Source organism: Lynx canadensis, chromosome B4, assembly GCF_007474595.2.
Source record: "Lynx canadensis isolate LIC74 chromosome B4, mLynCan4.pri.v2, whole genome shotgun sequence".
In the NCBI taxonomy this organism is placed as follows: domain Eukaryota; kingdom Metazoa; phylum Chordata; class Mammalia; order Carnivora; family Felidae; genus Lynx; species Lynx canadensis.
In genome coordinates, this window is record NC_044309.1 from 134919669 (window position 1) to 134989037 (window position 69369).

The following is a 69369-nucleotide window of genomic DNA, read 5'->3' on the forward strand; positions in this document are numbered from 1 at the left end:
AATCCGAAGCGGGCTCCGTGTTCTGAGCTGTCAGCACAGAGCCCGACGTAGGGCTTGAATTCACAAACTGTGAGATCATGACCTGAGCCAAAGGTCAGGATGCTTTTAACTGACTGAGCCACCCAGGCGCCCCATCCTTTTTGCTTATTATTTATTTATTACATATTTACATCTGTAGTGTTTTGGTTGTATTATCTTTTTTGAGTGGTTGTTCTAAGAATCTCATCATATATACTGGTTACCACAGTATATTTTTGTTGACATTTTACCATTTTAAGTGTAGAAACCTCTCTATTCCCCTCTCGCCTTCCCCTGTTTATAAAGCAATTGCCTTAAATATTTCCTCCATGTACATTTCCTCTATGTACATCAATATTATAATTTTGGTTTCAACCATTAACCACAATTTAGAAAACTCATGGGAAAGATATTTTTATTTACCCATAGTTTTACTATTTCTGTTGTTCTAACTTCCTTTCTAGAGAGACAAAGTTTCCTTCTTTTACTTTTTAGTTTTTAATTTTATTTTTAATATTTACTTTGAGAGGAGGGCACAGAGAGAGAGAGAGAGAGAGAGAGAGGCAGAGAGGGAGGGAGAGAAAGAGAATCTCAAGCAGGCTCTGCACTGTCAGCGTAGAACCCGGTGCAGGTCTTGAACTCACGAACTGTGAGATTGTGACCTGAGCGGAAATCAAGTTGGACACTCAACTGACTGAGCCACCCAGGTGCTCCTCCTTTTTTAGTTTTTCCTTTAAGTTTAGAGAAATTTAAAGCCATTATTTTAGGGTAGGTCTGCAGGCAACCAATTCCCCTAGTTTCCCTTCATCTGAGAATGTCTAAGTTCCCCCTAATCCCTGAGATTTTTCTTTGCTGGACACAGAATTCTCAGTTGACACTTTTCTTTCACTATGTGAAAGATACACCACATTCTTCTCATCTCACGGTTTTTGGTGACAAACCTGTCACTCACATTGTTCTTCCTTTCTAGGTAAGGTGTCATTTTTCTTTTGCTGCTTTAAAAATTTTTGGTTTTGGCTTTTCAGAAGTTTGGCTATGATGAGTCTTGGTGTTCATTTTTTTAGACTTACTTTGGGATTTTCAGAGCGTCTTGAATCTATAGGTTTAAAATCTTTCGCCATTTCTGGGGAGTATATGGTTATTATTTCAACTACTTTTTCAGCCCCGATTTTTCTTCTCTCCTTCTGGTACTGATGATGACACAGATTTCAGATTTTTTGTTATAAGTACCATAGGTCCATTGTGCCCCCACCATCTTTTTTAAAGTATATTTCCTCTCTGTTCAGAGTTCAGATTTGGTCATTTCTATTGTTTTATCTTCAAGTTCAAGGATTCTTTCTCCTCCATTGCTTCTTTTTTAGTAATTACACTTTTCAGCTCTAAACGATTTCGATTTTCTTTGCTGGCCGATTTTTTTTTCATTTATTTCAAGTGTGTTCACAATTACTTGTTGACACTTTCATAACGGCTGCTTTTGAATCTTCGCCAGAGAATTCTAACATCTCTGTCATCTCAGTGTTGTCCTTTGCCCTTTGAGATTCTCCTGACCTTTTCTAGGAGTGAGTTTTGACTGAAACATGGACACTTGGGGCTGCTACGAAGACTGAATCCCATTTCATCTTGTTAACGGCACACCCCCTCCGATAGGGATGGAAAGGCACCACCTAACTACTGCCAGGTTCAGGTTCCTTGCTCGATGTCTGCTGACGCCCAGGGTGGGAGCGCCTCCCAGTCGCTACTTTGTGGGGTGAGTCCCATCATCCATTACACCTCTGCTTACAACACCCTGGTTGGGAGGGGCTGGGGGGGCCTCATTTCTCAGGTGGCCTCCCGTGACACCGACTGCAAGTTCCAGCTCCCTGCCTGGCCTTCTCTGATACCACCCCAACAGGAATTTTGGGGTGTCCCCAGTACAGCCTAGCTAGGAGAGAAGCCTAGGTTCCCAGTTTGGCATATGTTGGCCAAGTCAGGGTGGTTTCTTCTGTGGTTTGGCTGGAGTTTTTAGTCTTGCTAAGCCATCCCCATTCTGGCCCTTATTTGGGCTTTTGTCTGCTTCTCCAGCACTGGCCGGGAGATGTGAAGCAAAAAGAAATCCATGGAACTCGGTGCAGGTAATCTGCTTTCTCTCCACCTTTCAGGCTTATGCTTGTTTTATATAAAATTTCCAGGGCTGGGGCGCCTGGGTGGCTCAGTCGGTTAAGCGTCCGACTTCGGCTCAGGTCGCAATCTCGCGGTCCGGGAGTTCGAGCCCCGCGTCGGGCTCTGGGCTGATGGCTCAGAGCCTGCAGCCTGCTTCCGATTCTGTGTCTCCCTCTCTCTCTGCCCCTCCTCCGTTCATGCTCTCTGTCTCAAAAATAAACGTTAAAAAAAATAAAATAAAATTTCCAGGGCTGTATTTAGTGGAAAGGATAAAGGTAAGTTTTCCATCCCACCTTTCCAGAAGAGGAGCTGTTCCACTTTTAATACCATAATAAAACCATGTGAAAATGTACAACGGTACAGCCACTGTGGTAACTGAAATAGCAGTTCCTTAAATTACAAATAGAATTACATGATTCAGCAATTCCACTTCTGGGTATGGAGCCCCAAAATTGAAAGTAGGGTCTTAAAGAGAAATTTGTATACCCATGTCCACAGCAACATTCTTCGCGATAGCTACAAAATGGAAGCAATCCAGCTGTCCGTCCACAGATGAGTAAGAAAAATGTGGTATACGCGTACCATGTAGGATTCGTCAATTTAAAAAGAAAATTCTGATGTATGCTACCTGGAAGAAGCTTGAGGACATCTTGCTAAATGAAATAAGCCAGTCATACTGCAGGACTCTACCTATGCGAGTAGTCAGAATCTCGGAAAGTATGCTAATACTTGCCAGGGTTTGGGGGCGGGGGGGGGGTGGGGAACGGGCAGCTGCTGTTTCATGTGAATAGCGTTTCAGTTCTACGAGAGGAAGAGTTATGGGGAGGATGGTGGTGACAGGTGCACAATGTGAATGTATCTACCACCACGGAAGCACACACTCACACATGGTTAAGATGGTAAATCTTATGTGTATTTTACCACACACAACACAAACCATCAACGAATTACTTTCTTTCTAATGCGTAATTGGTCTAAGGTCAATTTCGCTGATGAGCTGAACTTCAAACCAAGGCCAAATTCGGGCTCTCTTGTTCGCCACGAACAGACCCGATTCTATGTCAGGGCTGATGATGCCGGATACCCAGTGAGGCATTTCAGGCCCAGGATGTACTGAGGCACCGTGCCTGGTGCGTCACAGACTCATGCTCACGTCCCAGGCTGAGGAAACTGGGGTTCGGCAAGTCCCGTGAGGAGCTGCGCAAGGTCATAGCTGGTGAGGAGTAAAGCAGAGGCCGATTCCTGTTTTCTAGAGCCAAGTCCCACAAGGCCACTCATAATCTTTTAAGAAAGGACAGCTCAAAGGTAGGAATAACAAATATTTATTCAGAAATGGGTAACATACAGTCTCCTCTATCCCTTATGTCTCTTCCTCTCCTTCTGAACAAGAGATACACGTGAGGAATGTGGAGGGGTGGGAGGTGGAGGGACACAAGGATCGGCCCATCACCTTCTCTTCCATTTCCCATGACGACACCCTACGAAGCAGGGGAGGCCAACAGGCTCCACCCTGCAAAGGACCACACGGCCGTCCGGAGGACAGGGCCCAGATGGCCAAGAGGCTGCAGCTGGGCTCCGTGAACTCTGTGATCACCGGAGCACCTGGCCCGGGACTGGCGGGGATGGGGGGGGGGGGGGGGGGGAAGCCATATGCCGGCAGGCGATTTACCATCCCTACTTGAAGCAGAGTCCAAGGACTGATCCGACTGTCCCCAGTACCTGAAAAACCAGGTCCTACTGCCTTGTGGGTGCTCTCATGGATCAAGAAGGGGAAAGTGTAGGAGGAATGTCTTCCAGCTGCTGAGGAGAACTAAGTTTGCACCCGTGCAAAGTGGGGAGAAGGGAAGAAAGGAACAAAAGCAGCATCCTTTAGAGAACTGGAAGCTGGGGCACCGTCAGGTACATTCCTTGGACTCCTAAGGCCCAAGGAACCTCAGAGCTGGAGGGCTGCACAGTGTTCACAGCCTGAGTCCTTCCCGCTTACCGACAGAACTCTGAAAACATGAGTTTCCAGATTCTTCTTCACTGGGCTGGCCCCAAGCAGGCCATGAAAGACTCTTTAGTGTCTCAGGTCCCCTTTACTTCCTAGACTTGTGCCTTTCACAGCACTCGCTACGGATTCTGTAGCGCTCCAGAGCCCTGCTGCCCAGCTCGCTCCAGCTCTGCCAGCCTGGATTCCCTCAAAGTCCCAACAAAGCAGCAGTGGAGACGGAGAATGCCCCTGGAGCCATGCTGTCCTGGTATTCAGGGGCTGCCCCTGGGGGCTACGGTTTTGCCCCAACTGCCTGGAACCACGCTGAGGGAACAACCTACCAGCTTGCCTGGAAAGGCTGCTCTGCTCTCTCAACACCCCCCCCCCCCACCCCCCCGCCACCAAGGCCACCCACCACTCCTGTGCCCTTCACTGCCAAGGCAGGAAAAGACCCCTCTGGTCACGAATGGATGGGTCACTCCCAACAATGGGAACAGTGCCCCTTGGTGGTGGCTGGATCTGTGCCTCTCTCAGCATCCCCACTGTCCTGTAGGCATCTGAGGCCAGAAAAAGCCAGGAGCAAGACATTACTCCCATTCAAATAATCCCCCAGACCCTCAGTGTCACAGAACAATAATAGCCAGACCTTTATATAAAAAAACAAGACAAACCCAACTAGTGGAGAGCTGGTGTTTGCACCCAAGCCTTGCACCCAAGGTATGAAGAGTGCCGTGCCAGGTGAGCACTGGGAAGGTGGCCAGCCCCTGCCCGCAACGATACTGAGAAGGCTGAGAGCTGGGGCGGGGCACTAGGCATAACCCAAAGAATGGGAACCGTGAACTGGAGAAGTTACCAAGTCACCTGAGACGGCACAGGCCCTCGAAGCCAAGGGCCGGGAAGGCTCTTCCTAGTGGCGCAGCAGCACCCCCCGCCGCCCTTGCCGCGTGGCCCCTCCCGACCACACGGGTCTAGAGCCAGTCGCGGTGAGAGCACCCAGGCCGCCTGCAGTGACCAGGCAGGTGAGCGGCCCAGCTCCGGAGCGGACCTGGCTTCCGCTAGGATGGCAGGGGCGCCCTTCCTCACTCCGCTTGAAAGTTTAAAAACAAGAAAGGGGAGGCAACTCCTCGCCTCCTGGAGAAAAAAAGTGTCCTTCAAAGAGGCCCTTCCCTGCACTCCATGGGGCCACACGAAAGCCACCCAGAGAATTTAGGGTATCATTTTCAGACAAGGAATCAGTTCAAATTAGGGGCTCAAATTAGGGGTAGAGACGCTCTGAGCCACACAAGCCTACCCTGGTGATGAGGTGGAGGGAGAAGAGACAGACTACAGGAAACATTAACGCACAGAGGAGCACAGGGTAGAACACAACACAGAAAGGTGGGTTCCGTCCAGCGAGGAAGCTCTCTACCCCTGGCGACCCTTCCCACGCTCAGGGGCCTCCAGTCCGACGGCCCATTGGTCACAAGCTTCGCTTTAGGAAACAGAGCCACCCTCCTCTGCCCCTGCTTCTGGCTGCCTCACTCCCCTGCTCAGAGTTTGATTTTGAATTCTGTGGGCTGTGTAGTCACAGAGGCCCCTGAGGACTTGAAGAGCGCTTTCAGGATGGTGTCAGGGTCCACTTCGGCAGGAGGGTTGGAGGAGGCAGTAGAATTCACCCTGCGAGGCAACTCACTCTCCTTTTTCACTGAGGGGCTGTCACTCAGCCGTCTGTGGAGAGCAGAGAAGAGTCAAAATCCTTGTCAGTTCTCCCTCGGATGGGGAGGGAACCCACCATTTACCAAGCAGGTTACGAAAGCTGGGCGCTGAACGTAACGCTCTCCACACCCCTTGATCTCATTACATTCTGTAGCCTGTTGTGATCAGGGGTTTTAGGTTTAGGAAACACTCCGTATGTCCTTGAGGGGTGGTCACACACGTCAGCTTAGTATGGATTTGGAGAAGTCTTGAAGTACAGAAACTGAATTCACTCCGTTTAGCGTAATGGTTCCCAAACTTATTAGGTCATTAAAACCCTCATTTTTCAGAATACAACTTATTCCTGGAATACAGCTTTAAAAACCTGTCCAAATCACACAATTCAACATCTAAGGTTCAAATCCTGGTCCTTCTAAATTTCAACGTCCGTCTGCCTGCCCCACCGACCTTGGCAAGTCTAATATCCTCCTGAGGTTTTTGTCTCATCTATAAAAGATGTCCTGCCAGGCTACATTTTATGCATCTCAGGCTCTGAAAAATCTTCAGTCCTGGGCCAGACATGTATGTGCAGGTGTAAAAAAAAAAAACAGGGCTGGCACCGGGTACTGTCTCCATCAGGGTCAATGACAAGGAGGTGGGAGTTTTCCAATCACCTGGGTGGTGCACACAGCTGTACAAAGGACACAAGTGGCCTGCTCTCCACTTCCTTCTGAGGTATTTCTAAATTATAAAGCTGAGGACAAGGTCTTAACGCTAGCTCGTGGGGTCAACCCCTGCGGAAATGACAAGATGTCTCACTTTGTACAAAATTCAGCACTCCGACTGACCACCTGCCAGCAGAGCGGAGGAAACGGAACAGAGGGAAGCGGTTCTGCAGGCAAGTTACCCCGAGGAGAAGAGACAATCACAGAGTAAACAAGCAGATAAGCTCCACTCTGTCCCCAGCACCACTGCCTTTGGAACTTACAGCAGAATGGGCTGGTCTGAGGTGATAACGTTCCCATTCATGTGAAGGTTGCACTTCATTGGTTGTCCTGAAAAAGAGCAAAAAAGAGAAAGCTCTGCCATGAGATTTCGGCCTAGGACAAAAGGCCAAGGGCTGTGACCTCTGCACCCACCACTGGCAGCTCTGGCTCCGTGACCGTGACGGGGGATGGGGCGGCCAGGCTTTGGGGATCCCCGGCTGAGGGCTATGAAACCTCAGCAATGACAGCACCAAAATGCAAAGTGGCCAACATCCCTTGCTTCTGGCAGAAGATGAGAACCGAAAGGAAGGGAGACACTGAACTCTGTGACGCAGTCTAAACTTCTTTGTGAAGCAGTAAAGGAAAATGGTTACGTGACGAAACTAAGGGAAAAAAGAATTCAAAAGTGAATATACACACTTCTACTTCGTCTATGAAGGATTAACTGTGACAAGTACTGCGCTGCTACTTTGCACGCTATGTGACTAGCACTGCAGTAACAGCACAAGAAAGGGGGGAAGAAGGAATACAGCCAAGTAGGAGTAACATTTTTATATCTCACTAGAATTCGGTATTTATCTGAAATAGACTCTGATAAGTTACAACAAACACTATAAACCCTTGAGCAGTAAGATAGTGACTCAAAAAATATGGTGAAAAAAATTTTAAAGGAACTAAAATACCACACTAGAAAATATTCATATAATGTAAAAAAAAAAAAAAAAAAAAAAAAAAGCCACATTAAATGTGAATGGATTAATTAAGCCAATCAAAAGGCAGGGATGGTCAGACCAGATTTAAAAAAAAAAAAAAAAAATTCAACAATATGCTATCTATAGGAGACAGACCTTAGATTCAAAGATACAAAAAGGTTGAAAGTAAAAGGATGGAAATAAACATATTACCCAAATAGCAACCCTAGGAAGCTGAAGTGGCTATTCTAATATAAGACAAAACAGACTTTAGAACAAAAAATGTTATCTAGAGACAAATAGGAACATTTTGTAATGATAAAAGGTCAATTCACCAGGAAGAAAACCATTATAAACATAAATGCAACTAACAACAGACCTTCAAACACACAAAGCAAAACCAGCAGAATTTAAATAAGTGAACAATATAGCTGAAGATTTCAATACTTCACTTTCATTAATAGATACAACAACCAGGCAGAAGACCAAAAAGGAAACAGAAGATTATAAGTCACCTAGACCTAAGAGACATCTACCAGCAGCAAAGCACATATTCTCCTTGAACACTTATGGAACAGAAGGAAATTTGGCTAATTCACAAATATATGAAAATTAAACAAAACAGTTCTAAATAACCAACAGGTCAAAGAAGAAAACACAAGGGAATTCAGAAAATACTCAAAGGTGAATGAAAATAAAGACACAATATACGAAAATATATGGGATGTAGCTAAGGCACTGCTTAGAGGAAAACATACACCTGTAAATGCATACATTGAATACAAGAGTGAAAGGACAACCTACAGAATGGGAGAAACTATTGGCAAATCACTTATCTGATAAGAGACATATTAAAAATATATAAAGAATTCTTTTAGGGGTGCCTGGGTGGCGCAGTTGGTTAAGCATCTGACTCCTGATTTCAGTTCAGGTTGTGATCTCACGGCTCACGAGATCAAGCTCCACACTGGGCTCCGTGTTGACAGCGCAGAGCCTGCTTGGGATTGTCTCTCTACCCCTCTATCCCCACCCTCTCAAAATAAAGAAACAAACATTAAAAAAAAATTCTTTTAAACTCAAGAAGTATGCAAATAGCCCAAATAATACGTTTCTCTAAGATATACAAATGGTGAATATGCACATGAAAAGACACTCAACATCATTCACCATCAGGGAAACGCAAGTCAAAACCCCACCAGCTGTCTATTAGTCTCTGCATCGATGTACGCAATAAATACACAAATTACCCAATAAACACAGAAAGAACAGAACAGTGGAGAAAAGTGGCATGGCAGACAGAGTTTCTCTCTACAGGCTAACCCGAGATAAACAATGTGACTCTGAACTCAGTAAAATCAGTAGCTTACTCCCTAGAAGCAGAGCTCACCCAGGTGCTAACAGTTAGACAAGGCTTCAGGCCTTTTAGGAACCTGCTTCCTAGCAGTCATCAGACCAACATCTGGAAGGAGGCGGCTAGGACTCTTGGCTTCCCCGGCAAGACCTCTTAAGAGAACTATCCATGGAGAAATGGTATTTCTCTGCTTGCTGGAGTCATGTACTAGAGCTGGATGAAAACCTGTAAAACAAGCAGCCCAGGGTACTGCACGTCCCTATGTTCTTGGTGCAGAGGAAATCCCAGAGGGATGAATGAACCAGGAGCCCCTCCCTGCCCCCCATCTCAGAGGAAGGCCTACTCTGATGGCCTGCTGCTTGATAGCAACGAGCAGCAGGACGGTAAGGTGGCTGCTTTCTCCCGGACTCACCATCCAAACACCTGTTGTTATACTTCTTATATGCCGTAATGGCATCATCCTTCTTCACGAAGACCACCTCTGCTACCCCAGGATGGACCAGCCGAGCCCTTTTGAGGGCTCCACACACACAGAAAAGCTCCTGCAAAGAACAAGAGGGGTTAGCATCATCACAGGAGAATTTGGGGCCATTATACTGCCTGCCTGCCGTTCACACACTCCAGGGGGCTCTGGGTAGACTGGTGGCTACATTCCAGTTGAATATGCCCAATGCCCAGGATTTCAGGGAGGTGCCATTTTAGGTGCCTCTCACTGTGGGACCAGATGAGGGGACAAGCTGAGCTGGCAGCAAGAAATGGGTCTGGGCTTATAAGCCTTGGAGTCCCTCCGCCCCCAGCAGGGCATCCCAAAGTCCTGCTTCGGCATCCACTGTCTCAACAGAATTTCTCTGAGAGCTCTGTCACGAAAAGGAACATGTGGGCTCATCACAGGTAGTGGTTGCTATGTCACCTGGGAATGTGCAAGTTACTTCTCTGACAATGAGTTTTCTCTTCTGGGGGAAAAAGAAAAAAAAAAGGAAGGTCTCACCTACTTCCCAGGGCTGCTGAAAGCCCAAGTGAAGTCATTTTTCAGGGCAGTGCTTTGTACACGTGTCACTGCCAGCACCATGTCCTCTGACGCCTCATTGTGTCTTGCAGAGCAGGAGGTGAGGCCAGAGAGGGAACATGGAAATGGCCCACGGAGGCCGACTCCCACCCATGCCGTTTCTGCACTAGTAACTCCCTTCACAAGGTTGTTATGAGGACAAAAAGGCTTACAAAAAAGTCACAGAATGATTTAGTTTATTTTATTTAAAAAAATTTTTTTTAAATGTTTATTTATTTTTGAGACAGAAGGAGACAGAGCGCGAGTGGGGGAGGGGCACAGAGAGAGGGAGACACAGAATCCGAAGCAGGCTCCAGGCTCTGAGCTGTCAGCACAGAGCCCGATGCAGGGCTCGAACTCATGGACCGTGAGATCGTGACCTGAGCCGAGGTCGGACGCTTAACCGACTGAGCCACCCAGGCGCCCCTGGAATGATTTTTTTTTTAAATTTTTAACGTTTATTTATTTTTGAGACAGAGAGAGACAGAGCGTGAACAGGGGAGGGGCAGAGAGAGAGGGAGACACAGAATCCGAAGCAGGCTCCAGGCTCTGAGCCGTCAGCACAGAGCCCGATGCGGGGCTTGAACCCACGAACCGTGAGATCGTGACCTGAGCCGAAGTCGGACGCTTAACCGACCGAGCCACCCAGGCGCCCCAAGGAATGATTTGTTTTTAATGATAAAGTGGAAAATGTTAAATTCCAAAACCAAAATGTGGAACTGAATACTAAGTGTGATCCCAACTTCATTACTGCTGTTCTCCACACGTTACCTGTGTCGGTCAAGACGGGAGGGTGGCTACTACCAGCAGTTTACTCTGCATGGTGGTGAGCACAGGCAGTCGGTTTCCACGACCCTGCATACAAAGTACCTGCCACCTAGTAAGTGCTCAATAGGGGCGCCTGGGTGGCTCTGTCGGTTAGGCGTCTGGCTCTTGATTTCAGCTCAGGTCACGATCTCATGGTCCTGGGATGGAGCCCCGTGTCAGGCTCTGTGCTGACAACGCGGAGCCTGCTCTGGATTCCCCCCCCCCCCACCGGCCTTCCCCCGCGTGTGTGCGCCTATCTTTCTCTCTCTAATAAATTTAAGAAAAACAAAAACAAGTGTTCGATAAATGGTAGCTGTTACTACTTCTGTAATCAGGAAAAAAAATGTTTTAATCCCTTATTAATTCGTGAAGTATTAGACAAAGTAGGCTACAACCTCCACCGTGCATACCATTCCCTGGTGAGCCTGCTTCCTTCTCAAAGCCATCACACAGCAGTCACGTTTCACAACCGAAACCACTGTCAAGCGAGGCGGCCACTATGGGCTGTGACTGAATTTGGTGCGTTCATTCCGTGATCTGACAGTTCACAGCTAAAAGGGGACCTGGACTTTTAAACTAATGGTGGGGTTTTTTGGCGCCCAAATGAAAACGAGGCAGACAAGCAGTGCCGGCTGGACCCGGCCGCCTGCTTCCCAGGTTTAGGTTCTGTCCATGAACTAAGGGTGGGACAGGACAGACCAGGGCAATCTAGAAAAGCCAACCACCAAGCAACACCAATCCATCCCATTCCTTTTACTTGGGAATCATCGTGAAAACCCCTGGAGGAGGCAGAAGTTCCAAAGGCTCACAGGAAGATAGGAACCACCGGACTTTACGCCACGGAACAAGAGGATCTCATCCGAGACCCATCCAGCACGGTGCCCTAGCCCTGATTTAGAAGTTGTGAAGAAGAGAGTTGACACAGCCGGTCCGACTGCTATCTTCTCAAAGACCGGCTTCCAAGGCTGCGTCCTGGCTGGTGTCTGGGAACTTGGAATTTGGGACTCCCACCACCCTAATCGATAAGAGTGGTTCACTGAGCCTAAACTGTGCAAACGATGTGGTTTATGCTGAACACCTGCTTTCCTCCGGGGCATCTTGGAATGCTGGTACGCACTGGCAGAGGGTGCCTACGTAACTAGTTCCTGATAAAAACCCTGGCACTGAATCTGTAATGAGCTTCCCTGGTTTCACGCGTCACAACTCGTTGCTGGGAAAGAGAGTGCATCCTGACTCCACGAGGAGAAGAATCCAGAAATTTGCACCTGGACCCCCGGCCTTTGCCCCACGAGCCTTTCCCTTTGCTGATTTTGCTTTGGATCCTGTAATAAACCCTGGGCCTGACGTGACTCCACGGGGAGTCCCGTGAGCCCTCCTAAAGAACCAGCAAACCTGGCGGTGGTCTTGGGGGCCCCTGACACAGAGCGGCTTGAGATGTAAGATTCTGGCAGGATGCAGTACTCACCACAATGTCCTCCTCAGTGACTCGAGGGTGCAGATTGTTCACTGTCATCTTGGTGCCTTCCAAGGGGCTGAGGACAGGCTGCCAGACAAGACAGTTACCAGAAGTCACACAACAGCTATGCGCTCAACAGCAGCACGTGCTCTGGGCCAGCGGCCAGGAAGGCCCAGAGGAAACCCCCCTAGAGGCCCCACCACCCCACGCTAAGGGCCGGAAACTCTCATCACCTCCCAGATACGCCAGACACTCTCAGGCCTCTGAGCCTCTCCACGGAATGCCACTCATGTTTCAAGACCCACCCGGCTCAGGTGGACCTTCTCCTTGAAGCCTTCCCCGCTTGCCCAGGGGACCAATGCTCTGTCCTCAGTGCTCCTGGCAGCTCTCCTCTGGACAGACCTCCGTTCTACCGCCAGACAAAACTGCTCTGTCTGCACCTCCGTCCTCCCCACTCGCCTGCAGGCAACCGAAGGGCAGGGGCCACCGGGTCTTGGTTTGCTCGCTTGTGAAATGGAGGTGGCCACGTCTGCCTACCTCACGGAGGTGCCGTGAGGACGCGACACGGTACGCACAACACACTGCCCACCCAGCACGGCCTGACTCTCCACTGGTATGCTCGCTTTCTCTCCTTCACCTTCACCTCACCTCAGCAGGCGGCAGCTCTTTGGGAGGCTCCTCCTTGTTCACTAGCGTCCGAGACATGTTGGTCAAGGCTTTTGTTCGAACAGAGGAGGGGAGGGCAGGAGCTGTGTATGCATCATTCTGAACCACTTTGGTGAGAGGGAGGGCCTTGGACACGGAGAACTTGGAACTGCTCAGCCCGGCCTAAACAAGAGGCAGACAGGAATCTGAGGGGCTAGAGAAGAAGGGGAGAGAAAAGCCCTAAGGGGCTCACGACCGCCACCCCCGAGCCCTCCCGGCTCCGCAACTCCCTTAGAGGTCTGGAGCCAAAAAAGGTTGCCAGGGACTTCCCCCAAGGAACGGGCGGGAGGGGAGAAACAGTTTGTGCTCACAGAAGCCACTCTCTAGTGCAGAAGTCCTTGATGAGAAACTTCCATGCAGGCCTGATCTGAAGCCACAGGCCGACCCATACCATGTAGACTTTATGAAAACCCTATGATTTGGGGCTAAGCAGAAGGCCGAAAGTTTGGGGTCAAGTTCATTCCCAGACCTGCTTCTCACACAATGGGCTGATTATCAGTTCTGCGCTGGCTAGGCACAGGAACCCACTCTTAAGGCCCAGACTCCCAGCTTTTTGGTCCCCGTTTCGACCACACAGAGGCACCATGCAGAGCCCTGGCCCGATCAGCTCCCAGACCGTCAGGGACAGGCTGCCAGAGTTGGTAGGTGCAGACCAGCAGACGCAGTTCCCTCCCTCCCCTGCTGTCCCTGACGGGGGATGTGGTCCCTTGGATATATAAGCCAGTCAACTCCCAGGTGTTAGCGCGTCTGAGGAAAAAGATGTCGGAGGCAGAAGCGGCAGGGCTGATTCACCAGCTTCTCTGAATCAAATGACGTGTCCATTCCTCACGCTCGACTCCACATTTCTGAAGCTGCTGAGTCTTGAGAGCCAGTGCAGTGAGTGTAGGGGTTATACGCAGGGCCTGGGAGCCAGACTGCTTGAGCTGGAATCTCAGATCCACTATTTATAAGCTGGGTGATACTGACTGTATTTAACCTCTCTGTGCCTGATTCCTCATCTGTAAAACAGGAACGACAGTAGTACCCACCTCACCGGGTGGGTGGGAAGGGGAGTCTTAAATTGGTTCACACAAACCCTGCATTTTTTCAATCAGGGTGAGCCACAAACCGAGCCAGCCGACACCCCCCCGGCAGCAGACCTCAGCAATGCAACCAGTGCAAAGGCCCAGTGCCTGTAACAAATCGGCAACCTTCAGCTTCACGTATCACTTTAAGAACTTCAGTGGCAACCAGGTGCAAACTGGTCCACACATTTCAACGCAGTGACAATACGGAGTCTTTGGGTCTCTGCAGGCCAAACAAAGGCCCTTGGCTCTGGTGGCCCCTGGCCGCCCTCCCCGTAACTGGCTATACCCGCTGACGCCGGCCTCCCTGCCATTCCAGATACTGCTCTCTCTGCTTCTCTGCGTGGCATCTGACCAGCACCCAGTCTTGCCCTGCAAGCGGGCTGCACGTGGTGGAGAGCACAGGCAAGGTCGTTTATTCTTGCTCACACCGACTGAGGGAGTCCAGTTTCAAAAATGGAATTGGAGGGAAGGAGAACACACAGAACATTCTGCCACAAAGGAAAGAGAACGGGATTCCCTCCCGTGTGATCTCACATTTCCCCCGAAGTGCCTCCAGCAGCAACTGGAGGGTGTAGCCCCACACTTCACTAGCTGCGGGCCCTTGAACACGATCACCGGCCACTCTGGTCTCAGCACTTATGAAACCAGCCACTGGATCAATTCTAGTTCTGAAAACCTTAGGACCCAAAGGAAGAAAGATTTCGGAACTGAAAGGCCATACACTCGCCCACGTCTCCCACCCACCCGATCTGCTATGCATGGCGAGTGCAGGAAAAACATAAAATGCCTCACCACGTGGTGGAGAAAGCTGCTTGAGGCTGCAAATTTCATCTGTTTACTGGGAATGGGAGCTACAGCGTCATCATCGTCCTCCAGGTCGTACACATTCTGAAAAGAAAGAAAGAACAGCTAACGTGGCCTGCAGGCTCTCGACAGACCTTTGGAACAAGGACAGCAAGACATGGAGCTGAATGATGGATGGAAAAGCGGGTGTGTGTGTGTGTGGGGGGGGGGGGGGGGGTGCCTGGGGAGACTGGCCCAGGAGGCCAGGGTTCAAATCCTGATAGGCTGGCTCCTCACCCACAAGGACCCCACGAAAGTGCTGCAACCTCCAGGTACATTAGAGTTTCCTCTCCACAAGTGGGCAACACCTAGAAACACTTGCGATGTTTGTTTACAATCTTGGCTTAGAAAGTCCATCCCAGGCAGTCTGGCCTACAGAAATAAATCCAACCCCTAGAAAGAGCTCCAGCCACAACCATGTTCACAGAAGGATTTCTAACAGTGAAAATTACAGGAAAATGGCTTAAGTAAACTGGAACATCAGCTCAAAGGACTATGCAGTTATTAAAAACGTTCACAGTAAATGTGAATCAGAGAAGTGCTTGAGTTATAAAGTGCAAACAGAATGACAGAAAATCGAATAAGAATATAACCACAACTACAGCTATGCATTAACTAAACAATAATGACACTTAAAACAAAAGCAACCAGGGCAGAATTTCAACAGCAGCTGGCTTTGGAGAGCAGGACCAAGAGGGACTTTTTTTTTCCTTTTTAATCTTTCTCTATCTTGCAGTGTTCTGTATTAAGCACATACTACTATTTTTAATGTTTATTTTTGAGAGAGATAAAGAGACAGAGTACAAGCTGGGGAGGGGCAGAGAGAGAGAGAGAGAGAGAGACAGACAGACAGACAGACAGACAGACAGACACAGAATCCGAAGCAGGCTCCAGGCTCTGAGCCATCAGCGCACAGCCCAACGCGGGGCCCAAACCCACGAACCGTGAGACCATGACCCGAGCTGAAGTCAGACACTTCACCAACTGAGCCACCCGGATGCCCCCCGCACACACTACTTTTATAATAAAAAAGAGAAGACTTTCAATCTGCCTCTCTGCCCCCTAAATACTCACCCCCCCCCCACCCCCATAAGAAGTTTCTTTTTAAAAGTCATAAACTACAAGAAGCTAAATGTCATTTCTCCAATTCTTCACACTGGGAACCTTGGCCAGGCCTCAGTTCATCCACTCAGAAGAGTCCATCAAAACACACACGTGTGCTCACACTCTCTCTCTCTCACCTGCTTGGCCGGGTGGTTATTGACAACATTGATCCTCATTCCAGCAGGATGGGTGTGAAGGGGTGCCATGGCCTTCTGCTGTGGAACCTAGAAAACCCAGAGACCAGAATTCATCCCCTGGGGTCCACACGTGTCCTCCATGCGTCAGGAATCACTGAACGTGAAGTGTGGTAGCGCTCAGTTTGGGTCTGTGGTAAAAAGCCCTAGAGTGCCTCATGTCCAAAGCAGGAGTGACAGAAAGCCTCGTCATCCTGCTCGACGAGCCTGGCTCGATACATCCGCAGCCGCTACTCCTGTCACCAAGGTTGCTGCGAAGGTTGAAGGATACTGTTTTCGCCCCCCTGGGCAGCTGTGCTAGTGGCCAGGGCACGGGACAAGGAGTCAGGTGTGACCAGGCTCCTACCCGGTCCTCCCATTCACCAGTTGTGCTAGCCCTGGGCACCATAATTCACAATTGAGACCTCGAGTCTTCTCTATAAAACTGGGGTAATGGGGCGCCTGGGTGGTTCAGTCGGTTGAGCGTCTGACTTCAGGCCGGGTCATGATCTCACAGCTTGTGAGTTCAAGCCCCGCGTCGGGCTCTGTGCCGACAGCTCAGAGCCTGGAGCCCACTTTGCATTCTGTGTCTCCCTTTCTCTCTGCCCCTCCCCAGCTCATGCCCTCTCTCTTTCAAAAATAAATTAAAAACAAAACAAAACAAACAACTGGGGTAATGATCCCAGAGTTGCAGGAGAAATAAGTAAGTGCCTGCCACACAGCGCGTGCTCCACGGCGTCCGTCCTCTCCCTGCTCTTCCCTCCATCGCTAGCTCTCTTGAGAACGTCACTTACTTCTGCCGCAGCCCCCTTTCCTCTCCGCGAAACTCGCTGAAAACCCCGCCTCCCTCACAGGGTTACTATCCAAACATCGGGAGAGCTGTCATTTTGCCCAAACACTCCTGGCCCCCACCGCCTGCCCGAATCTACAGTTGTTCCCGCCTTCCCAGGAGAGCCACGCCTACCTGGATGGTTTTGGTGAGCTTCAGGGCAGGGGTCACTGTCCCAATGGGTGGGCTCATGAAGGCGGCTGGGGAGTTCCTCTTCAAGCTGATCTTCTCCCGGGCATCGGCCACCTGGCGGGGCTTCTGGGGCACCGCGCTCTGCTGCTTGCGAGAGTTCAGCATCTCTCTGGCATCCTGCACTTTCCCTTTGATCCGGAACCGAGCATCTTTCTGCAGAAGCTTTTCCCGGGCATCCTTGACTCCCAGCTTGAGCCGGGCATCCGAGAGGCCGATCTTCTGCCGGGCATCAAACCTCTGCTGGAAGGTGGCTGTGCGTGCTGGCTGGCTGAGAAGGCTCTGCTGGGTCCCAACACGAGATCGAACACCTCCAATTCCTGGTCTGGCATTGAGGCTGCAAGTACAAATTGCACATTAAGTGGATCTGGGTGTCGAGAGCGGCCCATGGAAGTAGAGCCATCGTAATACTGGGAAGAGAGGGAGTTTCTGGAGAAACCAGAAGTCTGCTCGCTGAGCAAACAGGCTTATGTTGAAACTTCTTTTCTGGTTCATGACTTTTAACTCTGCATTGCAAATAAAATTCGGAAGAGGGGCCTGGCGGTTTCGATCACCAGGTAACACACTGGTTTCCTCCCTAGACCAGGTGTTCTGAGACGTCATTAGGAACAATAACCTCCAAATGATGCTGGTCCCAAAAAAAGGCATATCCCCCAAATATTGTAACCCCACACAGGGGAAGAACGACTTCAGTTTCCAAAGTTCTTCACAGGCTTGCTCTCAGTCAGCCCTCTCAGCACCCTGTGGGGTGGGTCAAACAGGCTTGGAGAGATTCAATGATAAACAAAAGACACCAGCCTGCCTTCGGTGGTCCAGGTCTCCAGGGCCAGCACAAGATCCCCACTGGGCTGGGAGCAGGAGCCACCCGCTAACAGGTAGAAAAGAAAAACAGCCACTTTGTCTGAATTGTTTCCACTCACAACACTTCTGACACCAAAAGTGTGGGTGTTCTCCTGACATCAACGCTTCTCAAACCTTCTAGACATCACCAGGTGTCCTATGATTCAACTCTGACACAACATACCCAGAGTCTGCGCAGACCCCACAGGTTACGGGCTCAGTCCCCCAAGATGGCCCTCACTTCAGATGCCACTCCCAAGTCCTGGGCTTCCCATCCTTCTGACAGACTAAAACTGAGGGGACCCACGCCCGCTCCTCAAGTTCGGTAAGCTGCTAGAGTGGCTCACAGAATGCAGCAGAAATAGTTTACACGCTACCATTAGTTTGTTATGAAGGATACAACTCAGAAACAGCCAAATGGAAGGGGTGCGGAGTTCCCATGCCCTCTTGGGGTGCACCACCCTCCCAGCACATACACGTGTTCACCAACCCAGAAGCTCCCCAAATTCCACTGTACAGGGGTTTTTATAGAGGTTCCGTTATATAAGCAAGGTTGAATGGCTGGCCATTGAGGACAGCCTCCGTCTCCCTGGAGGGCGGGGGGCGGGGAGGACTGCAAGTTCCAATGAACCATGCCTAGGTCTTCCTGGTGACCAGCCCCCATTCTGAAGCTAGCCAGGGACCCAGCAAAAGCTACCTCATTAGAACAAAAGATGCTCCTACCACCCTTATAACTCAGGGTTTTAGGAACTATGGGCCAGGAACCAGGGATAAAACCAAGTACGTGTTTATCACACTCTGCAACAACAAGAATGTCAAATCCAGAAACTGTTAAAATCGGAAATGAACCAAACTCCATTACACAGGCCTCATTTGCTTGCGGGGTTCCTCTGTTGGCCCTTCAGTGGCTCGTGAGTAAAGAGAAGGCTCTTCCAAGTACAATCCTGGAAGTCCTTCCTGGGGTCCGCAAGCTTCTCCCTCACCCCCCCTGCCCACCACACCACGAGGCCGGTCTACTCCAGCCGCTGCCGCCACCACCACTGCCCCCACCCTCGCGGCGGGTGCCCTGCCTGGGACTCTGGCTCCCAAGGCAACATCTCCTCTGAGGGAAACCCTCCTTCTCTGCTTGTTCCGGAACAGCCCTCCTCTGTGCCTCCAACTCCATCTGCTTGTTTTCTCTTCCCCACTGGACTGGGAGGGGAGACCGGGGCTCATTCTGTTTCAGGGCCCGGTGCTTTACAGGCGGTGCTGAAACCTGGCTGAGCTAAGTTAGAAACTCTGGTGGAGCTGCTTAAAAACACAGCTGTCTAGACTCCGTCCTCACAGCTCCTAAATCCAAAATCTGGGTGAAGGCCTGGGCATCTGCACTTTTGACTCCATAGGTGGTCCTGGATTAGACGGCAGTGTTCAGAATCTCGGACCTGGGGTCAGAAGGCAAAATTCTGCTGAACAAACAAGTTCCCGTATGGCCTCCCACATCTGTGTCCAGGCCTCCCAGGAGGCCTCCTAGTACTCCCGCGGGCCTCCGCAGCCGCCTGGGGACTGTCCCGCAGCTCCCGTGCTCACAGCAGGAGCGTACCCAAAGAACCAGCCAAGGCAAGCCTGGACTTTCACCCGGTTATCCTCAGACTGGAGGAAACACACCTGCTGCCCCCAGCATGCCAGAACACTGCCTGAGACCGTGACGCGCGGACCAATTTCCTTTGGAAAACAGCAAATTATTTTAGGATTTAAATACTTTCCAGTGGGTCTATACAGGAACTGGGTGGAAGAGAGAGGGAAAGGATCATTTACAGAACTGATCCGATTAGGTTTAAGGTGGGGGTGGGGCTGCTGGTCCGTCCCTGTCCCGTTTTCTCCTGTAGAGGCAGGGGCTTAAAAAAAAAAAAAAAAAAAAAGGCAAAGCCAAAGGGCTGGGTGTTTAGGGAGGCCAGCAAGCACGACAAGGGAGAGAGGAACAGACAGCACCCCCCACCCCCCTGGAGTGGCCTGCCCTCAGTTTCATGGTCAGCGAGGTCTCGGCAATAGTGGAGCTGGGCTTTCTGGCGGCACCGAAACCCACAGCTACTGGAGGGGCCCCTGGTGTTTATGGAGGGAACAACACCCGCTTCCTAATAAAGCCCTACCCGCAGGCCCAACTAGCTGGTGAGGTGACCCCACTGTTTTTGTTTGTTTTTTAATGCCTTCAGCTCCCTACACCTCCCTACACCCATCAAAGAAAAGCAACAGGCTGTCTGTGCAGACCAGGAGCTACGACTGAAGGCCTACTCATAAAATGGGGAAAAGGATTTTGATCAACCTTTACTGCCCAGATCCAGGAGAAACCAGTGTCAGTGGAAAGCACTCCAGATAAAACTGTCTGCTTACCACACAGGGGACCTCTCTGAAGCCACAGGCTTTGGGCTGGGGAATCAAGTCACCACACAGAGCATGGTGAGGAGCACTCCCGCTCTAGGAGAGGAAGGCTCACGCCTGTGGGGACACCACGAGCCGCCAGACACACCTGTGGGGCAGCGAGAAGACTTAGACGCGGCCCCAGGTGTTTGGGAAGAGCAGAGGGTGTCAAAGGTCACACAAACAGCCCACCGTAGCCTGCAGCCTCTTTGCCCTCGCAGCTCTGGTGGGTTCCCCGGTTCCTGCCCTCCTGAGCACTCCCTCCTCGCCTCTCCCTTACCGCCTCCTTCCCTCCTTGGGGGAGGTCAAGCCCAAGTTGCCGGCGCTGAATCACAAGGACCTGTTCCCAAGCCCGCACCTCCTGCAGCACTAAGAGCCTCTGTAAACCCTGCCATCTCCTCACCTGGGTCAGCCCTGCACCAGGGGAATAAAAAAAGGCTCAAAGAGCTTTCCAGTTGTCAGCTCCCACCAAGTGGTGTCAGGGACCCTACAGCTGCCCCACCCCCGTATATTCTCCTTTCACGCTCACAACTGTGAGGATTAGGTTATTATCCACATTTCACAGAGGATGTCCTGGTGAAGGCTGGTCTTCACTGCATCTACTTAAAGCACCAATAAATGAAGCATGGGTCAAGGATAAAGACCAGAGACTGAGGAGTTGAAGAAGGGGGAGTGCCGTCCGAGGCTAAGGAAGATCTTAGGCCCCCAGACCCGTCCAGGACCACAGCACACTCCCTAGTGACCAGGGGGTGAGCACACACACACCGAACGTGGCACGGCGTGCTCACTCTGGCCCCATGTGCCACACTGCCTGTCTGGCAGGAAAGGCCACCGAGATGCCTCGGGCCGGTCTTTCGGTCTTTCTATCTCCATGAACAGCACAAAAGGTCCATCGGGGAGGGAGGGCATGTAGTTGTGGATGTGGGAGCGCGAGTGAGCCGCTTCCCCGCAGTCCCCCGCACTCAATCCCCAGTCCTTTCAGCTCCTTTCCCAGCAGCTTTAGGGGCTTCAGTGTGCAGGCTTTTTATAATCGCCGCCCCTCCTCCTGCATGAAAGGACAGCCATTCATCCCAGCGGGCAGCAGCGCTGGGTACAAGGCAGGCATTAGTCATCAGGAATTTTTCAAATAAACACTCCCGCTAGGTCCGGGTCTCCAAAACACAGAGTCCGCGGTGTTACCCTCCGGTTCCAAGAACCGCCCGAGGGCTCCCTAACAAAGCCCAGCCCCTCAGCGGAGCCTCTGGTCTGGCCTGGCTTCCGCCTGCAGCCTCACTGCAGACTCGCCCTGAGGTCCCCGAAACACGTTCTGGCCTCAGCACTTGTTGGGAAGGGGCGGGGGAGGTTTTGAGCAAGTCTCTGGACTCTGAACTGCCCTACCCGGCTCTGCCCTGGCTCCGGAGCCCCACGGGGTCCTGGGGAGAGCGCTGTGGGTGAGAGCCAATGCCCCCACCCTGGAATCTCAGCGCCTGCCCCGGACCTCACTGGAGGCCGGGTGCTCTCCCCCACACCCTGACCCGAGCCGGCTCTGGACAGATGTCTAGTCCAAGGATCCGGGCCCATTAGTGGGGCCCTGGGTTGTTATTATAAAGTGGATTTTAATCCACGGGCATCTCTGGGTCACGGTTCATGTGTGTCGAGGTCATCTTTATGTGGAGGAAACACACTTTAGTTCTGTTACACGAGAGTCAGTTCTGAATTAGGGGCTTCACGGACACAAAGAAACAAGATACCATCCCCTTACCCTCCAAGAGACTCTTGTGCAGATGTTTTGTTTTAAATCACAGTTCTTCCCCTCCAAGTTACATAACGACTAACTTTCCTCCTCTTTGCTTCAGGTCTACAATTCCTTTATCTTATTCCAACAAGGAAACAAACCCCAAGTACCAGGAACAGAGAGCCCTGGCCTGAAAAGCAGACCAACCTCCTTCCCCGTGGCTCCCAGGACTCCCCAGACAGGGCATCTGGCCCAGAGCTGCTCAACTCCGGCATACTCAAGGTCCAACCTTCCCACTAAGGCTGCCTGCCACCTTAGATGAACCTTCCCTAACCAGGAGGCGGCAGTGGACGGACAGCTGTCATCTGCGAACTAAACTCAGAGCGGGCGACTTTGCTAACGTGACCAGCAGTATGCTCAGATCTTAAGGAAAAAAACGACGAGAACGGGCCCGCACTGCAGCTGGTGCCCAGTGCCCTCCTGGGGAGACTCATCCGTGGGCCTTGAGCAACTGAAGTCCCCAGGGAGTTCTGTGCAGGGGGAAGGACAGCGCCCCGCCATGGCTGAGTGAAGTATCATTCTCTCCCTTTCTCTATTTTCACATTAATCATGGAAATCTTTTGATTAATGGGGGGGGGGGGGGCGGCAGGTAGTAACAAGAATGACCCCTTTCTTGGCTCACAAGGTGTGATGAACACAAAACAGAAAGACTGCTCTAAAGAATGAATACATTCCATGACCTGTGGGGAAAGAGGTGATTTACATCTCCACCGGCTCTTTTGCTATTTCCACTAAGAAGAAGAAAGTTTTCGGGGACAGTCACAGGTTCCACATAAACCATCAAGCACAAAGTTCTTCCTGGGACCTCCATGCACCATCATTCCACAGTCCCAGGAAGGGGACAGTTCTTCCAGCAAGCATGTAGGACAGGATACAGTTACCGTAGGAAATGACATTTGTTCACTGAAATAAGCTCAGACCTTTCAGTTCTTGACAGGGACACCCTGGCTGTAGTTTCTGTTGGCTTTGCAAGTAAAATAAAAATGAAGTTTCCACCAGGTTTAATCCAAACACAGCACGCATACTAGTCTCTGTCTGCACGGTCCCCCCTCCAATGTTCACATGATAGCAAAGTAATACTGTCTCACGTATCGTGACACAAAATTGGATGTTGCTTCCTAAAAGCCTTTCATAATGATGACCATAACTAACATGTATCAAACACTTAGAACCATCAAATACTCTGAAAGTACTGTAGACAGATTAATTCACTTAGTCCTGACAGTCACCCAAGAAAAGAATTATTATCCACATTTTATAAATAAGAGAGGTAAGGAATGGTTAAGTAACTTGCACAAGCTCATGTGGACAGTGAGAGAAGGGAACTCAAACTTCACAGTTTGACTCCAGGGTTACCTACCGACCCCCCCCCCCCCGCATCGGGGGGAGGGGTTTGGGCATCTACTCCTTTAAGGAAAGATCCACGATAATTGCCAACATTTGCTGAACACTCACTACCTGGTACAAAGTTTAAAATATACATTTTTGTATTCTATCTAATCTTCTCAGCAATCTGCCAGGAACCAGTCTTACAAACGAGGGAGCTGCCCAGCTCAGAAGTCATCTCGCCAGGGAGGCACAGAACCCAACAATGGGCCCAGAAGGGCACCGGGCCTGCCTCCTCACAGACAGGTGTTCATCCCACGGATCCCCCACCCAATGCCCAACATGAGACTCTGTGCACCTCCACCCCCAAAAAAAAAAAAGTACAGACCCAAAAGACAGTACAGACCGCCCGCAGTCAGGGCCGTGGGGGAGCTGATGGCATATGCGCGTGTCCTGGGAAGCTGGTTCATTCAGCAACCGTCCAGCAAATCTATGAAACCCAGGTGGATTCACAAGTGGCCAGAGGACCCAGCGCCAATTCCACACCAGTTATTGGAGGGGAAGACCTAGGAGAGAACAGCTGCGCAAATGAATACTTCCTGTGCGCCTGTTGCAAAGGAGTAGCCAGGTGGAGTGCTGGCGGCTGAGTTCTGCAGAGGAGGCAGCAGGTGTAGTGGATATGTGGGTGGGGATGGGGGGCTGGGGGGGAAATCTCCCTTTCAGTTAGCAACAGCAAGGATCTATTTTCTAGCCACAGGCACCAGGGGGATATTAATAAACATCTGTTGGGTGAATGACATGGGAGAAAACAATATCTACACAGCCAGTTTTTTACAGCCAATTTAGGAAGACACCTGAATTAGTGCTGGAGAACTGTTGGCCACGTTCCCACTTACTTCTTCATACAGCTGAACTGGAGCCCATAAAGGCTGGAAAGGACTAACAATACTTAAGTTTGGGGCACATCACTGCAAATCGTCTCCTCACTCAGATCCAGAACAGTCTACTCTGACAACTGGGAGTTACAAGCATCGAGAAGCTCTAACCTCCAGCCAGTTCCACCTGTTTTTTTTTTTTGCCCAGGCCTGAGGTCAACTCAGCCAGCTGCTAAAGGACACTCAGCCCCGATTCTCAGCTCTTCGTGGCCTCGGGCAAGTCTCTCTAACCTCTCCCGGCCTCAAGCTCTTCATCTGCAAAATGGGGAAAATATCAGTACCTGGCCGGTACGGTTGCGAAAAGAGCAAATGGGACAAGAGATACTTGAAAGCGCTTGCAGAACTTGAAACGCCGCACCTCGGAGGCGAGTGTTAGAGGCAGCGGGGCCGGGACGCGCACGCAGGATTTGGAATGAAGGTCTGGGTTTGAGTCTCGGTTTCGGCGGTGGCGGTAACAGATCGGAGGAGTCCGAGCAACTCACTTCCCCGCTACACTTCAGTCGTCCTAACTCTAAGGCCGAGTAGATATCCTGGAGCGGCGGGGCCCACGTGCCGGTCTTCCCACGGGAGGGGGCCGTGCGCGGAGACCCCCCCCCCCGACCCTTCCGTCGGGGACGGCCCCTCCCCCCGCGCGACCTGACCCAGCGCGACCCCCACTCCCCACCCCCGGGGCCGCTCCCACGAACCGGGCGCCCCGGCCCCGCCGCGGCCAGAGGCTTCCCTGGCCCGCCAGGGCGACGGCGCCTCCAGCCAGTGGACGGTCGGGCGGCCGGGCCCGCAGCGGCGGCGGGGCCTAGCCAATGAGGAGCGCGGCTGCGGCAGGGGGCGGGCGCAGACGGCGCTCCGCGTCGCTCCCGGGCCGCTCCCTCCCCCGCCCCGAGCCCCGCTAGGCCGCGGGCCCTGAGCACCGAAGGGAGAAAAGGCTGCTCACCGCCCCTTCGTCGCAGCTCCGCGCTTCCGGATGAGCTCGTCCAGGGAGATGTCCGCCATCTTGCACCGCCGAGCGAGCCGCGAGCCGCTTACACTCCAGCCCTCGAGCCCGCCCCTTCGGCCGCTCAGGAGCAACTAGCTGCTTCCGGCGTTCGGCCGACGAACTCTCGCGACAACTCCAACAGGGCAAAAACCGGAAGGGGCGGAGAGCTCCCCGTGAGCCTTTGCGACGCCAGCTGCTTATCTGCATACGGCGGTCGGGGGGCCTACGGTTCCCTGTTCTCCTCAGACGAAGAAATAAAATGGAAAGCGACATAAAAACTTAACTAGTGAATGAGACGAACTGCAAAGGAATCGGGCTCTTAGTTCAATGCTCGACTCTGATACTCACCGTAGGGCAAATGAGAATGGAATTTATTACCCTGGGAGTAACACGCTCTCCTCTTTATGCCTTAAACTTATGAGTAAGGAAAATAACGATTCGGGGTGACGCCCGAATCCTCACTGCTAATGTGAGACGAATTTTTGAGCGGGTAAAGGTTGCCCCTAAGGTGACCCGCCTACTTTGCGGGATGCCTGGGAGTCGCGATCTGCCCGTCCCCCCTTCTGATCACTGAAAAAACAGACCGGTGTCCTCTGGTTAAATGTCAGTTTGAAGAGTACGTAGTTTGCGAAGTAAGAGCTGGGGCTGCAGAAAGGTCTTTCTGTGCCTGTCAGCCCCGCACTTGGCATTTATTATCCCCGGTTTTTTTTTTCTTTGTCTTGCTAAATTGGCCCGGTTTTTCGATTTAGTGATTCATGGACTGCCTTCCGCTTGGCGACCGTAAGCCAGTTTCTTGCCCCAGGAATCCTAGAATAAGGACAGCCGCTTACTTGTGGGTTAGAGCGAAAGATGCCTGCGGCTACCGGCTGCCTACAGTAGGCGCTCGCGTTGCAGCTCACGGGGTGACAGCTGGAGGACCCTGTGGGTCCCCTCGAGCCGCGCTTCTTGGCGGTATGGCTTTCACCAGCAAATTGCTTCTCCTCGTTATGCTGCGGTTTACTTGATCTATAAAATGGGGCAAACAGCAGGTCGTTGCGAGGGGTGCGTGATAGACTGAAAATCTTGGACACGCGGAATTGCCTTTGCTATAGAAGAGGCCGCCCCAGGACCCAGCGCTAAGCCCGGCACGAGGTAAGTGTCCAATATGTTTGTTGCTTGATCAGTAGAAAAAGAAAATAATAATAATACACGCAACGTCTTTAGAACAGCCAAGAGCACGTACTGTGCTGAGTTACTAATTTCTCAGTCCGGTGATGCCAGCGGAGTTACTGTCGACAGAACACGCCACCATTCAGACTGGCATCAGAAGCTCTGCGGGCAAGGGCTGATAAAGCTGGAGGGCTGGGCACCAGACCGAGGAAGGGAATCCAAGTCCCATCAGCGCAGCCGCGGTGGGGTGCTGGCTGGCCTTCCCTTTCTTAGCTCTAGAGCGGGACCTCTAGCCTCTCCCTTCCTTCCTCCTTCCAGGAATTGCGGGGAGGGGGACCAGGTAGAGGAAGGGAGGGTCCCAGGCTCCCCTGCTGGGCAGGTGCAGAGGAACGAGGGAGGGGCCAGGGGACCGCGGGAGTTAAGGCCCCGACACGCCTTAAGGGCGATGTAAAACAGTGACCGAGGGGTTATTTTTTAAGCCAGTTCAGTAAGGTAATGAATTGAGATCAGCTCTCAGCGGGTGGCCCTCCCCGGGAGGCATATTCGGAGCTCCGTAGGGTGGTGTCGGCTGGTCGGCGGGACAGGGATCCGGGAATCCTGTCACGTGGCGGTTGGGGACTAGGGTGTGGCCGTCCTGAGGCGTGGGCCCTCCCCACGCCTGCGGCATTCCAGGAGGGGTGAGGCCTGTTACGGTTCTCCCAGCCCAGGCTTCGCTCCATTTCGCTTAAGAGCACGCCGGACTTTTTGCCCAGTGTGAACAGGCACGGGGTTGCCGGGAATGCAGCCGCGCCGTAGCCAGAGGAACTGGGTCCTGCTTTGTTTGGAAACCCACCAAGAACGTTGCCCCGCCTGGGAAATCCGGGCCCCTGTCAGCGGGGACTGGGGGGAGTCAGGTTGCATTTAGGGGCTGTGACAGTCCAGGGACTCCGCGCCTGGGCACACCCCTGCCCACCCTCCTTCTGGGGGACATGGGCCAGCATTTACACACTGAAATGTGCATCATTTTGTAAGTTCCTTTTCTTTCTTGCTCTTTTATAATACAGCTGGAGATTTGTGTTGATTTTTTAAAATTCTGTGTGTAGGCTGGTGATATTCCCTGCGAATTCACTTCAGGAGGCTAAAAGGGTCTGTTATAAATGTCACTTTAGGGGCGCCTGGGTGGCGCAGTCGGTTAAGCGTCCGACTTCAGCCAGGTCACGATCTCGCGGTCCGTGAGTTCGAGCCCCGCGTCAGGCTCTGGGCTGATGGCTCGGAGTCTGGAGCCTGCTTCGGATTCTGTGTCTCCCTCTCTCTCTGCCCCTCCCCTGTTCATGCTCTGTCTCTCTCTGTCCCAAAAATAAATAAACGTTGAAAAAAAAAATTAAAAAAAAAATGTCACTTTAATTTGTTTTTTAATGTTTCCTTATTTTTGAGAGAGACACAGAGACAGAGCACGAGTGGGGGAAGGGCAGAGAGAGGGAGGCACAGAATCCGAAACAGGCTCCAGGCTCCAAGCTGTCAGCACAGAGCCCAACGCGGGGCTGGAACCCATGAACTGTGAGATCATGACCTGAGCTGAAGTCGGATGCTTAACCGACTGAGCCCTCCAGGCGCCCCTGTAAATGTTACTCTGAAAGGGTGGGAGTCAAGAGAGGGTAGAGACTCATGATCACTCACCCATTTTATGGGTGGGGAAACTGAGACCGGGTGAGAGGGTAGAGACCAGGTCCAACCCATGCCCTTCTCAGCTCCTGGGAACAGCCCTTCGTGAGCTCAGGCAGGTGTACATTCTGACCCTCAGGCCTGTTTTCTCATCCTCCAAAAGGGACCAGAATTGAGGAGACCTAATGCGAGTCCAGTGCTCTGCAGAGTCCCCAGCACATGGTAGGGGTGCAGAAGGGATTCCCAGGCCAAGCCCTTTGCTGCCCCAAGGAGCCCAGCCCTGCTCCAGGATGCGGGCCAGGGCCAGAACAGAGGTAAGAGAAGAGAGGAAAAAGGGGCTCCCGGGCCTGTGGCTTGGCTTCAGGCGTTTCTTCCAGTGCACTTCCCCACCCCACCCCCACCCCCACCCCCCTCCAGCCACACCGACCTTCACAGTGTTCCTGAAGCCATCCGGCAGACCTCTGCCCCAGGGCCTTTGCACTTGCTGGTCACACCCTCTAGAACACTGCTAGTTTGCCTCCTTTCCAGCTTCATTTCCGCTGTCCCCTCAGCCACCTGCTTTCTTCCATCTGTTTCTTGACGTTAATCCCACAAGCTTGCTCCAAACCCAACGCCTCTGCACTCCCCGTTCCTGCCACCTTGAACACCTATCCCTGCAGAGCCAGCTTCGTTGTCTCTTCAGAGAAACCAGCCCTCATTCCCACGTTGCCTTGTGGCCTAATTTGTCTTGGCATTTACCGTTTCACTCATGACACCATCTGGTACTTGGCTTAGGACTTTCTCACCAGTGCCCCAGTAGTCGGGGAGGGTGTGTTGGGGCAGCCGCGGCCGAGTCCCCAGCACTTGAATGGGACACAAAGGCACGAGGGGGCTAGTGGACCCCCTTGGAGCCCTCCACGGGGGGAGCAATACCTGCCTTACTCAGGACTCCCCTCCAACCCGAAGGCCATTCGTCGCCGAGCCTCAAATGAACCCTGCTTCTCAGGGCTGACCAGAGGGGAAAGCAAAAAGGAAAACAGTGCAGGGGCGCCTGGGTGGCGCAGTCGGTTAAGCGTCCGACTTCAGCCAGGTCACGATCTCGCGGTCCGTGAGTTCGAGCCCCGCGTCAGGCTCTGGGCTGATGGCTCAGAGCCTGGAGCCTGGAGCCTGTTTCCGATTCTGTGTCTCCCTCTCTCTCTGCCCCTCCCCCGTTCATGCTCTGTCTCTCTCTGTCCCAAAAATAAATAAACGTTGAAAAAAAAAAATTTAAAAAAAAAAAAAAAAGGAAAACAGTGCAGACACACGGAGTTGTTCGACACAGGGCTGGAGAGGGCTTCTCGCATGGCTGAGATGACATGACTAAGGCTGGGCAAAAGCGGGGCCATTGAAAGGCTGGACCCCAGTGTCCCCGCGCCCTGGCCCAGCTTTCTGTCTCCAGGAATCTATCCTCAAAAAACAAAACAAGTCATCTGACAGGAGGGTGAAGAGAGCCGCTGTCATTTTCAAAATCCACAGGTGGGAAACAATCCAGCTGTCCAACCCCAGGGGATCTGCTACATAATGAATCATGATCCATGTGGGCTTATGGAGACCGTGTGACACGGGGCAACAGCAGCGGCCTCGGGTGGGCCACGTGGCTTCACCAGGGCGGTCGGCGTTTGCCTCTGGACGTCCGGTGTCTTTTCTCCCGTGTATATTTTTCCGTACTGTCCAAACTTCACACAACAAACACAAACACACGTTTGAAGTAAGTGCCGAGCCCCTTCTTGTCTCCTCCCCCCCCCCCCCGTCCCCACAATGACACAAGTCACAGAGCCTCCAGGAGCCCCAGAAGGGTTAGTATTAGCAAAGTTTTATTTCAACGTCTTTTCTGCTCATAAATGATTCTGGAAAAGCCGATACGCAAGAGGCTCACCCACCCTCGTCTAAAGGCAACACTGAGGTCACTGAGAACGCTGCTCAGACAGACTCCCCTATGCTGGGGCACAGGCAGCAGGACGGGCGGGTTTGGGGCAGAGGAATAAATAAACATCGTCTCAGCTCTGCCATCAGGGCTGGGGGCCCAGGGCCCAGGGGCAGCCCATGAGACTGCTGGGCCGACAGCTTGGAACTCCCAAAGCTGCCCGAAGTTAAGGTGTGTTGCAGAAAATGCCGAGGCTTCCGGAGGGCCTGCGTGTCCCCGGGAGGAGCCCTGGGCCGGTGGGCCAGTCTCCTCCTCCTGCTCCAGCCCCGGGAGAGCCCAGCTCCCTGCCGGCGGGGCCTGCCTGGGCGCTGGAGCGGGGGCAGACTCTCATCCCCACAGTCCCTGCCGAGAGCACTTTTTGGCATTATCTGTTATGTAGTGTCAGGTGGCTGTGACCCAGAGCAGGTAGTGAGGGGTGGCAGGTGAGGGTCCCGAGCCGGTGGGGGGGGGGGGGGGGGGTCCCTGGCACCTGCAGCTCTGGGCTGCTCGTACACCTGTGTTTGCTTCCAGACTGCGGTCTGCCCTGGGAGGGGTGGGTGGATCGCAGTGCTGGAAGCCTTGGCCTAGTAGTGTGTGGGTGGGTGGGGTGGAGGCAGGGCGGGGCCAGGGCTGAGCATCACGGGTGAGAACTGAAGAGGGCCAGATGGTGGCTGGAGGTGGCCTGCCTGTAACAGCACCCTGCTCCCAAAGGGGTCCCTCGGGGGAACCAGCCCAGCGGGGTCACCACCGCAGCTCAGGCAGGGCGGGCTGCACCCAGGGCCGCAGCGGGAGATGTGGCGGGAAATGACGTTAAAGAACAACGGCGGGGAGGGCGGCTGTGGACGGGGCACGGTGAGTGTGCGGGGCAGGCGTGCGAGCAGCCAGGGCCTGGCCGTCAGAAGGCGAAGCAGCGCTCCTTGGGGTGGCCCACGCGGTCCAGGTTAGGCAGGCAGGCATACTGGATCATGGGCGGGGGGCCGCACATCAGTATCAGCGGCTCCTCCTCCGGGGGCGGAAGGTGGTCCCGGATCATTTCTTCATTTACGAAGCCCTGGCTGTAGTCCCAGGCTGCAGGCGGGAGACAAGGTGAGTCCCAGTGTGGCCGTGAGACTGACCAACGACTGCCCACCTACCCCAAACCGCCTCCCCCTGACCATTAAACTGCTGTGCTGTGAATTCCTCCCTTCTTTCAACAAACATTGAAGAATGAAGAGGTTGATCCGAAGCAAACGTTTGCCCTGATCCCCTGCCCCAGCCTGGCTGACCCAGAACAAAGCAGCCAGTAAATAATTAACAAAATGGCAGTAAGTGAGTATCTATCGATAAATACTCTAAGCGTAAATGGACTAAATTCTCCAATCAAAAGTGACTGAGTGGGGGCGCCTGGGTGGCTCAGTCGGTTAAGCGTCTGACTTCGGCTCAGGTCATGATCTCACGATTCGTGAGTTCGAGCCGCTCGTCAGGTTCTGTGCTGACAGCTCAGAGCCTGGAGCCGGTTTCGGATTCTGTGTCTCATTCTCTCCCTGCCCCTCCCCCACTTGTGCTGTCTCTGTCTCTCAAAAATAAATAAATGTAAAAATAAAAAAATTAGAGGAAAAAAAAGTGAGTGGATAAAAAACAAGACCTATCTATACCAACATAAAAACAGACACATAGTTCAATGAAACAGAATAGAAGGCCCAGAAATAAACCCATGATTATATGGTCAATTAATCTTCAACAAAGGAGACAAGAATGTACAATGGGAGTGGTGTCAAATAAAGCCTCGACAGGGCACTGGGCTGCTGTTGGTCTGAGGGGGGAAAATATATATACAATGGGAAAAAGACAGTCTCTTCTACAGACGGTGTTGGGAAAACGGGACAGCCACATGCAAAAGAATAAAACTGGATCACTTTCTTATGCCGTGTGCAAAAATAAACTCAAAATGGATTAAGAACCTAAATGTGAGACCTGAAACCATAACATTCCTAGAAGAAGGCACAGGCAGGAATTTCTCTTAACATCAGCCATAGCATTTTTCTAGACATGTCTCCTAAGGCAAGGAAAACAAAAGCAAAAATAAACTATTAGGACGACATCAAAATAAAAAGCTTCTGCACAGCAAAGGGAACAGCCCACAAAACTAAAAGACAACCCGCTGAATGGGAGAAGATACTTGCAAAGGACTTATCTGATAAAGGGTTAGTGTCTGAAGTATATAAAGACCTGATACAGCTCAACATCCAGAAAACAATCTAACTAAAAACTGGGCAGAAAACGTGAATATGCATTTTGCCAAAGAGGACATCCAGATGGCCAACAGACCTATGGAAAGATGCTCATCATCACTCATCATCAGGAAAATGCAAATCAAAACCGCAATGAGATACCACCTCACACTTGTCAGAATGGCTAAAATCAAAGCACAAGAAACAGCAGGTGTTGGCGAGGACGTGGAGAAAAGGGAATCCTGTGTACTGCTGGTGGGAATGCAAAGTGGTGCACCTGCTGTGAAGACAGTATGGAGGTTCCTCAAAAAATCAGAAACAGAATTACCCTATGATCCAGAAATCGCACTACTGGGTATTTACGCAAAGAATACAAAAACACTAATTCAAAGGGATACATGACCCCAGTGTTTATAGCGGCATTCTCTACAACAGCCAAGATACCTTGGGAAGCAGCCCAAGCGTCCATTGATAGGATAAATGGATAAAGAAGATGTGGTACATATATACGAGGGAATATTATTCAGCCATGAGATGCCACGAAATCTTGCCATTTACAACAACATGGATGGAGCTAGAGAGTATTATGCCAAGTGAAATCAGGCAGTCAGAGAAAGACAATACCATACGATTTCACTCATAGTGGAGTTTAGGGAAAAAACCAACAAAGAAAAAAGAGAGACCAAAAACAGACTCTTTTAACTGTGAGAAACACAGTGATGGTGGCCAGAGGGGAGGGTGAGGGCCTGGGTGACACGGTGAAGGGATGGAGAGCACACTTTTCGTGACGAGCGCTGAGTAACGTATAGAACTTCCGAATCACTACCCTGTACGCCTGAAACTAATAGAACACTGCGTTAACGACACTGAAATTGCACGAAAACAGACGAACGGGACCTATCTTTGTGCTGCCTACAAGAACGCACTTTAGACATTTGGGAGGACACACAGACCGAGAGTGAAGGAACGGAAACAGATGTTCTGTGCAAGTGGAAACGAAAAGAAAGCTGAAGTAAATAAGGGACAAAGATGGGAGAGACATAATGGTAAAGAGGTCAACCCCACGATGATGTAACATTGGTAAACACTTATGTGCCCAACATAGAAGTACCTGATCACATAAAGCAAATACTAATAGATCTAAAGGGAGAAAGAGAGAGCAATACAGTAAGAGTGGGGGATTTTAATACCCTGCTTATATCAATGGCTAGGTCACCCAGACAGAAAATCAGTAAGGAAACATTGGCCTTAGGCGACACATTAGGCCAGATGGACCTAACAGACGTTTACAGAACATTCCATCCAAAAGCACACCTCACATCTGTCAGGATGCCACCATCAAAAAGACAAGAAACAAGTGTTGGAGAGGATGTGGAGAAAAGGAAACCCTTGTGTACTGTGAGTACGAACGAGTGCAGCTACTGTGGAAAACAGTATGGAGGGTCCTCAAAAAATTAGAAATAGAACTACCCTATGACCCAGCAATTCCACTTTTGGGTATTTATCCGAAGAAAATGAAAACACTGGGGTGCCTGTGATATCAGGTCATGATCTCAGGGTTCATGGGTTCGAGCCCTGCACTGGGCTCTGCACCGACAGTGCTGAACCTGCTTCGGGTCCATTCTCTCTCTCCTCCTGCCCCTTCCCCCCACCTCTCAAAAATAAAATAAAATATTAAAAAAAAGAAAATGAAAACACTAACTCGAAAAGATATCTGCACCCTATGCTCACTGCAGCATTGTTTACAATGGCCAAGATATGGAAGCAAACTAAATGTCCACTGATGGATGAATGGATAAAGAAATTGTGCTACAAATGCTTTCACAGAGCAAGAATTCCTTTCCCTTGAAAGGTCCTTCTAGCTGGACTAAGAATCAAGTTGACATGAGAGGGCTTAACAGGCGAAAATCAAATTTAATAGCCTATATACAGGGAATCCACACAGACATGGAAATTCCAAAGGCAGTCAGGCAAAATGAGGTCCATATGTCATTCTGAACCCGGGAGAAGGGGGCAGGCGTCTGAGACTTCAGAGGGAGGGAATGTACTTCATGGCAGGGTAAGAAGTGATGTTTGTTTATTAGATATTTGCCCTGCCATACAGATGAGTCACTCGGATAAAATTTACCTCTGATAATAGCTCTCATTCTGAGAAAGACCCCCTATTTATTTATTTATTTATTTATTTATTTATTTATTTATTTATTATTTTTAAGTTTATTTTTATTTATTTTGAGACAGAGAGGGCAAGCAGGGGAGGGGCAGAGAGAACGGGAGAGAGAAAAATCCCAAGCAGGCTCCGTGCTGTCAGTGCAGAGCCCGATGTGGGGCTCAAACTCACAAACCAAGAAATCATAACCCGAGCTGATATCAAGAGTCAGACACTTAACCGATGGAGCCACCAGGCGCCCCGGAAAGACCCTCAATTTAGATTCTTCTGTGTGGTTGAGGAAGGGACAAAAGTTTCTCTTCAGCCCAACAGGGTCTCAAGTGCCTTCAGCTCAAAATAACCCATGTGCCAAAGTGGCACATTCTGGAGGGGAGGGGTGTGGGTGAGACCTGAACCCCTTCAATACAATGGAATATTATTCGGCCATAAAAAGAATGACATCTTGCCATCTGTGACAACATGGATGGACCTCGAGGGTGTTATGCTAAATGAGTCAGACAGAAAGACAAACACCGTATGAGTCACTTACATGTGGAATCTTTAAAAAAAAAAAAAGAAAGAAAGAAAAACCCCAAAAACAAAAAACCGCAAGCTCACAGAGAGAACAGACTGCTGGTTGCCAGAGGCAGGGGAGGGGGCTGGCAGAGGTGGGTGGAGGAGGTAGAAGTTTCTTTTGACTTTATTTTGGGTATAAGTTTATTTTACTTTTTAATGTTTATTTTTGAGAGAGACAGAGTGCTAGCGAGCAGGGGAGGGGCAGCGAGAGAAGGAGACACAGAATTCGAAGCAGGATCCGGGCTCTGAGCGGTCAGCACAGAGCCCCATGCGGGGCTCGAACCCACAAGTGGTGAGATCATGACCTGATCCCAAGTCTGACGCTCAACCGACTGAGCTACCCAGGCGCTCTGGTATAAGTTTATTTATTTTTTTTATTTATTTTTTTAACGTTTATTTATTTTTGAGACAGAGAGACAGAGCACGAAGGGGGGAGGGGCAGAGAGAGAAGGAGACACAGAATCGGAAGCAGGCTCCAGGCTCTGAGCCATCAGCCCAGAGCCTGACGCGGGGCTTGAACTCACGGACCGCGAGATGGTGACCTGAGCCGAAGTCGGCACCCCAACCGACTGAGCCACCCAGGCGCCCCAAGTTTATTTTTAAATATTTTTTTTTTCTTTTTTTTCTTCAACATTTATTTTTATTTTTGGGACAGAGAGAGACAGAGCATGAACGGGGCAGGGGCAGAGAGAGAGGGAGACACAGAATCGGAAACAGGCTCCAGGCTCTGAGCCATCAGCCCAGAGCCTGACGCGGGGCTCGAACTCACGGACCGCGAGATCGTGACCTGGCTGAAGTCGGACGCTTAACCGACTGCGCCACCCAGGCGCCCCACCAAGTTTATTTTTAAAAATATGCACGGGACTAAGCTGTATTTGCTAGTATGTACAATGCGTGGCTATAGAAGACATCGCAAACTGACACGGATTTTGTTTAAATAGTGCGTTTTTCTTTACACGTGTACTGCACAGGCCAGCCGCACTTGCACGTGAGCTGGCCCCAGGCCCCATTCCTTCACTCAGTTCCACAACGGCCCTTGCCCACCTGCTACACCATCTTTCTCGTGGCACCTAGAATTTCAGCTTCTACCTAACGTTGTGGCAACACCTCCACTCCTCCTGAACTGTGGGTCAGGGTAACAATAAAGGCAAGTGCGAGGTGCCAGGAGACGACCCAGCCCAGCTCCTCCTCTGGCGGGTAGCGGGTGCCCCTTACAACAGCCCCCAGGAGGCCGCGCTCTGGTGTGTGCCACCAGCAGGGGTCAGCGCCGGCCCCTCCTCCGCAGGCAGCGGGGACAAGGAGGCCCCGCCACGGGTGGAGCCTACCCACGCTACTAGAAACTGTAACCAGAAGGGAGTAAACCTCTCCCGTTCCTCTCATTCCCGCCCCCCCCCCACGCCCCCGACTTCCAGTGAGACACAAATACAAGCTAAATGTTGCTTTCTTTACTGTAAAAAAAAAAAAGCAACTCCAGGAACCAGTGCTCTTGCCACCCCTCCCTGCCGGACTCTACAGTTTGCCCGTGAACAGCACGGGTCCGCTTACGTTACATTTTTTCCAGTTAGTGCAGTAAATATATTTTCTTTACGGTTTTCTTAATATGACCTTCTCTGGCTTACTTTATCGTAAGAATACGGTGTGTAAAAATATACACGATATGTGTTAATCGGCTGTTATCAACAAGGCTTCTGGTCAACAGTAGGCTATTTTAGTAGTTAAGTGTTTGTGGAGTCAAAAGTTATATGCTGGGGCACCTGGGTGGCTCAGTAGGTTAAGCGTCCGACTTCGGCTCAGGTCATGATCTCACAGTTCATGGGTTCGAGCCCCGTGTTGGGCTCTGTGCTGACAGCTCAACCTGGAGCCTACTTCGGATTCTGTGTGTCCCTCTCTCTCTCTGCCCCTCCTCCGCTCGCTCGCACTCTGTCTCTCTTTCTCTCAAAAATAAATAAACATCAAAAAAAAAGTTATATGCAGATTTTTCGACGGCACGGTCAGCGCCCCTAATCCTGCTGTTGCCCAAGGGTTAGGTCCTCTGCTCTATAATGTGCTAATAAACCTATTTCGTGTTCATCTTCCTCCACGAGAGCATCAGCTCACGGGGCCAAGCTGGCTTCCTGAACAGAGCGAGGGCTCCACCAGGAGCCTGGATGGGCTGGTCCAGGCCGGCCGGCCAGCGAGGGGCCTCAGGGCACTGCCGTCCGGTCCACAATTCACCTACATCCCAGCCTAGGTCTCAGCCAGGAGGCCCAGGACCCGATCTGTCAACCCTGAAGGGTGGCTCCTCCCACTCATGAGATGGGCACCTGCCCCTAGAGCCCGTCTGCCCGGTTCCAGGGGAGGTGGACGCTGGGGGGGGGTGGGGGGGGCGGATGACATCACACGCCGGTGCCCTAAGGATGCTTCAAAAATGTCCATTTCCCCTGGGGCGCCTGGGTGGCGCAGTCGGTTAAGCGTCCGACTTCAGCCAGGTCACGATCTCGCGGTCCGTGAGTTCGAGCCCCGCGTCAGGCTCCGGGCTGATGGCTCGGAGCCTGGAGCCTGTTTCCGATTCTGTGTCTCCCTCTCACTCTGCCCCTCCCCCGTTCATGCTCTGTCTCTCTCTGTCCCAAAAATAAATAAACATTGAAAAAAAAAAAATTTAAAAAAAAAAAAAATGTCCATTTCCCACCACTTAGAAGTTTCCCATGAAAATGCAGGGCCCTGCTTCTCTTGAAAAGCGGAAAGGCCCGGCCCGTGGGGCTGCAGCCTGACACGAAGGACACGGAAGGACAGCTGGCTGAGGGGCCTCTGGAGGGAGTGGGGGTCTCCAAGGCTGCACCACCTCCCTGCAGGCTCCCAACCCTGCAGCCAGACGCCATCAGGACCACCGGCCAAGAAGCCCGACCTGCTGCTTTTCTCACAGCAAAGAAGAGACTCAGGTATTTCCCGTACCCACGTCTCCACCCAAAACGGGAGAATGAAGCGGAATTTAACTCGCAGGGGGCAGCCTCGGTTCGGGTTTTGGAGGTGGCCCTCATCCACTGCCTCCTACATGACCTTGGCAAACAGCCTACCCGGACAGGTCGAATGAGGGTAAGGGTGCGTTGGCCCGGCCCCCAGCCGCTGCCCAGGGAAAAAATGGGAGTAACGTGCCTTACAGGGTACAAAGTACAAAGCGGGGGCAGTTGCCCCCAACCCCAGCAGTGACCCTGAAGACCTGCCCCAGAGTGAGCCCCCGACCAAGGGGAGAAAGGCCAACTTTCTTTGTCCGGTGGGGGGCGGGGCAGCCAGGGAGGGCCTTGGGCTCTGGGGGAGGAGGATGTGGGTTCAAGCCCCGGCTCTGGTGCTTTCCAGCTGTGTGCTGTGGGACACTTACTTCCCCTCTCTGATCCCTCCTTCCTTATTTTTGTGAGAGGGCATCATACACACGGCCACCCTGAGCACCACTGGAGACGAAGGGTGCAGAAGGCTCAACCCCGGGAAGGGTCCAGCGCCACCCCCCCGCCCCCGGCCCCCGCAGTGCTTCCTCCCCTCACCTTCGGGGGCTTTGTCCACCGTGTACCAGAGCTTGAAGCGAGCAGAATGTTCGTTCCTCAGTTCCTCCAGCTCGGGCCGCAGCAGGATGTCCTTCTCAGTCTGCGGGGGACAGGGCCCAGCGGTCAGCAGGGACGGCTCGTCATCCCACCCGCTGGGGGCCACGCGCTTGGCGGCGCTTGCTGGGGTGCGGCCCGGCGGAGCCGAGCCAGACTCCCAGAAACTCCCAGAAACCCCCGCCCCGCTCTGCCCACCTCGCCGGAGGAGCGGATCAAAGCTGCAGACCAGACGTTCATTACAAACGGCGTCTGCGGAAGGCGCCCAGCGCTGTGGGAGACGTGCCCCCTGTAAGCGGGAGCGGGGAGAGCGAGCAAATGAGGCCGGGCACACGCAACCGCAGAACAGGGAGGGACCGTCCTGACCGTCCACTTAAAAGAGCCAACGGTCCCGCCACCCTCATCCCTCGGCCAAGCCTCTGTACTCTGGCGTCTCGGGCTGTATATCCGTAAACTGGGAAACGGAGACACTGCTCCCCAGGTCACACCCGCTCCTTCCACAGCCTCGCCCATGCTGACCCCCTGCTCAACCTACAGCTCCCCACTCTCTGCTCACACCGGCCTCATCCGGCTGGCCCCATGTGACCCTGTCCTTCAGCCTGGTACCACCTCCTCCAGGAAGCCTTCCCGGACTCCCCAGGGGCATCGGCGTGCTCCTCACATAGGCCCTCTGACCACAGGCCTTTGCCTCATGCGTTCGCAGATCACAGAAGATAGAAGGGGCTCCTCCAATCAGTGGGCAGCCTAACTGACCTCATGGGACTGTTATTAAACTGGGGGCCAAGGGATCGCCCACTCACAAAGCACTACTGAGTCCCTGGGCCAGGGCAGAATGGCCCTCCCCACGGAGGCAGACAGCGAGAGATGCGGAGATGTATTTTCTCTGTCCCACGTGACCAACGGCACCCGGACAGGCTCAGCGAAAGGGACTATTGGGGGCGCTTAGTGGCATCGAGAGGTGGGCAGGAAAAGACAAATAATTCGAAGCCACAGCGATGAGCATTTGCTGAGTACCCGCTGCGTGGAGGGCGTCTTGCTACAGGAGGGGCTGACCCAGCCGTACTTGTTCTCATAAGGACCCCGCAGTCCTGACCCCTCAGTGTTCCCCTCTGGGAAATGGGCTGCAGGCAGGAAGCACGAGCCTCTGAGTGTCTCGGGGAGGAGGGTGTTAATCGTTTCTCCCATTTCTAAGGGGGGCAGGGGGCCGTGCCTGTGCTGATGGGAGTGAGAACACGGCCAGGGCTCAGGCTCGACAAGCTCGGTGTGAAAGACTATAGAAAATATAGGAGAAAAGAAAAATCACCCAATAGTCTTATCAGGTCAGTCTTACCTGATAGAGATAACACGTTAGAATTTTTTGTGTATCTTTTAGACTTGGTTTTCTTTTTCTTTTCATGTTTGCTGGTTTGTTTGTTTATTTATTTATTATTTATTTATTTATTTATTTTAAGAGAGAGAGAGTGAGCACGTGCATGTGAGAGAGCAGGGGAGGGGCAGAGAGAAGAGAATCCCAAGCAGCCTCCATTCTATCAGCACTGAGCCTGACGCGGGGCTCGATCTCACAAACCATGAGATCATGACCTGAGCTGAAATCAAGAGTCAGACACTTGACTGACGGAGCCACCCAGGCGCCCCTAGACTTTGTTTTCTAATAACTACATATACTTTCTTTTTAACAAAAATAGGACCAGGGCGTGCAGGCCACCTTGCCACCTGCTCTTTTTTTTTTTTTTTTTTTTAATGTTTATTTATTTTTGAGAGAGACAGACAGAGCATGAGTGGGGAAGGGGCAGAGAGAGGGAAGGAGACACAGAATCTGAAACAGGCTTCAGGCTCTGAGGCTGGAACTCGGGAACACCGAGATCGTGACCTAGGCTGAAGTCGGACACTTAACCGACTGAGCCACCCAGGCGCCCCTCCTGCTGAAGGACATTTAAATCGTTCTGAACACCCTCCTTCACAAACAATGTCTCCTTGACCATCCTCACTGCCCTGCCAAGTTCTTAGATGAATCTGCGAAAGTGGAGTTTGGGGCAGAAAATTCCACGTGGGGAAGGCATTCAATACCCGCAGCCCCGTATTCCCTGGGTGGGCCTCTCTCACACCAGCAGCGACGAGACTGTCTGTCTTCCTACAGCTTTGCCAGCACTGTGTAATGACCGTTTCACAGCTCTGCCCATCAGAGGCACGGAGCATCGATCTCACGTTTGTGTGTTTGCTTTTAAGCAATCTCTACACCCAGTGTGGGGCTTGAACCCATGGCCCCGAGATCGAGTCTCACGCTCTTCCAAATGAGCCAGCCAGGTACCTGTATTTATTATCGTTTCAAAAAGAGAGACGTTGTATCCCTAGCTCTATCTCTTTAGTTTGAAAAGACTCTTTCTATAGTGGTGCTGCAGCATGGGTTTCTTCCCCAGCTGTTTATCTACCTCATTTATAGGTTTTTTTTTTTTCCATTTTTAAGCAGATGGGCTCTCCTTTGGTGTTTTGTTTAGACGGCCCATCCCCACTCATTCATTCAGCACTCACAAAAAGGCTCACCTAGCGCCTCTAACGCACCACTTTTCTACACGTACATTTTTAACCTAAATCTCATTTTACTTTAAGGTTAAAGTAGGGTCTACTCAGCACTTTCCAAAGTCATAGCAACTGACCCAACGCTCCTTTCCGTCTCTCTCCTCGGGTTTGAGACGCCACCTGCACCAACTGGACAGTCTCGTGTATACTCGGCCCTGTCCCTCGGCCAGTGCTATTCAACCGAACTTTCTGCCACGATGGATGTGGGAATGTTCCGGATCTGTGTTACCCGATACAGTAACCGCATGCCACGCGTGGCTACGGAACCCATGAGAGAGGGTGTTTTCCATCTTAGTTAATCTTCGCTAACTTACATGTAAATAGCCACGTGTTCTAGCATGTTCCGGCACAGTCTGGATTTTCCATCGTGTCACCTGGAAATGCTTAAGCCCCAGTAAGCCCAGTTCTCGTGTGTGGCTTTGGAGCCACTGTTTCCATCACAGATGTGTTAGTAGCACGATCAATTCTACCCTGTTATTCTCTCTTTTCAAACTTTCTTGGCTGCGCACGGACACTCTGTCTTCCCAGAACACTAGCACCTTGTGTGCACGTTTCACTCTCCTTCCATCACGGCGCCCACTGGGACTCCCGAAGGCTCCGTGACGTGCCACGCTGCCCCAACGGAACGCAAAACCAGATACGGGATCCAGCGGCTTCCCCTAAGCCACACATCACAAAGGCTTGCAAAAACGTAAAACAAGACAGTATTTCCTAAAATACAGTTACTCTCGTACACTACGCTCTGCCTCGAGTCCTGGTCGCGCTCCTTCCTGTGTGACTGGCAGGTCCAGCACCTCTCCGGGTCTCTGAGCCCAGAGCTATATAAAGTGGAGATCATTCTACCGCCCAGCCCAGTGGGCTGACAGGCGTGAGGATGTCCTGTTCAGGTGAAAGAGGACTGACGGCCTCCAGAGACTAACCCAGCAGCACCAAGTGGAACCCCCCCATCCCACCTCACCCCATCCCCACCACCTCGGAACACTGGCTCTTCCCACCCGCCCCCGGGCCCCTTGGCAGCCCCCTCGGTGGGCCTCAGAGCTGTGTCCTGCAGCTGTGCGGGTCCAAGGACTCAGGCAGGCCCCTCCCCCTCTGAGCTTGGTTCCTCAAAGATGGGCCCTGGGGCAAGCTGACCTGAACCACATCCGAGAGGCTCGGGGGGCTGGGCATGGCCCCCCCACTGTTGGGGGATGGGTGTCTCACCTTGCCTTTGCCCCAAAGGAGTATCACTCTGCAAAACCCACACATTCAGTCATAAAACAATGAATCTAGAAAGACCCTTGGGATGACCTGGCTTCATCAGTTCATTCCACAATGAGGGAGCAGAGCCCAGAGACGGCAAGTGGCTTGCCCAAGGCCACACGGCAGGCCTGGGCAGGGGGACACGCACTCAGGAGCCAGAGAGACCGGGTCCAAACCCCGCCCCAACACCCCCAGCTCAGGGACGGCATGCACGTGTGCTCTCGGCCCCTCTGGCTCCAGGCCAGCCCCCACCCAGCCCAGTGTTCTTGCCCTTCACTGCCGGGTTCCTCACTGTTTGTGGAGTGAGCTCTGAGATTCAGAGGAAGCAGCCAGGGAACAAACCCCAGGGTGGGGGGTGCTCCAGGAGCATCACCCCCTCCGCCCCCCTCCCCCCCCCCCCGCCCCCCGAGCAGCCCCACTCAGGTCAGACCCTGGGCTCTGGACTGTAAAGCCTGATGCCCACCAGCTACAGCTACAGCGAAAGCTACCCGTGCACAGGATGCTCAGAGGACCCTCACGTTTCAGCCACAGAGCCATGCAGACCCCCCGATGGGTGCCCCGCAGGGGCTGGCACCCCCTCTGGGGGAGCCGGGCCCACATATCTGTGTCGGAAACACTGACCTGGTTGGCAAAGAGCAGGTGGCACACGGTGTGGTCGTCTGGGTCTTTCATGATGGCGCGGATCACTTGCAGCATCGGAGTGATGCCTGCAAAACATCAGCCCCCCCCCGCGCTGTGAGTACCAGCCGTGTACGGGCACGCAGGCCCAGCAGCGCCAGGCAGGCACGGGGTGGGGTGGAGGGGAGGTGCCAGGACAACCAGGCCCGGGCTCCTGACCTCGGGGAGCTCACAACTGCTTCTATCTGTGCCCTGACCCTGACCCGTGACATCTGCCTGCTGGGGGCTCAGCGAAGGGCTCTGGGTCCACATACCGGTGCCTCCTGCAATCATGCCGACAGACTTCGCCGTCTTGATGACGGGGTTGGATTTCTTGTCTGGACGGATGGCAAACTTTCCTGGGGAGAGGAGAAGGTAGAAGGAGACGGGGAGACCCCAGCTCTCAAACAGGCGGTACTTGGGGCTGGACGGGCTGGGGAACCCGCTCCCGCTTCGGGGGCCTGAGGTGTGGGCAGCCAGCCGGGGGCAGGGAGACGATGGGAAGGCGGAGCTACAGGCCAAGGGGAGTGCAGGGGTGAGCCCCTCACTCCCACCGCAGACGGTACTGGGGGGCAGCGGGGGGGCTGGGGAGCGGGACGTGCTCCAGCTCGAAGCTTTCACTTGTTTTCAGACAAACCAAGCTGGTCTGGGGGCCACATCTGGCCCCCGAGGGCAGCCCGTGTGCAGGCCCTGTGCTGGCCAATCTCCCTCCTCTATGGCCGAATAAACCGAGGCCCCAGAGAGGAGACGGCCTGCCCAACAAGAGTCACCCACCCAGACAGCGGCAGAATCGGGGCCCTGCACCCAACCTTCACCGCGCCCGCGGGGCCCTGGGATTCCAACCCAAATCACCTTTGCCCTGGTAGACCAGCAGCCCATTCGGGCCCCGGAACTCAATGGTGTCCCCAATCTTCATGCTTTCCAGGTACTGGGACATCTTGCCCCCAGCAGGAAACTTGGGATGGGTGTCTTTGAAGTAAACCTGCAAGATATTCCCACAGTCCGCAGGGTCACCAGGGTAAGCTCTGGGCCAGAGGGACGAGAGGAACCTCTTCTGGGTTTCTTCTGCAGCCTGTGTGTGGCTTTCTCACGCAGTGCCCCGGCCAGTCATCTGCGTGCCAGCCCCCCCGGAGTCCACCCTTCCCCAACATCCCCCGGGAACACAGAGCCTCGGCCTGCTGCACAAGGCGACCAACCCGAGGGCCTGCTGCATCAACATTCTGCGGAGAACTGTCTCCGTGCCCCCTCCCTGCAGGAGATTCCCACGAGGTCAGTGCAGAAAAGCCTCTGGGGAGATGGGCTGGGCCCCACCCCTCCTGTGTATCCTCAGCTCTTTCCGTTCTGTGCTGTCATAGAGACAGCGCTCCTGGAACGATTCCCCACCGCCACCCACCACCCCGCCGTGCCCTTTGGGACTTCCCCTCTGGAAGAAGGGAAGGGCTACGAGAAAGACACGGGGAGACCGAGGGTGAGCAGCTCACCCTGGCCAGGGCTGAGGGTGCTGGGCCTCGAGGGGCAAGCAGGAGTGATGGGCAGGGAGGGGGCGGCTGGGGAGGGTGCGGGGACAGGGAGAGGCATGTGGGCCAGGACTCTGGCCAACGGGGAGCAGGGAGCAAGGTCTCTGAGGCAGGAGGGGTCTGGTCTTCCTGAGTCTCCCATCCTCTACTTGGATCCCCCCCCACCGACACCTTCTGCACATCCGGCTCGAGTGATTCCAACGAGAACAGAGGTCCGAACCGGACCGCCTTCCCTCTCCTTCTGGATAAAGGCCCAAACCTTACCGGGCCCCCAAGGCCCTGCCTGCCCCCCAACCTCCCCCTTCTTGTCCTCTGAAGCCCCCGCCCTTTGCGTCAGTCTAAAAGCCTCCTTCTGACTTCAGGGCCTTTGCACCGGGAAGGTCCTTTTCCTTCCTCTCTGTCTGGGCAACGCGTCCTCGGCCCCCACATCTCACCCCCTGTTGCCTGCCCAGGGGAGCAGCGCCCATCACCCCACCTGCCTCACCTCTGGTGCCATTCCAGGCGCTCAGTCTCACATGTTTGTCCCCTGGAGCAAGGGGGTCCGCTCTCCAGGCAAAGACAGGCTCCCGAGGCTAGGCCTGGGCACCCAGCACGATCAAAATGACCCCAAGCTAAGGAGGGACCCAGGCCACAGCCTGGACTGACAGACCCTGCTCCCTTCCTGCCCTCACAGCCCCTGGGCCTCAGCTCTGGCCCAGAGGGGGTCTCTGCCGGTCCCTCCACCATGAAGCGCCTAGTGAGGGGACCCACGCAGCGGAGGTAGGACAGTAAGCCTGGTCCACAGGAACGCTGAGCCAGGGTGGCCATGAGGGTTGGGGTCCATACTGGGAGGGCCTCCGACAGCCCACATCCAGGCCTGGGCTGGTTCACAGTAGTTGGACGTGTAATCCAAGAACATGGATCATTCTGGAAAGCCTGTGCTTCTAACTTTCAGAAAAGTTGTACTGTGCTGTGGCTGGCATTGCTTTTTCTACTCAATACGATATTTTTAAGATCCTTGTTGGTTATTCTGCGCCTCCTGGTTCTAAAGGCTGCGTCTCCACAGTGTGTGCTCAGCCCTGACCCACGATGGATCCCAGGTCTCCAGACAACAGCCCCAAGCTCCTCACACTGCTCCTGAGGGGCCAGTGGGCCGTTTCTTCAGGAAAGTGTGCTCAGGGAAGGACCTGCTGGTCACAAGACCGCGTGACCGAGTGCAGTGAAGCGAGCACCCAGGGGCCACCGCCAGGGACCCAGCGCCCCAGGCTTTGCCCGTCCAAGAGCGGGAAGGTGAGCCCTGCACAAGCTGCTCGACCTTCCTGGTTTCTCTTCTGCAGACGATCTGTCCTGAGTTGAAGACACTCATCCTGAGCCCCAGCGCCTGCCCTCTGCCAAGACCTCCATATTGGCTTTTGCTGGGGAGCCAGAGTTTGCCAATCGTTCAGAAACCAGGTGCAAGGGGGCACCGGGCCTTCAGAGACCAGGTCAGCCCTGCCCCCACGCGGTCATGGCCCTGAGACCTCACCTTGATGACCAGGTCCACAAAACCCTTGTCGTCATCGCTGGAGACGGGAGTGTAGGGCCGGATGACCAGGTTTCCATCGATTCGAGCCGAGAGGTAGATGTGCTGGCCTGCAGGACGAGGAGGGGTGATTCCGGGAGTTCTGGAGGGGCCGCCAACTGCCTCTGCAGGGTCCACTGAGGCCAGTCAACTCACCGCCCTTTGCCCCACCCCGTACCGAAAGCCTGGCCTGGCTTCGGCTCCACGACCCCCCTTCCCGCCCCCACGGGGATTCCCACCACGTCCCAGTTCCTGCAGCCACACCTTTGCTCACGCTGGTACCGCTGCCGGGGACAGCAGTGACTTCCCCTCTCCGGCTGACGCTCATCCCTGGAGGCCCCCATGGCTGTCACCTTCTCCTTGAAGCCTTCCCCACTCTCCCTAGTTCAAGGGCAAAGCTCCCACCCCTGCGGCCCAGCACCCGGTTCCACTCGGGCTGGCTCAGGGCTGCGCTCACCGATGGGGAGGCCCAGGATGTGCTGGGGCGACGGCAGGGCGAAGCGGAACCGCCGGGTGTCATGGTTGATAACCTGCAGGGAGGCCCGAGCTGTTAGACGGCACCCGGGGCAGGGGGACCCCCGACCGCCGAGCTCCCAGTGCCCAGTGTGAGAAGCGGTGCTGATTCACGTGGACTCACAAGCTTCACACATGTGGGCCAACACTGGGTGTGCCTCTGCTCTCACGGGCCCAGAGAAGGGCAGGGACCCAACCGGGGCCACACAGCAAGGTGGTCGGGGTAAGGAATGAACTCGGATCCCAAAGAAGGCTGCCAGATGGCTCAGGCAATTCTGGGGGCAAGAGAGAGGACCCAAGCCTGCCATCAGCTTGGACAGTGTCCTGGGGTGGCAGCAAGAGCTCGGGCCCCGGGCTGGCAAACTAGGGGCAGGGCCGAGACAAGGCCTCTGTGGGGTCTCCCCTGCACCCGGTGCAGCCAGGAGCGTGGGTGTGGAGGGGCCGTTCGGACGGCAGGCAGCTGTCGGGCACACGTTCACGCCCACGTGAGACTGGGCGATGTGGCAACGTGCGCTCGTGGACACGGTGTCATCACTGGGGACAACAGACTTCTCCGAAGGCACGGAGCAACACTCTGAGCGTCCCTGAAGTGTGCAAGCAGAGCCCGGGGGTCTGATCTCAGGAAGCCAGAGCCCAGCCACCTCTCAGGACACTGGGCTCGGCAGCCAGGGGTCTCCCCGCCCCAGAAGCCCAGGCCCGAAGCCGCATCCCCCGGAAACCTTGCACTCCGTGCAAACTGAGCCCCGGGCCTCCTGGGAACAGAGCCCAGGATTCTCAACTGGTCCTGGGGCTCCAGGTCAGAAACCCACATGCCAGTTTTTGGAAGAAGAACAGAAACGAGGGAAAAACACCGATAATTATTGTGCCGGCCAACGCCAGCAAGGCACAGCAGAAGTCACGCGCGAACATCGGTGCAGAGCTCCGCACGGTGCCGGCATTCGGCTGCTGGCCATGATGAGCTGAGCAGTAGAGCCCCAGAGGTTCAAGGGGACCGTGCAAGTCAGTGGGCCCAGGAAGGGCAGGCGGTGGGGGCCTCCCTGTGCCTGTGGGGGAGCTCGGCGAAGTTTCCAAAGTCGACCCACCTGCTGACCCCAAAAGCCACCACTAGGCTGTAACGGGCATGGGGCAGATTTAACTGCTAGGACTTTTGCCACAGGCCCGGTCAAAGGGAACTGGGGGGGTCCACTGTGTGACGTCCCTATGAGGAAATACGAGACAGTCATCAATGAACTAGGGGTGCACCTGGGCGGCTCCGTCAGTTGAGCGCCCAACTGCGGCTCAGGTCACGGTCTCGCAGTTCGTGGGTTCGAGCCCCACATCAGCCTCTCCACTCTCAGTACAGAGCCCGCTTCAGATCCCCTGTCCCCCTCTCTTCCCCTCCCCTGCTTATGCTTTCCCAAAGATGAATAAATTTAAAGATAATAATAATGAACCAGGGGAGCCTGGGGGGCTCAGTCGGTTAAGCGTCCAACTTCAGCTCAGGTCATGATCTCGCGGTCCGTGAGTTCGAGTCCCATGTCGGGCTCACTGCTATCAACAGAGCCTGCTTCAGATCCTCTCTGCCCCTTCCCCGCTCACGTGCTTTCTCTCTCTCTCTCTCTCAAAAATAATAAAAAAAAATTTTTTTTAATCAGGCTATTAAAAGAAAGAGAAAGTAAGTACACACCTAAAACTCCATACATCATATATACGCGAATGTGATGCCCAGAAGAAGGCTCACACTGGCCCATGAATGGGACCCTCTGCACAGGGGTGGTGTGGGGGGGATGGGAAGGATGGGGCATTCATACTTTATAAACAGGATTTTTAGAGTGAACACATATAAATCATACATTACTTCTGGAATTAAAATTGTTAAAATGATGGGGCGCCTGGGTGGCTCAGTCGGTTAAGCGGCCGACTTCGGCTCAGGTCATGATCTCGCGGTCCGTGAGTTCAAGCCCCGCGTCAGGCTCTGTGCTGACAGCTCAGAGCCTGGAGCCTGTTTCAGATTCTGCGTCTCCCTCTCTCTGACCCTCCCCTGTTCATGCTCTGTCTCTGTCTCAAAAAAATAAATAAACGTTAAAAAAAAAAAATTAAAAAAAAATTGTTAAAATGTCTACAAAACCTATTGAAAGGGTAAGTCTGGTCTCATCTGGGAAGTGGCGGGTTTTTTTCCTCTTTGGTTTTTGACTTTTCCATGAACTCCTGGTACGAAAGCCGCTCAGGAAGCCCCAGTTCTGCGCCTCGGGGACTTGGGACCGATGTGGAGCCTAGGGGTGGAGCGGGGGGCCCAGGGTTCAGGGCCTCGCAGGTGACTTTCTCTGCTCCATGACTCAGTGTTCCCTGTCACACCCCTTCCGAGGCAGCTGCGGGCGGCCAGAAATAGCACAAGGGAGGGGTTCTGATGAGGGAGAGAAGAGCAGCTGCTAAAGGGAGGCAGGGCAAGGGAGGGAGAGCGTGGTTTTAAATCACGACCAGTCGGGGCGCCTGGGTGGCGCAGTCGGTTGGGCGTCCGACTTCAGCTCAGGTCACGATCTCGCGGTCCGCGAGTTCGAGCCCCGCGTCGGGCTCTGGGCTGATGGCTCGGAGCCTGGAGCCTGCTTCCAATTCTGTGTCTCCCTCTCTCTCTGCCCCTCCCCCGTTCATGCTCTGTCTCTCTCTGTCCCAAAAATAAATAAACGTTGAAAAAAAAAAAATTAAAAAAAAAATAAATCATGACCAGAAGTCTGAAACGGAAAAGCGTCCAACAGGGAGGGCGGGAGCAAGCCCTCCAGACAGGCAGGGGGAGCCACACAGAGGGATCATGAGGTCACGCAGGGAATCTGCACAGAGGCAAAAGATATCTGAGTCCAAGAAGCCCCAGGCCCCGGGTCGATGGCCGTGGGGGCGAGGAGGAGTCATTAGCTTTAAGGAAAGGGGCACTCAGGGGCGCCTGGGTGGCGCAGTCGGTTAAGCGTCCGACTTCAGCCAGGTCACGATCTCGCGGTCCGTGAGTTCGAGCCCCGCGTCAGGCTCTGGGCTGATGGCTCGGAGCCTGGAGCCTGTTTCCGATTCTGTGTCTCCCTCTCTCTCTGCCCCTCCCCTGTTCATGCTCTGTCTCTCTCTGTCCCAAAAATAAATAAAAACGTTGAAAAAAAAAAAAATTTAAAAAAAAAAAAAAAAAAAAAGGAAAGGGGCACCGGGACAGGAAGCACGTGGGACCAAGGCAAGGGGCAGGCCTGAGTCCTGGTCCTTCCCCTAACACACAGTGTGACCTCCGATACCCCCCTACTCCTCTTTTGCCTCTGTTTTCCCATCTGTTCAATGGGGCTTAGACCCAGAAGTCCTGAGGGGTCCCTCTTGCTCTGACCTTCTGTGGATAGAGAGTGTGGTTCAGAGAACAGGCTCCGTGGTCAGAGACGTAGGTTCAAATCCCTTTGCCGCTTACTGGTAGCCTCAGAAAGGGACATCACTTCGGGGCACCTGGGAGGCTCAGTCAGTTAAGTGTCCAACTTCAGCTCTGGTCGTGATCTCATGGTTCGTGGGTTTGAGCCCCACATCCGGCTCTGTGCTGACAGCTCGGAGCCTGGAGCCTGCTTCGGATTCTGTGTCCCCCTCTCTCTCTGCCCCACCCCTGCTTGTGCTCTGTCTCTCTGTCTTTCAAAAATGAATAAACATTTAAAAAAATAACATTTAAAAGAAAGGGACATCACTTCAATTTTCCCATCTGTGAGATGGGCAGACAATAGGACCTACTTCGGGGGGGGGGGGAGGGGGGCATGCCCTGGGCACACAGCAGGTGCCAACAAACACTGTGATGCAGGCAGGGAGACAGAGGAGCCTCCGGGGGCCCATACCCTGCCCCCATGGTGACTGGCACTCACCTCCTTGTCGATGAGCCTCAGCGGGTACTTGATGTCCGGGCTCTCAAGGGTGATGGCCGGGGTGGAGCGATGGAACAGCTTCATGAGCAGGTTGTAGAGGAACCAGACTGGGGAGAGGACCACGTGGCCCAACTGAAATGACAGTGACAGACCCACGAGGTCAGCGTGGGCACGGGGAGGGGCCTGCCGCCTGTCTTTCCCGCAAACACACCAGTTGTTTCACACCTCCAGGCCTCTCTCTGCTCATGCTGTCCCCTCTTCCAGGAGCACCCTCTCCCCCACCATCCTCATCCAGGGAACCCCATCACCTACTTTGGCGTCGGCTGGGAGAAGTTACAAAAACAAGACACGTGAAACCTATCAGTTATTCCTAAGTCACTGGAAAAGCTCCATTTCCCAGATGAAGCAGGACAAAGAAAGCTACCTAACTGGGCATGTATCCCTTTTCACTTTGGCTGCTAGGAAGCTCAGAGTAAAGTTCACAAGTAATTATGCTTAACCTTGAGCACTGTGTGCCTGTGCTCCCTCCCTCCTTCCCTTCCTTTAGTCAGTTTCCCTGGTCCTACGAAGTGATCTCAAGTGCTAGCTCTATTTAGACAGACAAAACCCCTGAGCCCCCAGGATTCCGCCTTCAGGTGTGGGGACAGCTGAGGCACTGAACTGGACACTGGAAGCTCTGCTCCTTGTTGGCTGTGTGATCCTAGGTAAGTCCCTTCCCCTCTCTGAACCGGACCAGGTGACCTGCAAGGTCCCCCGAAGCTCTGAGAGTCTACTGCGCAGCACCATGCTGAGCCCCACACAGGTGTTCATCCCAGGACAACCCTCATAGGGTTGCAGATGAGCAAACGGCTCAGAGGGGTGAAGCCACTTGCCCACACTCACACAGCTGGTGGGTGGGGAGCTGCAATTTGAACCTGAGTCCATCTGCTTCCCCAGTCACACTCTTCAACTACCGGCCCACGCTCACCGTGCTGTGTGACCCTGAGAGGCTCCTCCTTGCCAACGCCCTGCCCCCCACATCTCAACCTCGGAAAGACCCTAAGAGGTGGTTTCGATTTTTGAAAAACAGACAAAACCCAAATCTCATGGCAGACAGCTCACTGCTTAGGTTCATTTGGAGAGAACAACCTTGCAAAGAAAGACGACTGGCCACCTGTACTTTCTAGCTGTTTTTTTTGTCCCTGGGCAAATCACTTAGCCTCCCCGAGCTGCTTCTCCATCTGTGAAACGGGATCATTTCATCTGTCTACAGCCATGAGGAAACAGTGAGGGCTATTCTCCAGAGTAACTGGCCAGGGCTCCTTAAAAATGTCAATGGCACACACAAAAAACAAACAAAACAAAGAAGGGTGGAGAACCGGTCCAGATTAAAGAAAGCTCTAGTGGGTTTTGAACGGTGGCCCCCAAAAGATAAATCCATCCAGATCCTGGGAATGTGTCCTCACCTGAAAAAGGGTCTTTGTAGATGCAACTCAATAAGGGTCTTGAGACGAGATCATCTTGGAATACCCTGGTGGGCCCTAAACTCCGTGACAAGTGTCACCGACAGCCACCAGAAGCAAGAAGAGACAAGAAGGACCCTCCCCTAGATTTCCAGACAGGACAGGTGATCTGCCAATACCTTGATTTCAGACTTCTGGCCTCCAGAACCGTAAGGGAGTCATTTCTTTTACGCTAGTTTGTGGTGATTTTTTACACAGTCCTAGGGAACCAACACAGAGGCCAGAGAGACAGAACAACGGAATGTGATGTGTGGTTTTGGATTGAATCCTGGGCCAAAATAAAATAGTTATAAACGTCAATACTGAGGCAATTGGCAAAATATGAATTAAGGCCCACAGATTAGACGCGAGCATTGGATCAACGCTACTTTCCTGATTTGATCACTGCCCTGTAATTAGGCAACAGAACATCCTTGCTCCTTAGGAGGCACCCATGAAGTACTTAGGGACACTGTGTCTGTAACTTACTCTCAGATAATTAAAAAAAATAAAATATGCACACACACCTAACAAAGCAAATACAATAAACGTTTACAGTTGGGCCATCTGGGCAAAAAGTTTACAAGAATTCTCCGTACATTCTTGCAACTTCACTGTAAGTTTGAAATAACTTCAAAATAAAACTAGGGCTGGGGCGGGGAGAAGGCCACAATGGTGGTTCAAACAGTGAGGCTGGGAGCACAAAACACTGCTTCTCCAGAAAGCTGCTTAGGCTTTGTTCGGCACCCATGACCAGTACACCTCCCTGACTTTGGTTCTCTCACCAAACGACCATGTGTTCTTCTTATCACAGTCCTACTAGATCCCTTTTTTGCCTTGGTTGCCAGGAAGCTCAGAGCCAAGTTCTCTGCTAGCACGGAGGCCTCTCTGCTTCCTTTGTGGGCTTCCTGAGGTAGTGAATAGACTTGGAGGTGGTCCTTGCCCTACTCAGGGCTGGGGTGAGAGGACCCTGCTCTCTCAAGCCCACCCTACTGCTCCCTGGCTTCCTGGAAGCCTTGCCAGGATTCCCACTTTGTGTCAACCCAGGGAGGGTGCTCTGGCCGAGTACCTGAGCCTCAGTGTCTCATCTGTAGAAGGAAGGTAAGAGCTACCGCTCGGCCCACCTCCTGGGGAGTCAAGATATGAGATGAGATAAGGGTACCCAGGCCACAGAGCGATGTGGGCGCACACACAGGAGCTTCTCTTGGCACCCTCGGTGGGCCTCTGCCACTGGGGAGACGGAATACCCAAGTGAAGGAAGGCAGAAAGCACCAAGATCCCGCGCCAGGCCTGGCCCCTGCTCCCCCAAACCGGCCCGGCGGCTTCAAGTTACCCTGTTGCGGCTGTGGGCTGTGGTACAGGCGCGCTTTGTCGGGGCTTAGAACAAGGTGCCTCTCTCCCAGGCAGGGCCTCCAGCTGAGTGCGGTCCAGGCCTCACCCCACAGAGCCCCTGGTCTGTGATTGATGGGTCCGAAGGAACGGGCTGTGGGAGCCAGCCAAGGCTCCCCTCTCCAGCCCCACCCACCACGCGGCAGGGGTCTCTGGCGGCCGCACATTTAACCGGCACCTACCGCGTCCCAGGCACCGCACAGCGTTCTACCCATCCTGGGTCTCGTTAAAGGCCCTCGTTTAAAGCCCCAGCTCAGGACCTCAGGAGAGAATCGTGGCCTCTCCAGGCCCCACCCCCCTCAAGTGCAAGAGGACAGTCTCCTCCAGGGCTGGGAGGACAGAAAGACAGGTGAGAGAGCCGTGCACAGAGCAGACGCAGCAAACGTTCCCAAGCTGGCTCGGCTCCAGGAGTGGGACGTGAGCTCCCTGAGATAATCCTCGTTTTCACCTTGGCTGTAGGCGCTGTGATTATCACCAGGTTACAGATAAGGAAACTGAGGCCCAGAGAGGTCAGTGTCTTGCCCCAGGCGCACCACAGCCGATCCTTGGGGACCACACTCACAAGTGATACTACTGTCCCTGTTTCTCAGAGACGTTAAGTGACTTGCACGTGGTCCTACAGCAAGTCAAGGGTGGAGCCAGGACTCAACCCCAGGCCCGTCTAAGCCCTTCCGGAGCCACCTCCCAGGACAGGTGCCCTCTCCGTGCCCCAGCCACAGAGCCCAAGGCCCGAATCCCACAGCCTCATACCTGCCTCTCGTGATGAGGCCCCAACTGCCAAACCAACAGGCCACCCGTCCCCTCCTCAAGCACCCACGATGGCTCCCCGCTGCCTGCCTCCACTCAAGGCCCCTGCTATGTGGCTATAACGCTGGCCACAAGCCTTTCCTCAGGCCTTTGCACACTCTTCTTTTCTGCCCCAGAGGCCCTTCCTCCTCCCTCATCCAGCCAGGAAACTCCTGCTCATCCTTCAGACCCCAGTCTAAATGTCAAATCTTCCCTGACCGGCCCCTCCCTAGCTCATCAGGCCCTCAGCAGACTCCCATAGCCCCTGCTCCCCTCTCTAAACTCCCCTGGGACTGAGGACTGTTCTGCAGATTCCTCTGCTACGGGCCCTGCCATGTCAAGCGGAGAAGCCATATCCATGGGGAACACTGGTTAGGGAGAAAGTGGAGTGAAGTTAGGTTTGCATCGTAGGGAGCCCTGGAGATGAACCTGAGGACAGTGAGAGCCAGCTGGAGTTGTGTTTGGTGCTCCCCGGAGTTTTGATTTCCCCCAACACAGCCGCTTGGCCTGCAGCTCATTGTACAATCTGCAGAGAACCTTCCCCTGTATTTCCTCACTGACCCACAGTGGTAGGAAATAGGCCAACTGCATTCTTCATTTAACAATGAGGAAACCGAGGCTCAGGGAGGCCCTGGGTGGAGGCCGCAGCCCTAGCCCAGACCTTCCAGCTTCCAAGTACCAGCCTCGCGTACCCGGGATGCCAGCCGTGGCTCCAACGGCTGGGCCAGAGCCTACGTGTGGTCACAGTCGCCGTGAAACAGCAGATCCTAGATCAGAAGCCCCAGAAGGGGCGGGGGGGGGGGGGGTGGGGGAATCTGTGGTCTCATCACCATTGCATCCCCAGAGCTCAGAGCAGGGACACTCAATAAACATGTGTGGATAAATTCGTGAAGGGACAGCAACAAGTACCCCCCCCCCCCAAGGTCTCTGTCTGACTTTTATATTTTGCCTGGAAGTTTCAGGAGTCAGGGCAAGAGGCCAGATCCCTCCCGGGTGAGGGCGGGGCACCAGCTCATCTTGTCCCTTTGAAGACCCCAAAGTCCTCCACAGAGCACAGGCCGGGGTGGCTATGATCCTAGCTTCGATCCTGGCTTCCTGGCGGCTCCACATCGGTGAGGCACGCCTACCGCGTGGAGGGATGCTAGGATCAGAGCCATGGCCGGAAGGAGCCGCCCGTGTGGGCAGCTGATAAATGTCAGCAGCAGCCTTCCTCCCAGCCTCCGGTCCCCAAAACTGGGCTATGCAGAGCGAGGTACAGCTGCTTTGCTCCCATTATCTCACATAATCCTCAAGCCTAGGAGACGGGAGCTGATACCACCCCCATTTCGGGCGAGGAAACAGAGGCCGGGTGAAAGACCTGGCCCAAGGGCCAGGATGTGAACCGAGGCACGTGACCGAGTCCACGCACTGAGTCACCGTACCGCCCTGCCTCTCTGCGCCTGTGGACTCTGCGTATGTACGAACTCCCACCTGGGGAGGCAGCTGTGGGCAGACCCTCGCTGTCAGTCAGTCCTTCAGGCCACAAACCCCAGTGAGCACACCTATCGGGACTCACGGGGGATTCGGGGAACACCAGCCAGGGGACCCTGCCCCTGAGGAGCTCAAGCCAGTGGGGAAGGACAGGACACAGTCCGGGGAAGGGGAGCAATGGAAAGTCAAAGGTGGAGGCTCTACCAGATTCACAAGGGGTAGGGATGCCCTGTTCCTACAACCTGGGGGCAGAATGAACTCTGCAGCCCCTCCTAGTCCACGGTACCACCCCCACCCCTGCAAGTCGTGGACAGAGTAAACAGGAGGCAGATGGTGGAAGCCAAGGCCCCACCCCAGCTCCTCCTCGGCCTTGCTGCTCAGACACACACACGTACACATGTGTATGCACACATGCGCGCACACACACACACACACACACACAGTCACCACAGCCCCTCGGGGGGATCTAGGGGACAGCTGCCCCCCAGGCCTTGACCCGGTGCCCCGCAGGCCGTGCTCGGCCCACCGGGGAACCCACCACCTGCTTTTCCTCACCTCTGCTGACACAGAAAGAGAGAGGGAAAGGGGCAGCCAGAGTCCCAGGATGTCTCCAGGGCGCCCCCAGCTCACCCACCGTTGCTGAGGGGATGGGCAACCCTGCTGCCCCCACACGGCACCCTGCCCAGCTGCCCCACTCCGTGGAGTTTCCCTACTGGGACCCGGGCACCCGCTCTACCCAGGTGGGGTCTGAGCACAGGCCTAGCCCCTCACGGGGGGCCGGCTCCCGGTGCTGAGGCTTACCTGCCTGCCGCCCGCCAGCGCCCCGCTGGGATCTGAGTGTCCACCTCCCTCTGGGTCCCCTTCTCAGGAAGTGGGGAGGAAGTGGGAGGGAGTGGAGGAAGTTCTGCAGCGGGGGCTCCTGGCTCGGAACCGTGGGGGAAGTGCACCCAGGAGGAGGGGCAGGTGGACAGCAGAGACACTTTCCGTGGAGGAGACACAGTCCCGCTCCCCTGGAGCTAGGGGCAAGGGCCACGGAAGAGCCCACAGAGCTGCGGGGGGGCAGCGAGGGAGCCTGGGACTCTACCTGTCGTGGCGGTCTATCGGGCCCACTGAGCACTCACGGATTGTGCCGGGGCAGGGGAGCCACGGTCCCGGCTGGCAGGCCAAACCCCCGATGTTCCCCCAAGTGCCAGTCCCTGAGCTGGGGCCCCCTGGAGTATAGGAGGAGGCCTCCCGCAAAGCCTGTACACCCCAGATAAGAGTCTGGTGCCCAGAGCCTGAGCCGGCCTCCCGCAGACCCTGTGGAGCTGGTGCAGCAGGAAGCCTGGCTAGGGTCTGCTCTGGGCATTTTGGGCTACGTGGGGACCCCAGCAGGTCAATCCCTGCCCACCTCTTGGACAGAGGGGGCCGTGGAGCTGGTGAGTCTCCTAACTCACGAGGGGGTTGCAAGGGGGCCTTGGCAAAATGTATGGAGCGGCCACATGCTGGGGGCACAGTGACAAATCCAACCAGCACCAGCTAGAAAGCGAGAAGCGCTGTGGGAAAAACAGCAGGGGTGGGGGTCCTGGGGCGGGGTTGAGTAACGAAGGAGGAGGGTCAGGACGTTACCCTCAGTAATGCCCACAGGTTTGCCCTGGGCAAGGCTGCTCCTAGGTCTGGATGTCCCCCAGAGTCCCGGGCTGGGCCACAACTGCAGGAACAAATACCCGGAGGCCAAGAGGACCATTTGCCTCATCCTGAGCAGGAGCCCCACAGAGCCAGAGGGAAGAGGCAGGCGCCGTCCAGGTCCCAGGCGCCTGGGGTGGAGGTGGCTGCCGACGCAAGTGGCTCTGGGCCTAATCCTCTTGATGCCCGCCCTGCCACTGCTCCCGGTGCCCAGCCAGCTCCCGGGACCAGAGCACGTCCGGGGGCGGGGGGCAGGAGGGAGGCTGGAGCACCCGTCCCCAGGCCCTCCACTGTGGCTTTTGAGAAATCCCAGAGAGGAGGCGGGCAGGGGAGGTGGGGGAGGGAGGCACCGGGAGTCCAAAAGTGGACAGCATGATGGTGGACTTTGGAGCCGCACGAGTTCAGCACCACCACCCCCAGCATGGGAAGGCGGCCAAGTGTGAGTCGAGTTTCTTCATCTGTGAAACCGGGTTCCTCGCGAGGGCCTCACAAGTCTTGCAGCCCCGCAGCAGCAGCAGGCAGGGGTGCAGCGTGGTCACCGGTGCCCGGAGAAGCCACGAACCCTGCCATGCAGCCACATCGCCCGCACGCGCCCCCTCCCACATTCACGCGCTCGCAGAAACTCTCACACACGTGCACTCGGCCCACACACCCTCTCACTCACTCACACTCTCCTGTACTCGCACCTCACACCACACCCACTCCGTATGCTCACACTCAGCCACACATCTGCACACACACACACACACACCCACACACACACCCGTGGGCGCTCGCGCACTCTCGTGCACGCTCACAGTTCACAGCACACCCCGCCGTGTCATGTTCACACTCGGCCACACACGTGCACTCACCGACTCGCGCGCACTCGCATTCTCACACGCACTCTCGTGCACACTCGCACACTCGGGCACACGCCAACTTCCAGCCACCACTCTCTCACCACAGATCGAAAGGGAGAAGAAAGATAAGAAACTAAAGGGGGGGGGAAAAAGAGAGGGAGGGCAGGAGGAGGGGAGATAAAAGTGAAGTAAGACGGGTGCAAGAAGAAAAGCAAAGAACTAGGGAGGAGGTGGGTACCGGAAATGGAGGGAAGGGGCGTGAGTCACGGCGCACCGGGCACGACGCGGCGGCGGGATGGGGCGGACCCGTGCTCCCGACCCGCGGCCCCGTACACGGCCCCCCGCGCCCCCCGCGCTCCCCGCGCCCCCCCCCCCATCCCCGCCTACCGTGCTCAGCTGGGCCCCATGGTGGCGCCGCTCCCTCGCTCGCTCCGCCGCCGCCGAGACAGTGGGCCGGCCCCCGCGCCCAGGGCCGCCCCGGGAGGCGTCACCCCGGAGGAGGGGCGGGGCGAGCGGGCGGCCCCGTCCCCTAACGCCGCCGAGAGGAAGGGGCGGCGGGGGGGACCCGCGCACGGCACGTGGCCCGCGGTGGGGTCGCCCCGCTAGCGCTCGGCGGGGCCCGGGCCCTCTGGGCGGCCTCGGTTGGGACGTCGGCCTTCCCAGGGCCCCCCCTCCCCCCCGCTCGTCGCTAGAGAGGGGGAAGGTGGCGCCCTCCCGCGATGGGATCCGGAACTTAAAATCCGGAAACCACCAGGCCACGCCTGGCCTAACTTCGCAGGGTGGCCCTGAGCGCGGTGCTGGGCCTCACAGGCCTCCATATTCCCGACTCGGTTTAGCTCAGGGCCCCTCCAGGCCAGTGAAGGTGCTGTTCTCTCTCTCGGGGACACTATCCCCAGCTGCCTCAGGGCCAGCCCTGGCTTACTGTTTGGCTGTCAGGTCAGCTGTTCCCTACTCAAGTCCTGCCCTGCCCGCCCCCCCCCCCCCCAAAGGCTGACCCTGTGTCTTCGTAGCACTTCGCTTGGAGCTGAAGTCATCCCGTGTGTTGTATCGGGGATGGTCTGCCCCCAGCCCCACCGCATCCCAGTGACTGTGGTCTCCCTGGGGGCAGGACTCTGCTCTGAAGTCCCCTTGCATGCATGCCCGGAGCCTAGCACAGAGCCTGCATACAGTAGGTGCTCACTACTTGTTGAATGATGTGAATTTAACACGTATCATCCTCTGTGTAGGCCCACGATGGTCCCTGGGGGGGGCCCTCTGGCCCTAGCCTCCTGGAATGGTCTTGGACCCGGATGTGAGCTCCTGATAATCTGACTTGGTCAGGCTGCCAGGTGATGTGTTCCTGCAGCATGGTTCTGGCCAGGCGGAGAACTGGGCCTTCCAGGCAGAAGGAACTGGGCAGAGCCTGGAGGTAGGAACAAGGTGGACAGACACAAGGTCACAAAAGCGAGAGGGACTGGAACAGCGGAGCTGGGGGCACAATGGTGTGATGTGAAGTCGGGATGAGGCAGTATGGGGGCCTGGGTGGAGAGAACTGGAATGTGGGGGACTGTGGGGAAGATGTCGGCCTGTGGGGGAGTGAACAGCTGGTTTTAAAAGAGGACTGGGGACAGTGGAGAGAGGGACAGAGAAAGAGATCTGCTGCCTTAGACTACAAGGGTAAATGTGAGAGCAGATCAGTTAGGCATGATTTCAGTTGTGTTGGTCACATTTTAAAATTAATTATTATTATTATTACTATTATTTAGTAATCTCTATGCTCAACATGGGGCTCAAACTCACAACCCTGAGATCAAGAGTCGCATGCTCCACCGACTGAGCCAGCCACCGACTGATCAAAATTATTGATCACAATTTTAAGATCACAGTAGTTCTGTTTCTTTGGAGAGGGAGGGCTAGATTTCTCCCCAGACTCCACGGGAACTGCTCACCTCCTGCAGGACAGTAGGGCGGCCATAGTGTCGAGGGGTATGTGGGGAGCAGAGAGAGGGGCTGGGATGACATTGATTAGGTGGCCCCCTCCTGCTGTTAGAACTCAAATCAAGCGGGTAGTTTTAACTGCCATTCACTGGTGTGACAGGCTCAGGCCTTCCCCATTCAGGGTCTTCCTCTGTGGGAGGTGGGGGAGGGCACAGTGTCTTTAAGACTTTTTCTTTTTTTTTTTTTATGTTTATTTTTGAGAGAGAGAGAGTGTGTGTGTGCTCAGGGAAGGGCCAGAGGGAGAGAGGGGGACAGAGGATCCGAAAAGGAACCTGTGCTGACAGCAGTGACCCGGCCGTGGGGCTGAAACTCACAAACCGTCAGATGTCATGACCTGAGCCAAAGTCAGATGCTTAACTGACTGAGCCACCCAGGAGCCCCAAGACCACTTCTAATTCTGATATTTTATTTCTGGGTGTGCCCTCAGGCTTGGAAAAATACCCAATGGACAGAGAAATTGCAAGAATAGTACAATGAACTATCAGATTCCCCAGCTGTTACCATTTGACCTGTCTCTCTCTCTTCTCTCCCATCCTCCCTATGTTTGCTTTTGCTGAGCCATAGACAATTGCAGATATGTGACCTTCACCTCTGAATACTTCACCACATTTCTCCTAAGAACAAGACTGTTCTCTGACATACCACTGTTCAGTGATCAAGTTCAGGAACTTTAACATCGATACGATACTGTTACCTAGTCCCGGGTCCACGTTCCATTGCCCCAGATGCCCCTGTAATGTCCTTTCTGGCTGTTATTTTTTTTTTTCTGGTTCAGGGTTTAATCCCAGGCTAAGCGTGGAGTTTACCTGGCAGGTCTCCTTCGGATCAGAGGGCAGGTGATGGACTGTTCCCTGTTGTTGCCCGGCCCGGTCTACCTACAATAAGGTAACTTCTCCTTGGATGCTGTGTGAATGCCCTGATCCCCAACAAATTTTGATCCAGTGGTTTTAGCATGTGCGGATGCTGCTTGCCTGAATCAATTATCACTGAGGTGGTTTAACTGGTTTACAAGGTGCTTTGGGTTGGGGGAAGACCTTCATCCTAATCATTCCTCAAGGTCCTTCCATGAGCCAAAGAACGGAAACTCCCCCCAAGCCTGTTTGCCTTCTGGGCACGCCCTGCCAGGTGGGAATCCCCTCCTCTAGTCAGGTGTTTGATCCTTGGGAGAGACTGAGAGGATGGAGAAACCATTAGTTTCATTTGCTAGAAGAGGAAGCTGAGGCCCAGGGAGAGGAGAGAAGTGGCCAGTAGTGGAATAGCTCCTCCCGAGGAGTCTCTGGGCTCCATGGACGAGGGTGGGCGTTTGGGAAGGAGACTTTCAGGCAGAATAATGGGCAGGGTTTCTGGGTCCAGGCTGGGGCTCTCTGACCCCTGACAGCCCCCCTCCCCGGTCCCTGTTACCTGTGTAAGTTCTAGGTTGCCAGATTTCGCAGATAAAAATATAGGGTGCCCGGTTAAATTTGAATTTTAGTTAAACAACGAACTTTTTTTTAGTAGTTAAGTATGTCCCAGTTGCTGCACCAAAAATTACACTAAAACCTCATGATGTCTAGGATGTTTGGACTGACAGTCGGGTTGCCAAGTAAGATATAGGACATCCAGTTCAATTCTAATTTCAGGGTACCGATGAATAATTTTTAAACTCAGATGTAAGGAATAAAAGCATGTGTGGCAGGTGTTATCAGATGCAAGAAATGAGGCAGGTGACTTTGGTGGGCCTTGAATGCTGGGATGAGCTGCCCTTCTGTCAGAGTAGATGACAGCCCTGGAAGAAGGGACTTGAGCTTGGAAGGCCCTTGCCAGACAGTTCTAGAAAGCTCCCTCTGGGGGCATCTGGCTGGCTCAGTTGGTAGAGCATGCGACTGTCGATCTCGGGTCGTGAGTCCAAGCCCCAAAGAGAAAGCTTCCTCTGGCTGTGGGGGGCGGGGAGTGTGGGCAGAGGCGAGCAAGACTGAAGGTCAGCGACCAGTCAGGGGGCAGCTGCAGGGACCAGTGACATGCCATAAGGTTCAGACTAATGCTCAGGGGATGTAAAGAGTGTTCAGGGGGCAGGACCTATGGGGCCTGAGGTCCACCAGCTCAGGAAGGTGGGCAGGAGGCCTCTGGCCTGGCATGAGCGGGGTAAGTTTAAGGGGCTGTGGGAGAGGGGGCGGGAGGGCCTGAGAGTCAATGGGGTCCGGCATCTGGAGTTCAGAAGGGGCCAGGCCCGAGGAGAGAATGGCTCCGGGGCGGGGAAAGAGGGACACAGGGCTGGGGTGGGGCAGGGGGCTGTGCAGCGGGGACCCGGGAGGCATTTCTGCCCAAATTACTTCCTGCCGTAGGAGGAACTAGGGGAACATAGTAGCAGCAGCTGCAGGGCTGGGGTGGCCGCCTAGCCAGAGGCCGAAGCATTAATGGTGGAATCCAGCCGCTTGCTCCGTGTGTGAAAGTGCTGGGACAGGGAGGGTGTGCTGGGACAGGAGGTCAGCCCCAGGGTCACCAGACCTGTTCTGCCCAGGCCTCTTTGGAAGCCAAGCAGCTGCTCTGGCACAGTCTTCGTGTGGGCACCTGGGAGGTTGAAGAAACAGGAATCGGGGCGGTGTGCATTCTATGTGGCAACCTCATCAGTTCTCCTCGGAAGTACTCGAAGCACAGTCCCAGCCGAGCTCGGGAGCCAGTCATTTCTTACCCAGGGTATCGTGTGCCCAGCTCACGGAGGAGAGGCGTGGCTCAGAGAGGGAAGAACCTTGCCCGAGGCCACATGTCACAACAGCTGATGGGGGTTTGGGTTGGAGTTTGAACCCGGGTCTATTTGCTTCTGAAACTCAGCTCTCCCCATGGCCGCCTGACCCTGGAATTAGGCGTCTGTTTTCCCTCTTCCTTGTTGGCCTGGGCTGCCTTACAGCGAATGGCAGGGACTGACTCCGGGGTGGGGAGCTCCGGGTCACTCCCCATAAAATACTGCCTTCTCTAGACCAGAAATTTTCTTTCCTTTTTTGTTTTTAAAGTGTATTTATTTTGAGAGAGAGAAAGAGCACAAGCAGAGAGGGGCAGAGAGAGAGGGAGAGAGAGAGAGAATCCCAAGCAGGCTCTGCACAGTGTGGAACCTGACGTGGGGCTCGAACTCATGAACTATGAGATCACGACCTGAGCCGAAGCCAAGAGCTGGATGGGATGCTTAACCGACTGAGCCACCCAGGCGCCCCTAGACCAGAAATTTTCAAAATCTTGGCTCTTGCCATGTGACCTTGGGCAAATCACTCCCCTCTCTAGGCCTGTTTTCTTGCCTACAAAATAGACGACCATCTAGAATCTAGATAGAACCTCGCCAGAACACAGGTCGCAAAGTGCTGGCCGAAGGGTGGCATCCAGCCCACGGGAGAATCTGTTCTGGGTTTTGGCTTCATTTGAATTAATTGCCAACTTAGGATTTCTGGCTTCTTATGATAAATCCGAGGCTCTTGCCGTATCAGCTTCCAGCCTGGGGGCCCTTCAGGTTCTGATGAGGCTGAGGTTCAGGTCCTCCCGAGGTGCTCCGACAGTGTGTAATTCTCATGCACTCTGCTCCCTGGAAAGCCGGAGTCGAGGGTTCTAGGCTTGGCTCTGCCCAAACCAGCCGTCTAGGGCCAGTGACCACTCCTCTCCGGGACACGTCCACAGACAGGGGTGATCCGCATATCTCAGAAGGCCATGTTGAGGGTTAACTGAGATGCCACATGTAAACTGCTTCCCAAATCTGGGTCTGTGGGCAGGTGGAAGTGAGAGCTGGAAGCGTGATTACCTGAGTGTCTCTGGTATGCTGAGAGCAGGCTGGGACTGAGAGATGAATGTGGCTCAGTCCCCAGGGACACACCTAAGCAGCAAGCTGAAAACAGTGGGGAGGAACCCCAGGTCAAGGCCTTTCACTTGCGGGTGAAATCAAGGGAGACCTCACAAAAGAGGTGACATTTGGGCTGCCACCACCAGATTCATGCATTCATCCCTCATATCTTTACCGAGCACCTACTATGTTCCAGGCATCATTCTAGGTGCTGGGGGTCCAGCAGTGAGCAAGACAAAAATGCCTTTGAAGAGCTGGCGTTCTCATGGGGGAAAACAGAATAAAGCAGAAACAATTAAAAAAAAAAAAAAGACATGTAATGTCTGGTGGAAAAGGAAAGGCAGAGCAGGGCCAGAAGGAGACGGGGGTAGCAATTTTATGTAGGGGCCAGAGAGGCCTTCCTGGGGTGATGACATTGAAGCAGAGACCCGAAGGAAGTCAGCAAGCAAGCCCTGTGGATAACTGGGGAAAGAGCATTCCAGGCAGTGAGAACAGCAGGTGCAAAGGCCCTGAGGCAGGAGTATGCATGGCTTCTTTAAGAAGCAGCAATCCTGTCGGTTTATTCCATTTCTGTGAGGCTAGCTTTGACCACTTGGCTCAGCCGATGGCCAGGCTTTACCCTGTAAAGCCCTATTGCATTTAAGAAGTCATCTATGGGATGATCCTTTGAGACTGTGATTACATGATTTGACTTAATCCTCATAAGCAGCCCTTTGGCAGTCTTAAAATATGTCTGTAAATTCTTTGACATTCCACCCTTTGAGAGATTGGGGGTTTGGGTCCCCTCCCCTTGAATCTGGGTTCTGTGACTTCTTGACCAATAGAATATGGCAGAAGTGAATACAAATCAAAACCACAATGAAGTACCACCTTACACCCGTCAGAATGGCTAACATTCACAACTCGGGCAACAACAGATGTTGGCGAGGATGCGGAGAAAGAGGATCTCTTTTGCGTTGTTGGTGGGAATGCAAGCTGGTGCAGCCACTCTGGAAAACAGAATGGAGGTTCCTCAAAAAACTAAAAATAGAACTACCCTACGACCCAGCAATTGCACGACTATTTATCCAGAGGATTGGATAAATACCAAACGTATTTATCCAAGGGATACGGGTGTGCTGTTTCGAAGGGACACACGCACCCCCATGTTTATAGCCGCACTATCAACAATAGCCAAAGGATGGAAAGAGCCCAATGTCGATCGATGGATGAATGGATAAAGAAGATGTGGTCTGTATACACAATGGAGTATTACTGGGCAATCAAAAAGAATGAAATCTTGCCATTTGCAACTACGTGGATGGAACTGGAGGGTATTATGCTAAGTGAAATTAGTCAGAGAAAGACAAAAATCATACGACTTCACTACTATGAGGACTTCAAGAGACAGAACAGATGAACATAAGGGAAGGGAAACAAAAATAATATAAAAACAGGGAGGGGGACAAAGCAGAAGAGACTAATAAATATGGAGAACAAACTGAGGGTTCCTGGAGGGGTCATGGGAGGGGGGAAGGGCTCAGTGGGGAAGGGGCACTAAGGAATCTACTCCTGAAATCACTGTTGCACTAGATGCTAACTAATTTGGATGCAAATTAAAAAATTAAAACTTAAAAAAAAAAGAATATGGCAAAAGTGACACTCTACCATTGGCGGGGGTGGGAGGGGCAGCCCATAGGAAATGGGTGGCCTCCACGTCCCGTCTCCTGAGATGTTTGCTCTTGAAACCCGGCCACCATGCTGTGAGGAAGTCCTAGCAGCCCATAGAGAAGCCCCCGCGGAGAGGAGCCCAGGCCTCGGACCCTCCGCTCACCTGACCTCCCAGTCAACAGCCAGCACCAACTTGCCAGCCATGTGAGCACGCCATCTTGGAAACAGGTCCTCCAGCCCCCGTTGGGCCACCTCAGCCGGCGCCCTGAGGAGCAGAGCTGAGCCACCCCCTGCAAACCCTGCTCTAATTTCACACAGATGAGAGAATAAGAAGACCGTTGCTGTTTCACACCACTAAGTTTTAGAGTGGTTGGTCACGCAATAATAGTTAACTGGAACAAACCTCACGAAGACAGCCTCCCCATTTTATAGATGAGAAACTGAGGCGCAGAGGATTGAAATAGTTCACCCAACGTCTCATAGCCCCTTAGTGGGAGAACTGGCCTTCGAAATCAGCCTCTTTATGTTGTATTTTGATGACCAGAAGTTCTGAATTTTAATGAAGTCCAATTTGGCGATCTTTTCCTACAGTAAATCTGTTTTGTGCGGATAGGCAGTTTCGAAACATTTTTTTTCATGTATGACTACATAATCTCTTTGGACATTAACACATAATGGTGCTTATTTTTTACTTTATATATATATATTTTTTTAATTTTTTTAACATTTATTTATTTTTGAGAGACAGAGCGTGAGCAGGGGAGGTGCAGAGAGAGAGGGGGACACAGAATCCAAAGCAGGCTCCAGTCAGCACAGAGCCCAACGCGGGGCTCAAACTCACAAACCGCGAGATCATGACCTGAGCCAAAGTCCCATGCTTAACTGGCTGAGCCACACAGGCGTCCCACATAATGGTGTTTAACAGCTGCCCGATGTCCCACTGTGTGGAGTACTAGCCTTTATTTGACTAAACTCCATTCATAGGTTATCTAGTTCTTTCCTAGGTTGTCACCATTTTGGACAATACTGTGGGCAATGCCCTTGCATGTACCTCTTTGTTTCTCCGATTATTCTGTAAAAGGTACGTGCTTAGACGTGGAACTGCGTGGGCAAAGAAAGAGCAAAGTTCAAAGCTTCCTGGCAACACGGCCCGACTGCCATGTGGCACGTCGTGTGAGCAGGTGAGAGTTTTCTAGGGTGGCCGTTACCAAATGACGACAGACGGGCTGCCTTCCACGAACAGAAAGCTATTCGCTCACAGTTCAGGAGGCCAGAAGTCTGAAATGGAGTTTGGTTCTCTCTGGAGGACCTGAGGGAGTGAAGTTCCGACGCCTCTGTCCTAGGCGCTGGCGGCTGCCTGACTCTTTGGTGTTTCTCAGCTTGTGGCACTGGGGTCTCTGCCTCCATTTTCACGCCGCCTTCTGTCTGCGTCTGTGTCCTCCCCTCTTCTCATAAGGACACCAGCCATTCGATTTAGGGCCCACCCTAAATCCAGGATGATTTAATCTCGAAATCTTTAAATAATTACATCTGCAAAGACCTATTTCCAAACGAGGTCACAGGCTGAGGTTCTGGGGGGACACATCTTTTTTTTAAACATTTATTTATTTTTGAGACAGAGAGAGACAGAGCATGAACGGGGGAGGGTCAGAGAGAGAGGGAGACACAGAATCTGAAACAGGCTCCGGGCTCTGAGCTGTCAGCAGAGAGCCCGACTCGGGGCTTGAACTCACAGACCGTGAGATCATGACCTGAGCTGAAGTCGGCCACTTAACCGACTGAGCCACCCAGGTGTCCCCGGGGGGACACATCTTTTTGGAGGACACTATTCAACCCACGACAGAGCTGTTTCGTAGCTCCTTGGTACAGCCGGGTTGGGCACAGGATATTCCCGGCCCGAGTCCAAGCTGGGGGCACCCCGGGGCTCAGGCAGATCTGGGCGGATCTGTCCAACCCCGTGGCTAATGGCTGTTTGTTTGTGTGAACAGCCAGAGGCCCTGGGAGGGAGCTACCCTTGGGAGCAGGAGGTGGGCACCCGGGCATGACAGCCTTCACCCTTCCAGAGCACCTTCCAGCACCACTGTGCTGGGTCCCATATGTGGTGAGCTGCACCCCAAAACAAAGCCACTGAGAGAGGGGGCAATTCTGAGTCTATCTCACAGTGTCCATGGCGGGCTGTCGGCCGGGGGGGGGGGGGGGGGAGTCTGGCCTTCCGGGTGTGGCCAGGTGCTATGGTAACTCCGCTAACCCCCGCGGTAAGTGTGGGCTACAGTGGGGGAAACTGAGGTCCTGAGCTATTCAGGAACGCACCCAAGGTTAAGTGCTGGCTGGCTTCAGAGTCCATGATCTTAGCACGTGTGATGTGCTACCTACCGCCCGAGCAGAAACCCGATTCAAACTTCGCTAACCAGGGAGGGCTTTACTAAAGGCTCTTTGAAGGAGCTCAACAAATCAAAGGAGGCGCCCTGGGAGAGGCTGGGAATGGCCTGGATGCTGCCAGGACTTGGCTCCTGCACATCTTTCCCTCTCTCGTCCAGGGAGCTTCCTCTCTCCAGTCCTTCTGGGCCCCTTCCCGCAGGGACGCGCCTCCCGCCACCCACCAGACCGGTTTGAGGAAAGAAATCTTAGGGAAGGGCCCTGATTGGTCCGTTTTCTCATATGTCCTTCTTGGGGAATGGCGCTCTCCGATTGGCCCATCTTGGGTCAGGTACCTCCCCTTAGCCACCATTCTGGTGAGGGAGGTGGAGTCAAGCAGGGGTGGGGTGGGTGGGGGCGGGCTTGGAGGCGGGGTAACTCCCACTGAAAGCGCAGGGCTGGTGAGCGGTGGGCCCAGGAGGGTCCCCAGGAGAAGGGGTCAGCAAGCCAGTGACCACAGGGCAGGTGAAGTGAGCTGACTGCCACCCACTGGGTCCTAGAGCTGGAAAAGACTGCGTTCCTGACTTACTGTGTGACCTGGGCAAGGGGAGGATGGCAAGGTGCTCAGAGAACCTCAGAAGGCTGGGTGACTGTGCAAAGGAGGAAGGGAGCCACCGGGTGCCAGGCGCTTTGCCTTTGTGGAGAGATAGGATCAGAGATGGTGATCTGGGCTCTGTCTTCCCCTGTATTTTCCTCCTTCCCTTTCCCTGCGCTGGCTGCCCCGGGGGAAGGGCCGGGCAGGGGCAGAAAGCCGGCAGCCTGTCTGTGAGAGGAAGAGGGCTTCCAGCATGGTCAGGGCTCCTTGAGAACACACGGAGGAATAAAGGCTCCCAGCCCTGACCAGAGAGGTGGACCCAGGGCTGGGGCAAGGCGCGGGAGGCTTAGGGAGGTCCCTCTCTGGAACATGGCCCTTCTCTGCCCCACGCTGGGATCCAGGGCTTGGTGGGCAGCTGCACCGGGTTTCAAGCTGGGTTTCCACTCCCACCTCTGCTTGGTTCTTGGACAACAGGACAAGACGTTTCTAATGGCATCTGCTTCCTGAGCGGGCCACACTGCCAGAGGACGGACCCAGGTGGGTCTAGAAAAGCCCCTGGGCCCCACAGGGATGAGGAGGCAGCAGGGAGCTGCTCACTTTCAGCCACCTTATGCCGATTTCTGAAGATGGGCGTCTTGGCCGAAACCTGTGGACCAGCCCCACCCAGCCCCCCACTTGTAACTCCTGAAGACTCTAGAGCTGAGGTTGTGTTTCCTCTAGAGTCTTGAATGAGGTCCATATGAGGACACACCAGTGACCTCACTTTATTCTCACAGCAACCTCTGAGGCAGGAAAGCCTATCACCTTCTTACAGATGAGGATCCCAAGACAGACTCAGAGAGGTCCAGGAGCTGCCTGGGATCACACAGCCCCACAGCAGTGGCTTCAGGAGCACCCAATCTCTACTGTGATCTCTCAGTCTCCAATCCTGTCCTCTGCTTTCACTCATTTGACAATTTTTTTAA

The 69369-nt window shown here is 53.8% G+C and overlaps 2 protein-coding genes and 1 non-coding gene across 8 annotated transcripts; 1 reads left to right on the top strand and 2 right to left on the bottom strand.

The window, feature by feature from the left end:
• Positions 1-3462: 3462 nt before the first annotated feature.
• Positions 3463-25386, bottom strand: POLDIP3 (DNA polymerase delta interacting protein 3). Of its 3 annotated transcripts, XM_030320824.1 has the most exons (9): positions 25251-25385; positions 16997-17387; positions 15997-16083; positions 14705-14800; positions 12789-12968; positions 12150-12227; positions 9245-9374; positions 6792-6858; positions 3463-5836 (listed from the first exon to the last, which is right to left on the bottom strand). In XM_030320824.1, exons 1-9 carry the CDS (start codon positions 25307-25309, stop codon positions 5659-5661), a joined length of 1266 nt encoding a protein of 421 aa, XP_030176684.1. In that variant the 5' UTR covers positions 25310-25385; the 3' UTR covers positions 3463-5658. The 3 variants fall into 3 exon arrangements, with proteins under 3 accessions (XP_030176684.1, XP_030176685.1, XP_030176686.1); XM_030320825.1 differs by lacking the exon at positions 15997-16083 and having other exon boundaries at positions 25251-25386; XM_030320826.1 differs by lacking the exon at positions 12789-12968 and having other exon boundaries at positions 25251-25386.
• Positions 25387-25696: 310 nt separating this feature from the next.
• LOC115519643 lies at positions 25697-25846 on the top strand. The gene has a single exon (XR_003970619.1). It is a non-coding gene; the product is annotated as a U12 minor spliceosomal RNA (small nuclear RNA).
• A 4050-nt stretch (positions 25847-29896) lies between these two features.
• Positions 29897-58496, bottom strand: LOC115517818 (NADH-cytochrome b5 reductase 3). 4 transcript variants are annotated; one of them, XM_030320835.1, is made up of 9 exons: positions 58416-58496; positions 50396-50527; positions 46495-46567; positions 46002-46108; positions 43833-43962; positions 43256-43339; positions 42945-43030; positions 38454-38553; positions 29897-31071 (listed from the first exon to the last, which is right to left on the bottom strand). In XM_030320835.1, exons 2-9 carry the CDS (start codon positions 50477-50479, stop codon positions 30899-30901), a joined length of 837 nt encoding a protein of 278 aa, XP_030176695.1. In that variant the 5' UTR covers positions 50480-50527; positions 58416-58496; the 3' UTR covers positions 29897-30898. The 4 variants fall into 4 exon arrangements, with proteins under 4 accessions (XP_030176695.1, XP_030176692.1, XP_030176694.1 ...); XM_030320832.1 differs by lacking the exon at positions 58416-58496 and adding an exon at positions 56606-56672; XM_030320834.1 differs by lacking the exon at positions 58416-58496 and adding an exon at positions 56643-56666.
• Positions 58497-69369: the final 10873 nt, after the last annotated feature.

Coding starts and splice junctions, on each gene's coding strand:
- POLDIP3 (XM_030320824.1), bottom strand. CDS start 25,309: ATGGCGGACATCTCCCTGGACGAGCTCATCCGGAAGCGCGGAGCTGCG. Junction 14,801..15,996: donor ATAACCACCCGGCCAAGCAG/GTGAGAGAGAGA, acceptor CTTTCTTTTCAG/AATGTGTACGACCTGGAGGA. Junction 6,859..9,244: donor TAACAACAGGTGTTTGGATG/GTGAGTCCGGGA, acceptor GCTCTTTTTCAG/GACAACCAATGAAGTGCAAC.
- LOC115517818 (XM_030320835.1), bottom strand. CDS start 50,479: ATGAAGCTGTTCCATCGCTCCACCCCGGCCATCACCCTTGAGAGCCCG. Junction 43,031..43,255: donor CATGATTGCAGGAGGCACCG/GTATGTGGACCC, acceptor GATGTTTTGCAG/GCATCACTCCGATGCTGCAA. Junction 31,072..38,453: donor GGTGGACAAAGCCCCCGAAG/GTGAGGGGAGGA, acceptor TCCCGCCTGCAG/CCTGGGACTACAGCCAGGGC.